This window comes from Sabethes cyaneus, chromosome 3, assembly GCF_943734655.1.
Source record: "Sabethes cyaneus chromosome 3, idSabCyanKW18_F2, whole genome shotgun sequence".
NCBI classification, from domain to species: Eukaryota; Metazoa; Arthropoda; class Insecta; order Diptera; family Culicidae; genus Sabethes; species Sabethes cyaneus.
This window is the reverse complement of record NC_071355.1, coordinates 163,539,363-163,602,026: the sequence shown is the minus strand read 5'-3', so window position 1 is coordinate 163,602,026 and position 62,664 is coordinate 163,539,363. Positions and strand designations below refer to the sequence as shown.

Here is a 62,664-nt window from a genome sequence, read left to right as displayed (position 1 = left end):
TGAAGTTTATATTGATATTTTTTTTTGTTCTTTCGACAACCATTGTTCAGGCTGCGGCTTGCTTGCCTGTTGGGGATGGAGTGCACTTGTAGTGTTTTTGTTTTTTTTTTTTTTTTTTGACATGATGGGTTGGTGCCAGTCCAACCACCGAATGAACAGGCATTTTCGGAAGAGTAAACAAACGTCGTCGAGTGCATCCCAGAGCGAAACTAAGTTCAGCTGGAGTGGAAAAAGAAACGAAAGTTTTGACAGCCGCTTGATTGGAACTAACGCGAACCTAGGTTGGACCTTGCCAAAAATAAAAACGGTTTAGATTGTTGCCGTGTGATGTTGAGGTGTAGGGATTGTCCGAATGTAAATGATGTAATCCTGTGTAGTGTCTAATTTTTGAGTGGTGTGATATATGGGCAGCATATATCAAGTCATCAGATACCTAAATTAGATGGTGCAAGAACTGATAATGGAATAGTTTATGTGAGTAGTACGTTTAGACATGGCCGGTGTATGTGGGTAGCACATACAGATAAGGCATGTGGGGAGCAGAGCACATGGCCGGTGTATGTGGGTAGCACATACTGATAAGGCATGTGGGGAGCACATGACCGGTGTATGTGGGTAACACATACAGGTAAGGCATGTGGGTAGCACATGGCCGGTGTATGTAGGTAGCACATACAGATAAGGCATGTGGGGAGCAGAGCACATGGCCGGTGTATGTGGGTAGCATATACTGATAAGGCATGTGGGGAGCACATGACCGGTGTATGTGGGTAGCACATACAGGTAAGGCATGTGGGTAGCACATGGCCGGTGTATGTGGGTAGCACATACAGATAAGGCATGTGGGAAGCACATGGCCGGTGTATGTGGGTAGCACATACGGGTAAGGCATGTGGGGACCACATGACTGATCATTGTGGGAAGCACATACGGATAAGCCACCGTATAGGGTTCATGTCAATGTAGACATTGGAGGAGCACATAGCGATGTATGTGTGTGGGTAGCACATACGGATAAACCACCGTAGGGTAGAAATACATTGAAGGATGGTTGATGTTTGGGTAGCACTGCATTTGTGAGAAGCACATACAGATAAACTACCGTGTGGTTGTAGAGCGACATGTGGGAAATATAAAGATTTATTTATAACATTTTGCGACGTTTTAGGAACGTCAGTATTTGACTTTTCGGACCAGGTCATGGCGTCCGATGGTTGGATCAAGTGGAGACGCATTTAGGAATATTGTTTGAGTTTGAGCTGGAAAACAGAAAAGGAGGATAGTGGAAGATCCTCCCGGAATGGTGGAGATTGGTTCTAGGACGTATCGATTTGCAAGACCAGTATGAGAAGTAGGTTCACTACTAGGTTGTCGGGTAAAGATGGAAGCGGGAGCCACTGAGTGGACGAGTACGCTTTAATCACATTTTAGGTTAATAATTGTTATGCCCCAAAAACGGGCATGCGAAGGACACTTGAACAGCATTGGACCAGACAAGAATGAACTGTTTGACGATTTTGATAACCAGTTACGAGAACAAGTTTGTTGACTAGAATGATGCTGGGGTTGTTGCAGGTTGTTCACCCCAAACAAAAGCTGAATAAACAACCTTTGAAATAGATAATATACTTGTTCAGAGTGGGGTTTATACGAGTTCGAAATGTATAACAATAAACTCCGTGCGACGTGTACAAGCGGTCACGAAGTCGAGTGAACGTTTCAAATGCGTTCGGATAGGTTACATATCCCATGACAAACAATGCCTGTATTGCATACGTGCTCTACTACTCTACCCTAGTGGGTTCGCAGAGGATGGATCGTTTCAAGATTTGTTGTCCAAGCGTTGAGGAACCTCTGAAGGGGCCGAACCTGACATCCGGAAGGCGGTTGTGTTGTATGGGCGCCGGAGCGAGTGATCCAGTGTCATGGTGTGATTTTGGAGGCTCGCTGATTGACCACCAAGTTGAGTGGGAGAGCTGCAACGGTCGGGCGCCAGGATCGTTTGCTAAGGAGCGGCTATTCAATGGGGTGGACGGTCCCAGGGCGATGACTCGTCAGGCATTATTCTATTTAGCAGAGCTTTTGAAGTAGATGCAAATAGCAGGAGGGGAACACGGAGTTTTCGCTTGTGTCCTCGTGTCGCCGGGCGGACGGACAAATCATGGTCTACTGTATCCGCCCTTGGTATCCTTGGGATTGATTGTGGAATCAGGGCGATTTCGGGTCCTGAGCCGGATACGTCTGCTCCATTTCCAACGGAATCGGAAGTTTCACTAGGGATGTACATTGATCTATTAGATAGAGTCAATAGGATCACAGTAACTGGCCCTGCACTCTAACAGCTGGCTGCGAAGTCTATCGTATAAAAACAGAAGGTCAAGTTTCGATAACGGAATGTAGCATCTAGGCTTTGCTTTGCTTTGTATATTGATCTTTTCGTCTCGTAGACGTGGAATGGCAGATATAAAGGGGGTTTGCTCGGAAGGTCATAGAGATGGTCAGGGACGCGACCGGTTGGGTATCCACGACTGGTGTCTGTTCGAAGGGGTGATTCAGGGCTCGGGTTTTTGCGTTTATGTAAGAGCTGCGAATGAACTGGTACTCTTGTCTATAGATCAAGCGAGGAGGGAAATGTGCGTAAACCGAGAAAGATGGTCGAAAGTCGAAATTGTCGAATCATCCATCAAAGACTGTAAATCTCTTGTCTACCTATTCGAGCGAGTGTGATCGGGGCACTTCGGTCGATTAAAAAGGTGAATGCTGCATCTCCAGAGTTTTCTTTTTGAGACACGCTATACACCGTGAATACGCGGACTGGTTTTCGACACTGTTCATTTGAAGGCGATTCGTGAGGCGGTGTCGTCATGTGATTGAACTAATGTTCCGGCTTAGTACAGGATGATGATTAAAGAGCGGCTTTCCCAATACAGGTAAATAATCCTAAGAGGCGATCGAGTCGTCCGGCTTCGCAACTGAGAGTCACACATATAGCACATTTGTCACCAAGGGGTGGCTGTTACGAGACACATAAAGATCGAGATTGTGGTTTTCTGGTTTGACGACTCAACCGAGAAGGTCCTAAAAATGTAAAGAATATGGAATTGATGTCAAAATCTGATCCACCATACCCTGTGACGCGAGTATTATCAGCACTGCCATGGTAAGATTTGGTAGTGTATTTTATTGAAGGTTTACCTATCGACTACTCGATGTTAGTTGTGGTTTACTGTGCAACCCGATATACCATGCTCAAACCAATGAAACATCCTACATGTTTAATGGTAATGGTGGCATTTCCACACCATGGAGCTCAGGAAGTTCTGATTCTTACAGTATCCATTTTAACCTGACAGCACCGTACTGTCCGTACTGTACACCGAATGTTTCATGAAGCGGCTGTAGAGGTAACTCCTTAGGCAAGGAGCGAAGAAAGCTACTCGCAAGTGCAAGAAATGCAAAAGATGGTAACTTTTATGTTGGCGACACGGTATTAATGCGAAGCTTATAGCTGGGATCAACACAACCAAACTTTCGAGGGAAAGAGTTGGAAGTTGCCAGTATGCAGGCGAGTGAGATTGCTGCCAACTCAATGGAAACTAGGAGGGAGTATGCATGGAATGGAACGCACGCCAAAAGGTTTGTTCCGAACATGCTACGTGGTACAGATGTTCGACTTTAAAGCAACTGGCGAATCACAGCTGGCTCCCCAGCGCTGACATGGGCGAGGATCGAAAGGGGACAGATTTAGAGCCAGAGTTCGCTCATGTTCAAGGAGTTTCTGCAGGAAACGTAAATCGCCCCGAAGACAGCGGAGCGCTCCGGGAAAATATAAAGATTCCGAACTGAATCAATAATTACTTTCTTGGTGCAATAATAATACTATGGAGAATGCTCTTCAAGTATATAGTATCGAATGTTATCGACGACTGAGTACAGTTCTTAATTTGGGGAGGGATGTACTGGAGTCATCTGCGAGATATAACACACCTTGCACCGTTAGATACAATACATTGGATTAGGTGCGGTGTATCTCTTATGTGATGGTTATCGAGAGAGAAAGAGCGCTTGACAGCCGAGCAGAGAATCGGCAGTTTACGGATAGACACGCGAGGGATCAGATCGGTACAGATGTGAAGGAAGCACTAGTTTACTCTAAAAACTACTCCATTTATTCTTCTTGATGTTAACAGATTGAAATGTGGAAAAATACTGAATGCCGCGCTAGTGCGCGGACTGGTTATATAGCGTAAAAATCTTCTTCTTCCCTGCTGCTGCTGCTGCTGCTCGCCTCGTACGTAACATGTGAAATGGCAGAACGCGAAAAAAAGGTGTGGCTAATTTCGCAGCGGTGGTTCGATGTCTTGATGCTGTTGTTGTTATTGTTGGTGCCTGTGGTGATTCGCGCTTGCGCGTGAACAGTGCCGATCTCTCAACTTCGAAGGGAGCACTCGAGTGCTCTCCGATGCATTGAAGAGCCACCAGTTCAATGTCGTAGCGCTGCAGGAGGTCTGCTGGAAGAGCTCAAAGATATACATACATTCAGAGATGGACATCCCAACAAATATTTTTGTTGTATAACAGCTTATGAAGCGCTTGTTAGCCGCTAATTAGCTACAACGGTTAGATAAGCTGCTATTCAACAAGAATGTTTGTTGAGATACCATCTACCATCTAACTTTCGTAGTGATGGGCGAGATGGATGGTGACCAATCAACCCTCGAATGTGCAGGTTGAAAATCAAGGGCCGGTTCTTCACCATAAGCATCATCAACGTATAGAGCCTTTACCTCAGAAGTACCGATAAAGAGAGAGAGTGTCTTATTCACGTATCGAGAGTGTCGCTGCCCAAAACATGATATCAAGATTGTCATCGGGGATTTCAATGCTCTGGTCGGCCAGGAGGAGGATTTGTATGATTGGAAGATTCAGCGCACAGCAGCTGACCTATGAAATGAGCATAAAACTCATCGCCTTCAAGAACATGGCCGTACGTAGTATCTTACCTTATTCCAGCACAGACTTCTACACAAGTACACTTGGAGGTCACCAAATCAGACAGAATCACAGATCGACCACGTTTTGATCGACTGTCTGCACTTCTCAGACATTCGCCTCTATTCTATACACCAATTGGGCCCGGATCCGATAAAAAATTTCGCTTCGATCAGAATACAACGTATGCTATAACAAATGTCGATCGGAATGTTTCTGATCGAAACGGGCCCAATCGAAATTTAGAATCGAGGCGATTATCGACGTCATCCTATCGAAGCGCTAACGTTGACTCGGACCACTAGCTAGTGATGGTTAAGTTGCGCCCAAAACTCTTCGTTGTGAACAACATTCGGTACCGACGCCAGCCTCGGTTAGATCTCGCGCGGCTGAAGCAGCCTGAGGTCGCCGCAAACTACACGCACTCACTCGAAGCTGCGCACCTATTCTTAAACAAAAATGCTAAACAAAGACGCTAATTGGACCGATTGTTCTCTACGAGCATGAAACATGGACAATATACTCGAGGAGGACCTGCGAGTGCTCGGAGTTTTTTAAAGGCGAGTACTAAGAACGATCTACCACGGTGTACAGGAGAACGGAGTATGTAGGCGAAGGATTGACCATGAACTCGCACAGCTCCATGGCGAACCCAGTTTCCAAAAGGTGGCTAAAGCTGGACTGATACGATGGGCAGGGTTGGGCATGTTGCAAAAATGCCGGACAACTACCCTGCAAAAATGGTGTTTGCCACAAATCCTGTAAGAACAAGACGACCAGGAGCGTAGCGAGCAAGATGGTTAAACCAGGTGGAGCGAGATCTGGAAGCAGAGTACTCGGTGTCCGAGGAATTGGAGGTCGGTAGCCCACAACCGAGTTAACTGGAGAAACCTTGAACCAATTGTTAAACCAGTTGAACCAATCTCGTAACCTGACAAGTGTACGGATGAGGGAGGGAATCTGATCACAAACGAGCGCAAGGTGATCGACAGGTTGAAGCAGTTTCTTGATTAGCACCTCAATGGCGAAGTCGCAGAAGAAGGTAGAACGATAGTTAACCTACTTATAACAATGGAAGTCAAATGAAATGAAACGAGAAATCGTGCTGCTGAAGACCAAACATGACCGAGAAACGCTTCTCTATGCCAGATGTCTCACCATTCATCTCAACACCTCCTCTGCCATTAGTTAAAGACGTACCTCATAATCCTCCGGTAATCATCTCTGAAGAAGACAATTACATTAGCGATCTTGACACCATCACCGATGCTGTTTCGTACGATTTTTTTAGGGCAGAACATCGTAGCATCGCAACCTTCCTATCACCAATGGATTGGGATAACATCATTAACGATCACGACGCTGATACGGCCGCGTAAACAATCTCAAATATTTTCTCGTATGTAATTGATGGACATGTCCCTAAAAAAGTAAATCGTTACGGTTCACGTGCTCTCTGGAAAACGAGCGAATGGCGAAGTCAAATCATTACAAAGAACCGCTCTAACGAAAAAATTTCAGACACCGTATACATTAGTGTGAATCACGAGTTCAAGCGGGTCACTCGTGTTTACTTTCAGCAATATTAATGTAGCTTTCAGAGGGAACTTAGGTCGAACCCCAAAGCTTTCTTGAAATTTGTGAATGTGCAACGCAAGGAGTGGCTTCCCTCCTCAATGGTTTATCGCTATGAAGCTGCCTCAAATTCCACAGATATGATAGTCGCATGATAGTCCTACAACAACAATCAAGAGTGGAAATGTTAGCTTGACGTGAATAAGGTTGCCAAAGGCGTGCTAATATTTTCCGAAGGTTGTACCCACTAGTTGCCAATACACACACGAAAAGGTGGATTCCAGAAGCCGGCTTGCTGGAAATCTGCTCATATTTCCTGTGCACAAGAAAAAGACAACAAACAAGATGTGGACAGTTACCGATGAATTACATTGTCGAGGGTCAACTCTAAACTGTTCGAGCGAATCGTCTTGCTGCCACCTTTTTCACATGGCAATGGCAACCAATATTTGAGCGCAAATCAGCTCAGCCACGTAATTGCAATCGCTAAATTCGAAAAACTTAAGACAAGCCGATAACCGGAACTCCTCTGCGATGGTTTTGTTCTCATCTAACTGTTCGTCAGATAATGGTTCCCATCGACGATAGTGGCTCCAGTTCATTCTGTGCCACCTGAGGTATACCGCCGATCAATTATCTTGGACCGCTCATATTCCTGCTTTATTTCGACGACGTGAAAATGAAGGACTCGTACTTGAAGGAACACGATTCATTTTTAGGATCACCAAAAGTTTCACAGACGTCTACTGCTTAGAAGCATTAAACAGCTCCCTGGTTAGATCGACTCTGGAGTACTGTTCTGCGGTCTGGAAGTAAGACTTCTCGGTCGGTGGTTTCTACAGTAGACGGAGGAAGAAACACAATTTGTTTCTATAAATAACCCAACCAGATACGTCACTATCTTAATAACGGGGTTTTGCAGTCTCTTTTTGACCAGCGGCTCTGTTGTCGAATCCGGCTATAATCTCAGATTATAGCTTGGTTCACCCATGCATCTTCCAGCATTGGACAAAAGATAGGAGTCACAACACAACGACTACTTGTTTCGCGTAGGTACATAAACCCCCCCCCCCCCCCCTCATCTTTCCTCTCTTTCCACTCCATTCCAAAAACAGTTCATCACTTTCCCCTACCGTCCTTCATCAACTGTAGAACCACCGTTTCAAAAAATATTAGTTTGGCGATTGGCGATTTAAGTTGCGGGGATTTTTTCCAAGCTACATACAGCACTTCGCGGAACACCACGATCTTTCTTCTTTATACCGCCACGGCATGCTTGGCATACACTTTTCGATTCGATTTTGCTCTTTTGATTACTGCACCTTACCGAATCAGAATTTCAAAAAGTGGTTTATGAGACATTTGTAGAGCTAGTTATTATCTATAATATTGCTGAAGAAAGTGTAGCTTTATCTTTAGTATCTACGCCACTGTAGGGCTGCAATGCCCTTGGTAGCAACAAGAGCGCTCTTTTTGCTGCCAACGGGGTAGCAGCCTTATAGCGTCATAAATACAAAGGTAGAGCAATGCTTACTTCAACAAAATTGCAGATAATAGCTAATTCTACAAATACCCCATGCCATACACCACTTTTTCAAATTCTGCTTCGTTGAGGTGCAGTAATCAAAAGAGCAAAATTGAAGCGAAAAGTGTATGCAAAGCCTGCGCCACGGGGATACCGCATTGGGGTTTCGACTCTCTACTCCCACTCTTGGGCACGTCTGATCGCCTTGCTTACTAGAACAAAAACCCTTGATCTGCTTACTGATCGCAAGCAACTCCCGCCCCTTGCAGACTTAAGCGGAACTTCCTTGCGTTACGGCAAAACTTCTCTGCGCTCCGTCGGTTCGTGCGCTGGAGCCAATGGTAACCGCACCGCGGCGTCTCGATAAGGGGATTTTATTCAATACTTCAGGAATTTTTTCCATACTCCTAACATGCAAAACAAAATATATTTTTTTACAATTACTATGAGACATGGTCATATGTTACAACTTCTTTGAAATTTCGGATTGTTATCAAATAAAATGCATTTAAAGCTGTGTTCAAATTTGCGTTTAAATTATATTAGCGTTTCGCTACTTCATACATTATAAATCGGTCGCTTGAAAAGTTGATATTTTCAATATGCTAAATGGTCGATGATAATATTCGCTCAAAAATTATATTTAGTTACAAGTAGTTAGTGAAAATTGTTTTATTCCTATTGATCTAATTATAAAAATTTCATTCATATCTACTGATTGTCTATGTCCGAATAGAATATTGCCTAAATAAGTGAGAATGAACCACATTGGTAAAGAAACTCTTATCCGTTGCATTAATTGATGGTCACCAAAGGTTTGCTCATCAGCGACTTGGTCAGTCCCATGGCAGAAAGTGACTTTTTCAGACCACCTTCCTTCTTCCTCTGCTGTCCCACGGCCACTGGAGCCATGAGCTCACGGTCACGTATTTGCCGCCGAAGATCCCGGTAATACTCCAATACTTTAGGATTAGCCCACACTTGTTTGCCGTCGAAGTCGAGCACCCGCAGACTGTCTAAGCTCTGTGCTCTACTGAGCGCCACATAAGCCTGACCCGCTTCGAACACTTTCGACAGAGACATTTCGACACAGTCCAACGTTAAACCCTGTGATTTGTGAATCGAAAAAGCCCAAGCTAATTTCAGGGGCACCTGCGTCCTGCTGACGATGACTGCGCCGGCTGTTTTGATGGACCACTTCTCCGGTTTCACTAGATATTCCCGCTTCTTAAACTTGACCAGCGGATAACCTTGCACGTAGTCTAACACTACTCCACGAGCACCGTTTACCAAACCCTCAGCAATATTGAGATTTTTCAGTAGCATAACTTGGGCTCCCACTTTTAGAGTTAGTTTTCCAGGAGCTTGAACTTGTTGATCCAGTTGCTTACTCATGTATGCATCGCTATCGGTAGCATGATATGTCTTTTCTTCGCCCGGCAAATTGTTTAGCTTGGACTGATTGATCAGATCGGCATCATTTGTATGAGAGCAAAGTTGTGTCGCCAGAATGCCCTCAACCTCGATCTTCTGCTTTGATGTAGCAGCTAACCGGTCTCGAATCTCCGTCGTCACTCGTCCAATTCTTATACTGTTCAAGATGGAAACAAATTCCGGATCCTTTTGCCGATGAACGACCGTCAGTTCGTAACTGTTTTGAATACATTCTTTCCATGCTTTAGTTTGAAAACAAAATCGAACGACCGATTGTGAATTGGTGTCTTGAGATAGAGCACCGCGAGAGAATTTATCCTGCTTTACCACAGGAGGCAGCTGAAAAAAGTCTCCACATAGAATCAACTGGATGCCACCGAAGGGTTTATCATTTTTGCGGATGTAGCGAGCAACAGCCTCAATTTTCTGTAAAACAAGAGAAATTTTATATAAACCGATTTATAAACTAACAAGCTATACTACATTACCTCGAAATAATCTCCATCTACCATAGAAACCTCATCAATGATTAAACGTTTGCATTTTCTCCAAATCTGACTAGAATTAGGCCTCGAAGCCATCTCGTAACAACGTTGTAGGCCAGCCTCTCCGCTCCCGATACCGGCAAATGAATGTAATGTCGTACCACCAATCAAGCAGGCGGCCACTCCGGTGGACGCTGTTGCCACAGTACCGTCCGGTGGAAGTGTAGAAATGATTTTGCGCAGCAGAAAACTTTTACCCGTACCAGCAGAACCGGTAAAGAACACACTTCTTCCCGATTTGCAAGCATCCATTACCATTCGCTGCTGGTCGTTTAGCGATTCCGGATCTAGGCTTCCGGTAAGCGGTGAAGGTGTATAGAGCTTTTTCGGTGCGGGCCTATCAGACTCCCCAGAAATGCGTTTACGTTTCTGAGGTGGAGAAGGCGTTGTTACGGATCCCTTACCAGTCGCTAGCTTTCGAGCACGAGCCAGCTCGGTATTTGTTACTGGACTGATATCATCGAATTGATTCGCCTTTCCCGATAGTAGATGGGCACGGGTTTTCTTCAGCATGTCTTCTTTAGATTCTGCGTTCGATGTTTCGCCGGAGGTGATTTTAATAAAAATTATCTTTAGGAACTGAACGAGCAGCCCTGGTGGTGCATTAGATAAGAATAAGGTACACTTTTCTTCACTGAAGCGAATGGAAGCCTTTCCTTCCGCCATAAACTTGGAATGCACGTTGATACCTGATTAAATTGATTATGATATATTTTGTTAAAAACCATTAATATTAATACGCACCTTTTAGTTTCAATTTCATAGGTTGCGCCTTATCCGTGGAAATCTCAAGAAACATTTCTTTCAAAGTATTTCGCACTAAGCGCAATGTAGCTTGCTTGTAGGAAATTTTTTTAGTAGAAGCACCTTGCGCATTTATCCATTCGGCACTTATCGCACAAGTCAAACTAGCATCGTTTGGATTCATTTTATGACCGACTTTTAGAAAGTTTTGTCACTTAAAATAAATTACACTAATCCAATACTGTTTATAAGCAGATCAGTCACTCAAGGTGGAATTAGAAAAAAAATCCAACCCAGAAAAATCGCACAAATAGGTAAATTCAAGCTCAAATAGGTAAACGAGCTCACTCCTTTGAAAATTAAACTAACAGACTCACTAAACAAACCGTCAGGTCAGCGGCAGGGGCTTGCGATGGGTGCCATGTTTTTGTTGCCAACATCTCAGCACATCTCGACAAAGGTTGGCAGCAAATCTACCTGTCAGACGGGCGCTATTTCTTGCATTTTTTGAAATAGCGCCCTTCGTTAAGTGGACTGTCAAACACCGTTCGTTAAGATACGGATAGCACCCCGCTGGTCAGCGGCACACGTAAACACAAAACATGACGTTAGTTTGAATTCGCGCCAACCAGTGTTGGCAGCAATATTCATGCCATTTTTATAATTTTTTGTTTTTTCATCCAATTTTATCTAGCACCTCTAACACTAAATCAGGACAGCCTATAGTAGTTTGGAAAATACGTTTTGAATCAAGGATTTCCCTAGATTTGTATGGGAATACATTTTGTAACACAAAGGAATAAAATTATAGTAATTCATAATTTAAATTTAATTTCAACAAAGTGCTTGGCAACAAAACAAGACAGATGGCTGTTGCACAGCTCTATCAACATACACTGAAAAAATTTAAGTACTTCGTGAAAGCACTTTAGCGTACACACTTAATCGGTTCGGTAAAATTTTACCGAAATCTAAACAGCAGAACGTTCGGTAAAATTTTTTATTGCACCAAACATTATTAATGATCTGTAAACGTCGATTGGCACCATCGAAATTTTTACCGAACGTTCAGCTGTTTAGATTTCGGTAAAATTTTGCCGAACTCGGTGCTTTTTGTTAAGTGTGTAACTTATCGTGCACTCTTAAATGATTCTACTTGTAAATAAGTCGGATTTAGTTAGAGCTAGGTTGAAACTACTCAAAATGCCCTTAAAGTGTACAAACTCAAAGTTTGGGTAAAAATTTCAACCAATTCTGATGGCTACTTGCTACCGATAATTGAATTATTCTCTGTGACAAATAACGCACTTTTAAGTTCCTACTACCAATTTTTTGGTTGAAAAACTACTCAAAATCTGAGTTTGCACACTTTAAGGGCATTTTGAGTAGTTTCAACCTAGCTTTAACTAAATCCAACATATTTGCAGGTAGAATCATTTAAGAGTGTGGGAAAAGAACGACAAGAAAACTAAACTGCCTACAGGCTGATAAAATATAGGTGATCTTATGTAAAATTTTCCGAAGAATCTCGTGGTGCCAAACCCTTTCTTCTGTTTACCATCAGGAAATGTCCCATTGTGCTCATTTTCCCCTATTTGACATTTTTTTCCACTTATTGGACTATACCAAGCTAAATTTCGAGAAAATAAAACTTAAAAACCAAATAACTTTGTGTAAAAAAGTCCGCAGAATCGAATAGGGTTTACCACATTTAGTTTAGAGCACATTAATTTTATTGGTTTAGTTCCCGTTTGCTAGGTAACTCTCATCCATCAAACTTTTCATGTAACATTCACGTGAATTGTTGGTAACTCCCACTCATACTAACCAGTCTACGTGCGATCCCGGTAAATTTTATCAATTTTCTCATTAACTACCCAGGTAACCAATAAGCATTTCCAATGCAATATAAAAGCAGGCCAATAAGCATTTAAGTTGCCTTAAATGCTACTTAAATGCTATTTTGGCAAAATATGCGGCTACTTTACTGCTAGCCCTCTTATAGTGCTGACAATGCTTATTTGCAGCTAGTTACCAACAAGAAGAATTTAAATAGAATTGTGGATGCCAATTTACAACAGTTATGCAGTCAAAAAGCTGATAAACAACAACCTGCAGTATAAAACGCCAGGGATGCTAATAAACGACTGATTTACTGCTTATTTTAATGGTTATTGGTTACCTGGGTAGTACATAAAGTTCACGTAAGTTGCTATACAGAAGTTTACATGAATTTTCACGTGAATGCGACGTGTCGATTTTTTTGAGTGTGCCCATTTAAATTATTTTTCGAAACTGTCGAAAGTATAGTCTCCAATATGGAACCAGAAGCAAAATTACATATTTATTGCGACTGCAATCAACGAAATGCAGACTTTATTACAAACAGTGAAAACGAATGTGTCTTACTTCCAGTCGTAGGCGAAAATGAAACATTGCAGTATCTTTTTGACACTTTGAATTTGGGTTGTATCAAACAAACCACATTAAAAATAAACAAAACTCATATACAGACCTTTTATTCAGCAAATGCATTAATGACTTCTGTGTGAATGCATTATTAACTCCATTATGGAAAAATGAAGCATTTCACATAGCAACCAAATACTCAATTTTCATGCATGTTTCCAACGACTGGGTGTACGAAGAAGTGCCAGAATACCATATAACTGACTTCGAAGAAGTTAAACGTAGACTACATTTAATAACAAAATAAAAGAACAAAAAAAAACAGCGCATAAAATTTACAAAAGAGAAAAAAGCAACATCAATCTCCAGAAGTATCTTGAAATTTGCGATCAGTTTAATCTATACCTATAAAAATGGATTTCTGTCTGTCTGTCTGTCTCTATGTTCCTTATTTAATCGAAAACTACTGAACCGATCGGCGTGAAAATTTGCATGTAGGGGTTTTTGTGGCCAGGGAAGGTTATCTCGATGGCAAAAGACTAGAACTAATCAAGCAAATGGAACCAAATATAGCATGTGGGTGTTTTTGTAGGCAATTTTTTTTCTATGGTGAATTGAGACCCCTCCCCTCTTTAGGAGGGGAATGATGACCGCTCTCCCTTTTAAGATAGGGGGCTTCCATACAAATGAAATGCAAATTTCCTCATAACTCGAGAACTAATCAAGTAAATGGGACCATATTTGGCATGTGGGTGTTTTTGCAGACAAGAATGTATTCTATGGTGAATTGAAATCTCTCCCTGCTTCTGGACGGGGAGGGCTCCTATACAAATGAAATACACATTTCCTCATAACCCGAGAACTAATTAATCAAATGGAACCATATTTGGCATGTGGGTGTTTTTGCAGGCAAATTTTTTTCTATGGTGAATTGAAACTCCTCCCTTTTTTATGAGAGGAATAATGACCCCTCTTCATTTTAAGAGGTGGGACTTCCATACAAATGAAATACAAATTTTCTCATAACTAGAGAACCAATCAAGTAAATGGAACAAAATTTGACAAATGAATGCCATTGCCCTATGCCCTTGTTGTTTTGCCCGGTCAACTTAACCATCAATTGTGTATGACGCTTGATCAGTTTTTAATGTGAACGCCTTCATACCAACGGGGTTCAGATTAAAAATGTTCAGATTAAGGAAGGTCATTCCAGCGGGGGTACACGGTATTTGGCATGTGGGTGTTTTTGGAGGCATGCATTTTTTCTTTAGGACCCCTTACCTCTTCAGGAGAGGAGGCTCCCATACAAATGAAATACAAATTCCCTCATAACTCATAACTAGTCAAGCAAATGGAACCAGATTTAGCATGTGGATGCTTTTGTAGGCAATTTTTTTGACGTAGGACTACGTCTTACGGCAAGTTTTGAGATAGGCCGTCATTCCAAAAAATCGAAAAATGCGAGCGTCACGAAAAATGAAAGGTTTTGAGCGCTAATAGCTCACCCAACAAACATTTTTGTTTAAGAGCAGTTTATTCAACCATTGTATAGCTAAATTCAATGGAACAAGCGTCTGACAAGCTGCTATGCAACAAAATTGTTCCTTGGGCAGCCGTTTTCCCAACGATTTACAATATTCTTACACCAATCGATTGGAAAATCTTCTAAGAATTGAACCAAATAAAGAAAAGTGTGGATTCTTGATGTTGAACTATTGAAAAATTGAAAATAATGAACCTATGTTTTACCAGAATTCTCGCTTCGTGATTGGCTGTTGGAACTTGGAAATGACGTCATCAAAGTAGAAACGCGTTTTCACGCTTCGGCTTATAATTCAGTCAATTTTCAATAGATTTCCAAGATATTTACACCAATTGATCGGGAAATCGATTGAAAATATTGAAAATATAGAAAACTATTGATTTTGTTTTTGAAATTGAATTTGAAAAATTTTTGTTTTTGATTTTGAAAATTTGAATTATTTTCATATTTTTGCCTTCCCTCGTCAGTGCTTCCCTAGCACGGATGACAGAAATATATACGATATAAGCTATGGGTGCTTCCTTATTATTGTATTTAATTTACGCCCTATAGAATCCGATCGAAAATTGTTGAGCTTCAGCTGTTGCTGCTTCCTACGGATAAGGCAACGAAGACATGCAAATTCACCCCGATTTACTCGAGTCGAATCTCGCACACGATTTCGCTCAAAGAAAATGACGTGAAAAAGAAGGGGAAGAAGGAAAAAGAAGTCAAACTCATTAGTAGATTAAACCAAAAGCCACTCTAGTGTCAGATTAACAGTGCAAAATGCGGTACGTTGCATTAAATCACAGTAGTCTAAATAGTCATAAAAGGGGCAATATTGAATAATTTAGAGATATAAACTCATTGAAGTGTGAAAAATTCGCTAATCACTAAAGAATGCAACATATTAAAATTACACTTTATTTTTTAGCCCCTCCCCATTTCGAAAATTTTTAAGAGGGGGGGGGCGACATAAACTTTTTTCAAATTGATATAAGCCTAATTCGTTAAAAAAAACCTATAGCCACTCGTGTGTATATCACAAAATTTATAAAATGTGTTTTGAGTAAATAGGTACCTGAAAAACAGAAGAATCTTCTACACACTTAAACGATTCGGTAAAATTTACCGAAATCTAAACAGCTGAACGTTCGGTAAAATTTTTTATTGCACCAAACATTACTAATGATCTGTAAACGTCGATTGGCACCATCGAAATTTTTACCGAACGTTCAGCTGTTTAGAATTCGGTAAAATTTTACCGAATTCGGTGCTTTTTGTTAAGTGTGTATATAATAAAACCAAGTTGGTTCGTTTGTTTGTAAGGGATAAACTCAAGAACGGCAGGACCGAATTGCATGATTCTTTTTTCAGTTGATGTGTTTTGGTTTGCGGCAGGTTTATACGCAAAAAAAATATTAAAAATCTACGCGAAAAACTGAAAAATAGTAAAAAACCGATATTTTACTTTTCCCGCCATTCGTCGCATAGACAATGTTTTAGACTACTATGATTATTATCGGTGCAAATCAACCGGCGTCGCATTCAATATGAAGCGTCGTTGCTGGGCTAACAAACATGTTGTTGAGGGTAACTTTGATTGAATGGTCAATAGTGCCTGATTTTCACAGAACATCTGTTCGTTACAACTGTGTTAGAAATACTGAATACTGAAATACTTAGAAACTGAGTTAGAAATGTTCGTTCGATTTAATCGACGTTTTTCGGCGAAATAAGTATGAAGATTTTTAAATACCAGTTAGTCCGGACGTTTCGAGCTACTACTGGTCTTCGCTCATCATTTGCGGACAACTTTTTCGTCCATTAGGTTCTACTTGGTTTATCTTTCGCCAAGTCCAAGTAGAACCTAATGGACGAAAAAGTTGTCCGCAGATGATGAGCGAAGACCAGTAGTAGCTCGAAACGTCCGGACTAACTGGTATTTAAAAATCTTCATACTTATTTCGCCGAAAAACGTCGATTAAATCGAACAAACATTGCGGTGGCGGCGATTATCTGAAATCAACATTAGTTAGAAATGGTAATCTTTCCAGTATCCTAAAACTTATTGCCAAATATTCATTGAAAACATGTGAAAAATGTTGATTTTTCAATTTATAGCACTCAACAGTTAAGCTGACTGTTAATTTATTTTTTATAAAAGTAAATTCGATAGCTCTAGATAATGCCTAATTCCGTCTGCTGTAGTTGTCCGTTAATATGGTATGCAATATACATATACAGTGGTTTACCGATTTTATCTACCCATCCGAAAATTTTTGGTAGATATATTTGGAAAGTAGACAAATTTGGGGAGAAATGAATTGCTCCAAAATAATTTAAATGAACAAAAAATGTTGTTAATATTAATCATTTTCTTCAATTATGTATTATTTTAGCGTAATTTTACGCATAGGGCTCATTTTATTGATATCAACAATTAGCCATAACGCATGTCAACTCAGCAATACATATTATGAAAAAAGACATATCGAAATTCAAAATTGCTCCAATTTTATTCAAATTTTGTGTACTTATTCCTTTGCAGTAAATATGAGATCCGTATTTTAATTTGGTACTTAGGGTTCTCTTTTCTGAGTCAGTGTGGTCCCAAAAGTTACCATTTTTTCCACCTTTTTTTCTTTGAAAATTCATAACTTTTGATCCATTGAACCTATTTCAATGATGTTATTACCAAATGGAAAGTATTCTAATGAGCTTTTCAGAAAAAAATATTGGACTAATGCCCAAACTTTTTTTTATCGCAAAAACATTAAAAACATTCACTTTTTATGTTTCTATGGTGTGTAGACCAAAGAAAGTTTTCATAAAGTATCGAGAATACAATGGAGACGCATGGTTTTTGTTTTTACTTACAATAAACACTCTTTGACACTTTTTGGGGGTCTTTGACAAAGAAATGCGTCTCAAAAATAAAATGCCATGCGAGTCCATTGCATTTTCGCATCTTTATTTCTTAAAAAAGAGTATCTCAAAAACTAAAAATGTCAGATATCTGTTTTTTGATATCGTATGTAAAAAACTAGCTTGCCGTTGAAAGTATAATGAAAAACTAAAACCTTCTTTCCATTCCGAATTTTCGAGTGATTGCTATACCTTTATACTATATATTTATATAGTAGAAAGACAAAAACGAATATTTTAAAAGTTTTAAGTGATTTTAAGAGTATCAAGGCTCCTAAAAAAATGTTTTTGCCATCATAAAAAACTTTGAACGTCAGTTTATTGTTTTTTTCTGAAAAGCTCATAAATTTGGTAATAAAACTATTAAAATCGGTTCAATGGTTCAAAAGATTAGAATTTTTAAGGAAAGAAAGGTGATAACCATAGTTTCTAGCGGAGACGGGGTGTGCCTGTTAGCGTTACGGTATAGAAAAATATCTCAAAGGATCATTATGAAATGTTAAAAATATGCTTCACAAAATAAATGGAAGTTACTTTGCGTATTTGACTTCAGCATTATTATACCCATTCTGTGTATAATTACATAGCACAGATGCCATATAATAAACTATAAAATAGAGAAATATTCCCTGTAATGCATAAATTCATGAAATCTTCCAAAATTTCATGCTGAAATGACAATTTAAAAAAGGTAGATAAAACCGGGTCTAAATGGTAGACAAAATCGGGGGTACCTAAATTCGGGTGTAGATTAAACCAGGTGTAGATATAATCGGAATACCACTGTATTGAAACAGAACCTTTATTCTTGCTAATAAACAGTTTTATGGGCTAGCAAATTTAAAAAATAATAAATGTTGTATAATGCGTTGGGGGTTCCGTTTATAAAAGAGCCTAATAGCCTAAAACTAATTCTTTCACATCATTTATCAAATTAATGAAATTAACCAGAACTGGAAACTTTCTACGTTGTATGCGTTTCTAATGCATGTTTACGAATGTTTCAATGACTAAAAATTAGGTATGAAGCTATATGACCGTCAAGTGAAGAATATACTTTATGTATTAAATTTAATTGAAAAGTGTAGGTACTTGATAAGAATATTAGCTGAAATAGATTAACACTAAAAGTACATGTAACCCATTAGAATTATTCGTATTGAAAACAACGTTAATTATTTTTTGTCCTTTTCTCTTCTGGTTAGACTTCTAAAAGTGCAAAAAGGCTCATAAAATTATAATTCTGTTTCAAATTGTTTTGAAATACCAAAGTAATAAAGAAGACAAAAAAGGGTTTAAGACAAGGCGTACATTTATTTGCATTTTCGTATGTTTGAGGAGCCCAGCAAGAAATGAAATTAGCAAATAACATTGATTATATTTTGAGGAATAATGAAACCTATCGGATTGGTATAATATACTAACAAAGGTAATTGTTTGAGGACTTTCAGTAGAGTATAATTCATTCGATAAATTCTTACCAATCGATTGATAAGTAAAATTAAAAATCTAATGAATCTAATTGACATTCTCATTTCATACATATGAATATCAAATTTAAATTCAAAAATTACGGTGGCAATCACAACAAAGCTCTGATTTCGATAGAGGAAATCGAAAGTGTCAACAAATTATATGTTTAATAAACCAACAATTTGCGTAAAAAAGAACATGCAAAATTTCAAATCAATAATGGGGGAATGCACAAAGGCGAAAGAAAACATTTGAGGGCGTTGAACAGAACAATCATAGATTTCGGCGGCAATGAAAATATAGTTGGTGGTGCAATGATTCTGTTCTCAAAAAGTTTTGAATGTATATTGCATATCATTAAACAGTTAACTGCAGTAGACGGAATTAGGCGTTATATAATAACATCGAGCCTACTTTTACAAAAAATAAATTGACACTCAGCACAACTGTTGGGTACTGAGAATTGAAAAATCAACATTTTCCACATGTTTTTAGCGTATATTTGGCAATAAATTTTACGATTTTGATTGCCATTTGTAACTAATGGTTTATCACAGTTGTAAGAAATAGATGTTCTATGAAAATCCGGTAGTCAATTAACCATTCCCTCAAAAGATAAACTTCTCAAAAACGCACAAACCTTAACCCACACTTTGAGTACATCCAAAATTTACTATTTACGGCATTTAATTCAATTGGTGGCAGTACGTAGTTTGCCGGGTCAGCTAGTAAAAAATAAAGCATATCGCGCGTTGTTCTTTAGGGATGAGTTGAGTCGTTAATGATTTTACAGGGGTTTGAAATACCAAATTAATTGGCTTAAATAATAAAATATTTCAACCTATACCTTCAATGATACGTTATCTTGCGCCGTGAGTTGGATAGCATGAGCATGAACAGTGATAAAGTGAATGAACGGTATCAAAGAAATCCACGAGCTCACCCGTTTTACATGTGAGAGATTTCCGGCCGACCGTCGCATCAGAGTTGAATGAAGTGCTCCGGCAGGACGTTTTTGGCAGTGGCAGCAAATTCGATTCGTGACTGACTGCTAGATGGAAGGTGTACGAGACGAACTAACCGTCGCCGGATGTTAGTTAAGGAATGTGGTTCGAAAGTCATAAGTTAAAAGCATTCCACACTTGTGCGATCAGTGTTTTTGGTGTTATACTAAGTCAAAAAAGTAGTTCTTTTTGGTGAATTGACAGAATTGCGCAAAATTATCGATTTGCAAAGTGGTACGTCTGCTTCGTTTGCTCTCCGAGAGTGATACCCACACCAAGAAGGGACACACCGCGGCTCGACTGAGAATGAATTGTGGTCCGTTAGTGGTGGTCTCCGTCGCTGCCGCCGTCGGCACCAGCATCGCCATCACCGTCGCAGCACCATTCACGAGTTCTATCGTTGTGTGATTGTTTTGTCTAGCCAGTTTTCGTGTACGTATAGGGCGCGATCGGAAGCTCACCCCGTCGCGTAGCGTCGCGTCTTTGATCAAACGGTTGGTGTTGGTGAGCTTCTCGCAAACTCACTGTCGCCATCGACAGAGCCAGAGCCAGTGTGCAGTGTGGTGTCTGGTGTGGTTGTGTGCAGAATAGCGGTGTGTGCGCGCGCGGTAGCCGCGCTATAAGCATAATATAGCGAAAAATTCTCTTTCAAAAAGGTTCATTCGACGGTTCCGTCAGACATGTTTTGCTAGACAAACGCGAAGGTTCTGTTTTGTGTCGCGCGCGAGGTAGTTTCCACTGTGGGAGACCTATGGTGTGTAGGCAAAAAGAAGTAGAAGAACAAGCAAAAACTGTTTGTAGAAGGGTCTGAAATCCGCGCGGGGGTACGTGTGTATGATTGGTGTCTAGTAAGTACGATGGAAAGAAGCGGCTGGATGGTAGCAGTGAGAGGAATCACCGTCGTCGTCGGAATCGGACTCGGAACCGATGATGACAAGAAGTGAATCTTGTTTGCTGCTTCGGCGTTGCTAGTGATGCGAATAGCAGAAAAAAATCGCGAACAGAAAATAGATTCAGTGCAGTGATTTTCGGATTCGGTTTCGGTGACGGACTTTGCCGTAGTAAACCGTAGGTTAGATGTGTCGTTTGTGCGTTATTGATTAATGGGATTGGCACATCGATTGATTGGAGAGTAGTAAACCGCAAGGTCAACGTCAGAAGAAGACGGTTCGGACGAAAGAAAATGCAAATTGTTGTAAAGAATGGCCACGTTTGAACGTTTCACCGAAAAAGTTACAAGTCGGCAAACTTTTGCATCGTTCCCATCCGACTGATTCGAGCAATACGCGTATTAACACCTTGATTGGTTTTTTCCAACCACGGTGGGCAGTTACAAATATAAATAAAACGTTGCGTAAGTGCAGCTTTTTCTTAACTTTTACGCCGCGCGGCTGCCGTATTTTGTCGAATTTCAGACGACGGACGAACATCGTTTGCAATTTTTTTTTTCTCTTCGTTCCCTCTAATGTCCGTACTTTTCGGCGACCCGTCGTACCTGAAGCTGAAACGGACGTGAACAGAGCGAACAGCGAGCTCGAAAGCCGTCAAGAAGCAGGCAGGCAGTAGTGGGCAGTGAATGTAGCGGGAGAGAGCGTCGCGCCGCCTTTGCATTTGCCGCCGCGCGTACATGTGAGCGAACGCGCAGAAAAAGTGGAGAAAGCAAAAATTGAAGTAATTTTAGTGCCAATTAAAATTAAAAGTTTGCGAGCCAGTCGGGAGAAGAGCGGCGCAAGGAACCGTGTAAAGTCGTACCGAAAGACGGCAACATTCTTGGCACATGGTTTCCGCCGTTTCCACCATTGCTGGTTCGCTTGCACCGGCACAGCCTGTCTGGTCGGTGATAAATTTTTCGCGAATGTATTGCACAAACTAGCAAACGTATGTAAACCGGGAATCAACCGGGACCAATAGGAAAGAGTTTGATGACAGCTTGGCCGTACGACATTACATCCTCTCATACCGACTGCTCACATCCGGTGACAATGTACATCATACAGCGGATCCTGTTCCATCGAGCCCTTGGAATGCCCTACTTCTACGCCTCATTCTGAGCACCAAGCGACTTGAAAATGCCCTACAAGTCGTGAAGTGTGGCTGGGCCGTTTGTGTGGGTGGTTTGTTTGCCGCCAGCGGAAGTGTAGTTTAGAGGAAAAAAACGAAGCCTCTTCAGATTGGAGAAAAAGTGTTCGTTGCGATTGAGATAAAACAAAGAGGAAGTGGAGTGTTTAGGTGAAAATCATTTGAATACCAAACCCGCCCTCACAGTGCAAAGGTGAAAATCCAAAGTGCTTGTAACGAGGGGCAATAGAGAAAGAGAGAATCTAAACGACAAGTGTGTTTTCTACCGATGGAAAATGATTGGGTTCTAGAAGACCCGTTTCAGTCGTGTGTTATCCTACAAATCCGGGCTAAAGCAATTTGATGAAAAAGTGGGTGTGCGTGAAAAATAAAGAAGTGTCTCAAGTAAAATAATACACAAAGAAAATTTTCCCGTGCCTGTTGCAATCAAATATCGACGGAATCCCCCCTCATCCCTGGGCGCACCGAGAGCGGAGTATTCCCCTTCCAACCGAACCGATCCTGTGTAGAAAAATGACCGAGTACGTTCCGCCACAACTGATCACGGTGCTGAAAACCTACCAGGACAATGCTCCTAAGGGTTTACACGGACCTGGTCTCTCGTTGGTTCATCCCAGCAAGAGCAGTGCTGCTGGCGGTGTTGTCGGTCCTAGCGGACGACCGGAGCGACCAGAAACTCCCGAACATACAGATGAACCGGGTGGAAGCTTAATTGTACAGCCTATCACTGGACCACTGCCCATGCCATCGCATCCGATCATGACCACTCCGGATCCGGACTGTGGTGTGGTGCAACTTACGATGCTTGAAGGAAAGAAAATTGGCTGCTTTCTGCTTGGCGGCGAGATGAGGCTCTGTTTGCCACAAATTTTCAACAACATCCTGATGGACTTTTCAGTCGAGCAGATTAATCGCAGCATTCAGGAGTTGATGATCTATCTGTACAATTGCACCGATCAGCAGCTGCAGGAATTCAAACGAGCCAACATCATTCCTGAAACGGCAAAAACGTGCGGTCTGATCACTCGGACAAACGCCGAACGGCTCTGTAGCTACATGCTACATCAAGCCGACAGCACCAGGAACCGGAAGGGAGCAACTACGTCCTTTCGGGTGTACCATCGGTGTTTCGGCAAAGCTGAAGGCATTTTCACGGCCGAACTCTACTCGTACAAGGAACCGGCCTGTATCGAGTGCTGCGAGTGCCAGGGAATGTTTTCGCCCCAGAAGTTTGTCTGCCATCAGCACAACCGGCACGAGAATCGCACCTGCCACTGGGGGTTCAATTCGAGCAACTGGCGTGCCTACATTCACGTGGCACTGGATGAGGAAAATCGTGACGCGTATGTGAAAATTTTGGAGGAAATCTGGAGCCAGGAGCGGGACACCGAGATGGAGTTTGAGCTGGAGCGAGATTACTGGATCAACAAGCGAAAGGTGAGTGTGTTTCTGCGATTGGTTTGTGTACCTGTTTTTTTTTCTTCCTTGTATTCAGTGGGGGCCGATTGAGGCTGATAAAAAAAGAGACAAGTCATTTGCTATCGGCGATGCCAGTTGGTAAGCCGTATGCCGTAATCGTACGGATAAATAATTGTCTACCAAACAGAGATAAGATAGCCTTGAAAAACCAAATTCGTATTTGCGAAATAAAGGCAGTTAATCCAATTAAACCTGTCTGCGAAGTTTCATTCATATCGAATCTATTGTCAGATAAGATAGGTTAGGTCTACAAATGGAAGGTAATAGACATTTGAGCTCAATTCGCTGGAGCAATCTCTGTGGAACGTTGTGGTTCGGTTTCACAAAGTTGAACGTGGGTGATAATGATGGTGAATGATAATTAAGAGTTTCACATTAAAAACATTCTTAGAAGCAGATATTTTTTATGACAAATGATCTGAAAATGAAACAAACTTTGTTTTTTTATTATACAAACTCAAATTTTGTCAAAGAGAAATCGAAAAAGGCATTAAAAGTATGTCTCAAATTGTTTGGCTTTTAAAAATTAGAGCAACTAACGAGTATTATTCGCTACATTCTTGGACCTGGGATGTATATCATATGTACATATACAGTACATGTACAGTAGTTAAAACTTGCTGCAGGTGTTGAGAAATCGTGATTTTTTCGCAGGAGTGTGTTCGCAAAACCTCCGCTTTTACTCCAAAAGTCGTATCTTAACTTATACTCAGACTTTTCAGTTGATTTGGAATAGAACAGACGAATGTTCGGTTGAGGGTGCTGAAGCCGCTATAACAAACTGGTCGTAAAAAATGTTTGTAGTTTACTTAATAAAACGACTTTTTTGTTTTTTCCAACGAGCGTGATTAAGTGTTGTCACATGGTTTTTAAAGATTCCTCGCCCTTTCGCAATATCTATGAATAATTATGCACATGTTGTGAATGCTGAAAATAATACCGGCAGGTTGAAATTTTTAGTGTCCTTTAGTGAAACGGATGACGTAGGACAGGCAGGTTTTGGTTATAAAACCTTGAATAAGAAAAACGATCAGGAAAACTTTTGGCTTTTTTCAATTCATGACATCTGACCTCACGAGCATCGTAAGAAATATTTGAATGAAAATGTAAGCAAATTTTCTCATGAATCCAAGAAAGCTATCAAAAAAAGTTTTCACGAAATTTTTCACTAGTTTGGTACTGTCAACTAGTACTGTCGCAATGAACCCAATGCCATTCTGACATTCAAAAAAATCTGTGAATACTTTTCGATACGAGCTGGCAGAATAGAATCCGGCCTGAGAGTGGTCGGAGTTTTTAAGAGACTAGTGTTAAGAACGATCTTTAGCGGCGCACAGGAGAAAGACAGAGCATGGAGGCCGATAATGAAACTTGTCTGAGTCTGATGCTTTGGAAACAATTTATCCTGGAATTCCTCAGGGATTTACGGATCTCAGTATGAAACTAAACTGACTAAGGGCCGCCCGTTAGCCTTCACGCCAAGAAATGTTATAGGAGTTAGTATCGTTAAGGCCAAATAGGCTAATCAGATCACGTATTAGCAACTAACAAAACTACCGCTACTCGCATAACAGTCCCATTTTCTGTAGAGTTTCATATTTAAATGGGACTTTTGCGAGTGGCGGTAAATGCGAATGGGAAAAAAGTGGCATTCCATTTTTAGACCCGCTTACATCAAGATCCAAGATATTAAGAATCGTGATGAATTCGAAATGCTTGTGCCTCCCGAGGACCAGCAAAGCAGTGTCCAGCAAAGCTACTCCGGACGAAAGAAAACGAAGAACCCGTACCTGAATTTTCTGCGGAAGTACAGGAGCCAACACTGCAATATGACGGCGGTTGAAAACGTAAAGCAAGGACCCGTAAATGGCCCCAGATGACTTTGAATCCACAACTCTTCGAAATAGCCATCATGCTTCAGCCGCTCGCAATTCATCTTGCTGCAAAGGTCGCTTGATTGATTCGAGTAGTATAGATTTAAGTAATTTTTCTTGTTTTCGGATTGATTCAAACACTACTATTGGCCGACCAACTGCTTTTTGAGCTGCTACGAAACTACTTACCATAATTGGCAGCGCAAACCATATCTTCAGAGTAAAAAAAAGATGACGGTAACATAAATTTTGGATTGAAAAAAGTACTTCGTAAATAGCTGCAATATTTCGAGAATCATTTACCGACTGTAGAACTGATCGTAACCTAAACACTAGCAGCCATTAGCGTGATGGTGGCGTTCTCATTGCTGTTGCATCTTCGTTTGTATCCAGTCAAATCACTGATAAGTTTTCGGCTTACATATGTGTCCTTGTCCGCCGGTCCGGCAGAATTCAAAGGGATGAAGTCAGGGATATCCACTGCTGACGGTTACCCGCCATGGCTTTTACCTGTCGCCAGGACAACCCGGATTTCGTTGGCTATGCTGAATCGCCATGAGCCTCTGGGTCTACCTCTTCTACGCTGTCCTTGTGGATTCCAGTCGAGTGCTTCTCTGCAGACCTCGTTCGCTCCTTTCCTCAAGGTGTATCCGATCCACTTCCACCTACGTTCACTAATTTCTGTGGTTATCGGCCGTTGATGACACCGACAATGGTGTTCCTTATTAGATATCCAGTTATCAGGCCACCAGGCACGAATGATATATCGCAGGCACCGGTTAATGAATATCTGCAGTTTTTGCGTTGTTTCCGCTGATACGCACCACGTTTCGCAGGCATACAGCAGTACGGATTTGAATTAAAGATTCAGGTTTTCGTACGTAGAGTGATCTGGTTGGAGCAACCAAATAATTCGCAGACCTGCAAAGGCACCCCTGGCCTTCCTGATCTGTGTGGCTATATCAGTCTTGGTACCACCATCGGGCATTGTCTGGCTACCAAGATATTGAAAGCCGTCTACCTGCTCAACTTGTAGTTCCGCTACTGTGAAGTTGGTGGAATTGTTAGTGTTGACTACCATAGACTTGGTTTTTGCTACATTGACTGTGAGCCCTACAATGTCGTCGGCTAGGTCGAGGTCATTTAGCTGCTCCATCGTTAGAGGATTCCAAGGCAATCCTCGATTTGGCCTACTGTCAATTGTTCGACTAATATCTCATCCATAAATATGAGAAGCTGTCTCACAGCCAGCAGTAATCTTTATGGGGTCGGACAAGACGCCGTCGTGCAAAACCTTGCACGAGAACGCCTCGTACTGAGCCTTGGATGAGATGAATTAGCTTCTCTGGTCCTCCTCTACGCCTAAGTGCGCCTTAGATGTTTTCGTGGTTGAGTCGGTCGAACGCCTTTTCTAAGTCAACGAACACCAGAAGAACAGAGTCCTGGAATAAGTTTTCGGCCTGTCTTAAGAATTATTACGGTAACAGTTTGACAGTTGGCGCTTTTTATATTCGTCACCAGTCTAAAGCCGGGATGGCTCGTGCTGTTTCAAGCACTCATCTCAATTCAACTCGATCTTGGGCCGTTTGTCGCTAATTTCCCAGACATCTCAGTAGTCGTAAATTACTTCCGACATGGTCGGGCCATCTTGCACGTGTAGCACCCCTGTTCCTGGTGCCGGTGGGGTTATTTGAGAGAACTGTTTTCATTGCACTGTCGTCCGGTATCCTTACGACGTGTTCGGCCCACCACCGCAGCCCACTGACTTTCACCAGATGTGCGATGGGAATCTCTCCAAGCAGTGCATGTAGCTCGTGATTCGTACGACGTCTCCGCCACTCTCCGCTTTCAGTTTGTATTCCGCCAAATATCGTCTGCAGTACCTTCCACTCGGACACGACAAGGGCGCGTATGCCCTCCGTTAGCAGCGTCACGGCTTCAAGTGCATAAAGAACTACTGGTCTAATAATGGTTTTGTACATCGTCAGCTTCGCACGACGGCGTATGCTTCTTGATCTTAGCGTTTTGTGAAGAGCAAAGTAGGCCCGATTTCCCGCTTGAATAGACTGATGGATCTCCTTACTAGTGTTCTTGCCGCAGTCGCCATCAATTCCAAATACACGAACTCATCTACCACTTCTAGTTCGTCGCCGTGAACAGTTACCATCCGTGGGAAGAACACGTTTGTTTCTTTCGAGGGTCTTCCTTTCAAATGTTTACTCTTCGATGCATTTATACTTTGCCTAATTCTTCTAGACTCTACTTTCGATCTGGCGTAGATTACCTCCGCCGTCGTAAAGTTCTTAACTATATGATATCAAAGTAGTTTGAATACCAAGTGTTCTGCTTTTGTGAACCCAGGGCTCTTGAATCAATGCCAGATCCAATGAGTCTTTTTGAAACCTCCTAAAAAGCACGCTTGATGCTGCCCTCATGTGATCGAGGTTTATTTGTAGAATCTTAGTATTCTGAAATTCCTGTTCTGTTTTGCATTTAAGCACGTTTGGGGGACTCGGAGTCCCTTCTGATCCTCGCTTTAAAGTTTTTCTGCTGTCGCCAGTACCCGAATTCTCTCTGGATCTAGGATGATTTTGTCTTCGTATGGTCTCACCCTTACCCCTGATCTTACTGGAATATCCTGAGCCCCCTAGCAGAGTCAGTGTAGTGGAACCGCTCGGCCCTGGAACTTCCAGAATGCCAAGATCCGCGGATTTCGGAGACCAACCACGAAAAGTCTCTGCCTTGCCGGAAGCCCTGCTAGAGTCTCCTAGGCCATCTTGTGGAACGACTTGTTTATTCCCATTGGTCTTAGGCGTAATCCAGCTATCAGGGTTTCCGGGTCTTTGAGACCACGCCTTTCGACCCTGGATTTCTTTTGAACGCGTCGGTACTGGTACAGCATAGTTTTGAAAAATTTACCTTTTAGCTTTCCATACAAAATCCCACAAGTTAGCTACCGCCTTGGTGAAACTCGTGCCTCTCGTTTCGACCCCTCAACCTCTCAAGAGCGGTGTTGAAGAGCATGCAGGATGAGCCGTCATCTTGTCGCTTAGCTGTTTTATTTCTGCACGACCTCTGTTCTCCTTTTGGCGCTTTTTACTCCCCAGGATCGTGGTCAACTGGTTTCTTGCTCGTCGGTATTTGATCGGTATTTCTCTCTAGTAGCAATGCTCAGATAATTAATCCAAGCATTTTTTCTCTTCACCGCTTGTTGGTATTCCCCATCAAATCAATCTATTTGTATACTTCGGGGCTCTTCACCTAATGATGGCCGAGCATATTCTATCCCAGCCGTCTTCGAGGTTTGAAACACCTAACTCCTCAGAAGAAGACAGTGCCTCATCCAGTATTTGCGCATAGTTCTCGGTTATCTAGCTGCCTGATGTTCAGCCGAGAAAGATCGCTTTGACGTGTCTGGTATACGGTTGACAGTTTTGAGCGCACATATACATCCGCACCCCGTAGGGAACGTATGTTCGTGATGTCAGGAAAAAACCGGCCTTATATGAAAACGTGATCAATTCAGTTCATTGTACGTTAGTCAGCTGATGGCTTTGTGGATAGTTTTGAGTGGGGAAAAAGTGCCTCCGATCACTAGGCCTTGGGAAGCTGCAAAGTTGATGCATCGCAGGCCGTTACTGTTCGTGTCGGTGTGCAAGCTATGGGGTCCTATCAACGGTCTATACATGTCTTCCCTACAGACCTGGGCGTTCATATCCCCGATGACGATCATGATGTCCCGTGGGGAGCAGCTGTTGCACGATGCTTCCTTCTCATCGTCAGTTTTACGTACTGCACATTAATGATGCTGTAATTGAAGAAACGGCCCTTTATTCACAAAATCCGTTTCCAGTTCGTTGGGCGTACCACCGCACTGATAAAACTGGGCCATTCCAACGTGGATCTTCTTTAAACCTCTTGTTTGCGACAGATTTCCTACAGACAGAGATACACCAGCGGAATTCTACAGTTCCATGTACCGAGCATCCATTCGTCGTCCTTGTTGCCGAATAGTCCGATCCGTATTTGCTTGAGTGCTCGCAATAGTTTGATTTAGGTAGGTTGCCTTACTGGGGCCATTATATTTTCACGGCACCAATTGGAAAAATTTTCCAACAAAGACTGAAGAACGTAGCAGCCGGCCAAGTTTTCCACTACGACGTATATTTTGTGGTCGTCCGCATATCGTGGGATTTCAATTCTTAGCTGTCTACCTAAAGTATCCGAAAGTATGGTACACGATGAACTCTATCAATCTGTTAAATCGATAATTGCTACAGATCCGCACGGTTTTATGAAAAAACGCACGACCACAACAAACTCACTAAGCTACGTTTCGACTCTTGTGGACAAAATGGAAAAACGACAACAAATTGACGCTGTGTATGTCGAATTCAGCTTTTGACAAGGTCCCACACGTTCTAGCGGTCAAGAAGTTTAAAAGAATAGGGTTACCAGAAAGGATAAGTCAGTGAATCCTGTCTTATCTTACGGGTCGCAGCTCAACTGTGAAGGTTTGTGGTGTCTGCTCTACCTCATTTCAAATTCAGTCCGATGTACCTCAGGGCAGCGTCCTGGGACCATTGCTATTCGTTTTATTTATCAACAATCTATGTTGAAAATTAAAGTCTCCAAAGTTATTATATACTGACGACCTCAAATTTTACCGAGTAATCACGACGTTGACAGATTGTTGCGCACTCCAAACGGATATCAACACACTCATGGATTGGTGCAGTTTGAACGGAATGGAAGCAAACGTGAATAAATGCTGCATAATATCATTTACCAGGTTACGTGCATCAATTGTGTTAGATTACATCATGGCAACAAGCAGTTTGGAACGAAAGACAACTGTGAAGGATTTGGGAATTCTCATTGATAGTAAACTAAGATCTCTGCTGTTACGGCTAAGGCATACGCAATGTTGGGGTTCCTGAAAAGAAATACGAAGTTTTTTGCAGATATCTACAGCTTGAAGACCCTGTTACTGCTCGCTCGTACGGAGTGATCTAGAGTATGGTGTGCAAGTGTGGACACCATATCATGTAGTTCACATCAACCGAATCGAACGTGTGCAAAGGCAGTTTATTCGATACGCTCTTCGGAATCTTGGCTGGAGTTATAGGACAAACCTACCACCGTATGAAAGTCGCTGCATGCTGATCGGCCTACCAACGTTGTCAAGTAGGCGAGTATTCCGTCAACGCATGATTATTTTCGACGTTCTAGTAGGCAACATCGACTGTGCGGATATATTGAGTAAACTACGCTTCAACACGCCATCACGGGTGACGCGCCAAACTGACTTTTTCGGCAATTGCTTCATCGCACTGCTTACGGAATGAATAACCCGCTGGAAGTTTGCTGCAGTCGTTTCAATGAAATTAGCTATTTATTCGACTTTGGTTTGTCAAAAAATGTATGCAATCTAAGAATTAGTAGTATTTAGTTAGTTAGATAAGTTTTATGTCTGTGCGATGTTTTTTTATGTCGAAGATAAAAATTAAATAAAATATACTGTTAAGTAGAGTTATCACATCATTAAAAAACAACAAAAATAACAACGGACCTGGATTGCTCCCTTGGGGAACTCCAGTATCATTTACGAAAATATCAGACAGTGATGATCCGATTTTAACCTGTAGCTTCCTGCTTTTCAAGTATGACTTCAACTAGCGACTAAGACGGCGTGATATCCCAAGCTTAGCGAACTTCTTCAAAGCAATATCATGATCAATCCGAGCAAATGCTGAACTAAGATCTGTATCAAGCATCGCCTTGGTTACCCGAGCCAATTGTGTTAATGCAAACGGTAGTGAACTCTAACAGATTTTTATCAACTGATCTTGCTAGTACGAAACCATGCTGGTCAGGAGAAATATAATTCTTACAGGCGAAAAGAATTACTTCACTCACAATAATTTCTGTTAGCTTGGGGCCTGAACACAGTGATGTGATGACCTATAGTCTGACAGAGCGTTTTTCGCCTTTTTTAAGCCGGGAATTTGAACGAGTTTTTGACGTAGGACTACGTCTTATGATAGGTTTTGAGCGCTAATAGCTCAGCGGTTTTCCGATCGATTTTCAATATTCTTACACCAATCGATCGGAAAATCTTCTAAGAATTGGCCCAAATGAAGAAAAGAATGGATTCTTGATGTTGAACTATTGAAAATTTTAAAATAATTAACCTAAGTTTTATCAGAATTCTTGCTTTGTGATTGGTTGTTGGAAATGACGTCATCAAAGTGGAAATGCGTTTTCAAACTTCGGCTTATAATTCAGTCAATTTCCAAGATATTTACACCAATTGATCGGAAAATCGATTTGGAAAATATTGAAAATATAGAAAACTATTGATTTTCAATGCGCGTCATTGAAAAATTGAATTATTTTCATTCAATTATTGCCTTCCCACGTCAGTGCTTCCCTGGCACGGATGACAAAAATATATACGATATGAGCTGTGGGTTAAGCTTACTTATGATTGTATTTAATTTACGCCCTATAGAATCCGATCAAAAATTGTTTAGCTTCAGCCACAGACTTACAGACGTAACACTGAAGCCTCATTTCATCGTCAATAAAAACGATCATTTCAAATTTTCGCTTAAGCCAAGACTCAAACAACAGTCGCTGCGCGAGAACGCCGTTCGCCTGCGCTGGCGCTATTATAATATACAAGTAAATTTATAGCAACCTAGTCTGCGTAGCGCGAAGACTGCACCAGGTGATGCTAGTGTTTTTTCCAAGTTTTAGGGGTGTCATTGAAACGATGTTTTGTTGAAAAATTTGTTCGAAGTGTTACGTCTGTTAGTCTGTGCTTCAGCGGTTGCTGCTTCTCCGGATAAGGCAAGGAAGACATCCAAATTCACCAAGCGAGACCTCAACAAACCGAAGAATCCATCGACTCATCCGCCAGTGAACGATATGGTTTTGGCTGCTATGCCTTTTACTGCGCATCGTCAGTCGGTCAGCGGCTTTCGTTGGCGACACATCGGACAGGCAGCTTTCGAGTCACATCCGTGGCATAATTTTAAAGGTTGTATTTGAAACATTGTTTGTCTTACGGTGCACATCGTCGTCAGTTGGTCGATTTAATCGGTTGCTGAGGAAAGGAAAGCATGCTGAGCGTGTTGGAGCTGGAGCATTCGTCTCGCTGCCGTGATGGAATATCTGGCTGTTGAAGTTCTGGAATTGGCAGGAAATATGCTGCTCGCCACAACCAAATGAGCAGAATTATGCCATGTCACCTGGCCTGGACTGGTATTTCATCGTGACTCATGACCATACACGAACGGTTTCGTCGATCGCATAGCTGCTGAGGCTTTTCGGCTGGTCCGTTGCAACAAGCCGTGCCTGGTTAGCGGTTATCGGTATTCCAATTTACCGAACAGAGAATTACGTTAAGTGCGTTAGGGCAAGTTTATTGCAATCTGGGGCTATGATAATCAAACAATCGGTCCTTTTAAGGGCAATAGAACGATTGAAGAGTTTATTATGTTTTCTTGCCCAGTTAATACCATAATAACACAGACAACGAGCGAAAAGTTGAATTTTTCGCCATTGCGGACGACCAACAAATGACGGAAATAAGTTTTCTGGTCAAGGGCGACATTTTCTGCGACTTCCAAAACGTCTGCAGGTTGTAAATGCTTTATTATCAGTGTTCTTTTGTAAGCCGCAGAAAAGTTGCGCAAAATTTTCAACTTTTTGAAAACTCGCGCGTACCGTCTACCGATTACCAGAGGAAAAGCACTATTCAACGTAGAAACAGATCATGAAAATTTATTTACTGTTTGGTTTAGTGTGACTTCGATTCGTTTTAATAAAATAGATTCAATCAATTCATGAATACAACTCCAAAATCGGTTGAGGATTGAACGTATACAATGTTACTACTTTGATAAACGTTGCATGCGTAGGTTGTATACATGAATCGTATTATTACATACATGGATACATCCTACTATCGCTACAAAGAGACTTACGTAGTCCTACGTCATCTATGCGGTCGTGTCTTGTGCACAACCCCTCAGATTTTTTTAAAACCGGGAATTTAAACGAGTTTTTTTTTCATTCTGTTGGAAACTTTACCTAATGAATCCATTGAAAGCTTAAATATCTTCAGAAGTGGCGTTAATAGTAGTCGAATGCAGTATTTGAAAATATTAGCGGGAATAACCGTCTGGTCCTGGTATATACGATGATTTAAGCCTGCGTGCTGCTCTAAGCAACATATCCTCTGATACAGAGAAACAGTCGATATCCACCAATTCAGATGGAATGGACAATGGAAGTCGAGAAAGCCCTGTTGGAAGGATTGTAAGGGTAAGCAACTTCGAAAACTGACGCGAAATGCTACGCAAACAATATTGACACTTTGCAGCATTAGTCGAGGCTGCTGAAGTACCGAGTGGAACGGTCGGACGTTATTATGGACGTACATTGCAGAAGACAAAAATGCATGTTTCATTGATGACTTTAATTAATTTTGTTAATTAGTTTTGGAATCGTTTCTGAATGTGCCCAGCCATTAAAATCACTCTAATATCGCCCCATGAAAATACCTGCTCCTGCGCTACCGGGCGTCCGTAGAACAGGTTTGTCTACGTTTTGCACAGCCGTCACAGGATAATATGTATCTACTTGATAACCGGGCAATGTTTCGGTTCCCGGTTGTACGCCGCATCTATTTAATTACTAACCTTGCGGCCCATTATCGTGTTTCTACTGGTTCTCATTTTCCGACGAACTCCTCTTTGATGAGCATCTCTCGATTCACTTGTAATAACCGACATTACAGCTGGTGGTGGCGTGTCGTAACGTGTACGGCCTAACCATTCTTGAAAAATAAAAAGAAAAACAAACCCTTTTTCATCGTTGTTGCTTCTTCATCTGCGCTATAAAAGTCACGGCAAGTCGGCTCGGAAGGCTCTGACAGGGTACAGCAGTCCCGAGGACCCGACACATCCGACAGAGCCTAGAACGGTAATAACAACGAGGTGATGCATCAATGGCGGCTCTTTTTCACTGTTGGCAAAAAAGGAAAGCTTCTATTAGAAAAGACTTGTTTCTTCTTTATCGACGGACTTCAAAAAGTTAGCTGTTAATAGGTAGGACGACAATTAATAGTGTAATCTTAATGCTACTTACTATAAGTGTATCTCGAAACTGGCCGAGTGACTTGGACATCATCCCAAATCCTCTATACCCATTAATATCATATCAACAAACTGACGTCGTGGCCTCACTTTTCGTCTGATTCTGTGATTGTTTTCCCGGTAGGCGCTATTTCCTGGCTTCTGTTTGAATGCCTGCATTCGCTGTGAGTATTTTCAGAGTGCATGCTTTGGTTATTACTCAACAGAACATTTAATGGAAACTATCCAATAAAAATATTCAACGAATGCCTGCCTCCTAGCCAAACAGATAATTTGATGTGCATGTGCACTTTTTTAATGTATTTGTTCTGTCGCTGGATCACACCGAATCATTCCGATGCCCCCTGAAATGTTTGCATGTTACTAAAGCAAAGATAAATGTCAAAATAAAAATGCAGTATAATTTGCGCTAGCACACACAAACCCATGCTTTCAATTAGCTGCCCGAGCCCCGAACTCGTCGGAATTCCCCTTCCAATTCCGTGTGATAACAAACGAACAAATTATTTACCAGCACGTTTCCCGCGTGCTTTTACCGTGGTGCTGGTCTACCTTCCGTCTAAGCTGCCGTTGTTGCCGCTGCTGCTGCTGCTGCTGCTGCTGCTGCCAGGAGGTCTGTGCACGGAGTAGCAAATAAAAATGCATAATTTATGTGCCATGCCATATTGCGTTTGCGACGGACGACGCTGCACCGAACCAACCAACTGGGTGTTGTCGGTCGTGTCGTGTATGCTGCTGCCACTGGTGCGCAGTCCATGTTGGCCAAAAGCAAGCCGAAATACGCGCCGAGTCCCGAGTCCAAGTTCAACCAATTCAACCGTGTGCGCGTCTCGCGGATGATTTCCTTCTATCAGTGTAGGTAGGTTCGACCGGTCACAACTGCAGCCTTCGTCGTCGTCGTCGTCGGCATCATACATAATTGGCTAGTGGAACAGCAGTGTGATGCGGTGTGAACCTTTCTTGTCCACTCACTTGCGCTATGCTGCACTCTGCCCAGCCAGCCTTGGTCGCCGGTTTGCGGTTTTGCTCCGGTCCGGTCAGTCAGCGAACAAACTACCTAAGGAAGAAACCGTTCGTTCGCTAGAGTTGTTATAATGTGCGATAATGGCGTTCGCGCTGTTTACTATTTCATCGTCATACATCTCTCTGTCTCTGTCGTCCCTTGCTTGCTTGCTTGCGCGATATTGTTAAATTTGAGCTGCACGCCGACTGCAAAACCCCGGCAGATCGGTCACACATTTATATTGGGGTGTTTGAGAAGATGCGTCTCTCTTGTACCTAAACAAGTGTGTGTAATATTGCGTACACTACTGTCAGTGTTCGGCTGGTCGGTCTGCCTGCGCTGCTGATAGTTACGGTTCGCAATTCATTCTCATTTAGCTGAATTTGTCGCTCGTTTTGACCCACGACTTCCACACACGGTGCTGCTTTTGTTATTAGAGAAGCAATCGTATTAAAGAGAATGGGTTTCAAGTTTTCATCATTTTGTGTACATCGCGGCACCGCACCGGTTGCGGCGTGGAATGATGGCGAATTGGCAAATTTTTAAGAATTTGAAGGTCACCGGAGCGAAAGGGTTTCAAGAATGATAGACATACGGAGCGATGTGTTTGTGTGGAGCGTCTTAGAACAAAAACAGTTTTTTTTATTATCTGGATAAATCTTTCAGTAGGTGTGAAAGAATGCCACCCGATATTTTACTTTTAATGTTAGAACAGTTAAATTGTCATATGCTTGTTATGTTTTCGAATTTTGCCAATAATTTTTCAAGGTAAGATGTAAGGAGAATTTCAAAATCAAAAATTGAAATATGTAACGAAAAATGGTCAGTTTTATAGTGGTTTTCATCCTATAGTGGTTTTCATGGCCATTTTCATAAAACCTCTAATAAAACAATGAGCTTCACCAGAATTTCCTGATGACCACTATAAAACTGCTTTCCAACCAAGTGGCCCACTCTTCAGAAGGTTTTTATAATCTCTTTAAGAATCAAGTTATAAGCTCAAGCAGGGATGGTTCGATCACTTTGACTTAATTTTAATTCATTTGACAGTACCGTCTCAACCGAGCAAAATTGTACAAAGTTGGGACATTTGTAGAACTAGTTTTATTATTTACAACTTTGCTGAATACACTGCTTGTAGCTCATTAGTAGCTAAATGAATATTCACTTAGTTACCAATGAGCTCAAAACTATCAAAAGATCTATCAAAAGACATAGCAAAACTTTATTCAGCAAAATTGCAGATAATAACTTATTCTGCAAGTGTCCCATATACAACTTTTTTAGATTTTGCTCAGATGAGACGGTACTGTAAAATATATCAAAATTGAGTCAAAGTGATTGACCTATCCCTGAGCTGAAAAAGTCGTATCACGCTCTGCCGAAAGCAGCAATATACCCGATTAAGCTTTCGCTTGACAGCCACCGCTATAATTTAGTGATGCTTTTCGTTTTTTGCTCTGGTAAAAAGCTACATCAGTCCGCCAGCTTTGTTAACTTGAAAATACATTCGAAAGCTGAAAAGTTAAAATTTTACTGTCTGATAATCATGATAGATTTGGTTTATAGCGACCATAATGTAATATCCCATAGAATAACTAATCAATTTCGAACAATATCCGTTGGTTTGCAGCATATGCGCATTAAATTTTATCGTGCCTATTGATATGATAGGTTGATAAAATCTGGTTCTTTTAATAACATGAATATATTCAGTTAGTCAATCTGAATTTCTAGCAAAATCATTTTAGTTGCTTCCAGTGACAGGAAAACCGATTGATAATAACTTTCTTTTTGCAAAACACTTCATTTTGATGAATTTTGGTTTGCAACCTAAAACAAAATACTGGAATATGGCAACATGGCCTCGTATAAAAAAATAATTTTGGTTTTGAACTCTAATATTCTACATAATAGCAGCAATAAATCTGTTTGGTCAGGGTGTTACCGTTTTAATAGCTCTTTAAATATAATTTAATTTGTTTTACTATTACTGCTAATCCTTAATCTAAACACATTTTTTGACATACCAAAATCATACAAATGATAAACTTCGTTGAAGCGATTACAACAAACTTCCAGTGGGTTGTTATTTCCGAAAGCCGTGCGGCGAGTCGATCGTCGAAAGAACTCAGGTTGGCGCATCACTCGTGACGGTGCGTTGAATCGTAATTTCTCAAGAATAGCTGGACAGTCAATGCGATCTGCTAACGCGTCGAATATTATCATACGTTGAAGGAGTACTCGTCTACTTGCCAGTGTCGGTAGGTTGATCAGCATCCACCGGTTTACATAAGGTGGCAGGTTTATTCGGTCCCTCCAATTAAGATTCCGCAAAGTCTACACGTACACGTTCGAGTCTGTTGACGTGAACAGCGTGATATGGTGCCCAAACTTGCACTCCATATTCGAGAACACTGCGTACGAGCGAGCAGTGTTCTGAGGCTATAAACATCAACAAAATATTTAGTGTTCCTTCTCAAAAAACCTAGCATTGCATATGCCTTAGCCGTAACGGCAGAGATATGTTCCACACATTTCAGTTCGCTGTCGATGATTTACGTTCTAAGTTTATCATCTCCATAATGTTCCTGAAAACAATCGGCGCTCGTACCCGCGTGAATGAGATTAGGCAACGTTTGTTGACGTTTGCTTTCATCCCATTCAATTTGCATCGATCAATAAGCGCGTCAATATCCCTTTGAAGCGTATAGCAGTCTGTTAGTGTTGTGATTACACGGTAAAATATGAGGTCGTCAGCGTACAATAGTTTCGGGGATCTCAATTTGATGATGATGAAAAGAACGAACAGCAAAGGTCCCAAGACACTACCTTGAGGAGCACCAGAATGTATCTGGAACGGAGTAGAGCACGCCCCGCCAACTCTCACCGTTGAGCAACGTCCCGACAGATTTGACAGGATCCATTCTGTCAGCCACTCAGGTAGATCCATTCTCCTTAACTTTTCAACCGCCAGAGTGTGTGGAACCTTGTCAAAAGCCTTGGCAAAATCAACATATACAGATTTGGTGTCGTTTTTATCCACAATAGTCGATACATAGCTTAGCAAGTTTGTAGTGCTCGAACGGTTTTTCATGAAGCCATGTTGTTCTGGAGATATTATGGACTTAACAGATTGGCACAGCGAATCATGCACGATACTTTCAAGGACCTTTGGCAGACAGCTAAGAATGGAGATCCCACGGTAGTTCTTTACTTCGTTAAACAAACCAGATTCACAAATCGGTGTGATTGAAGCAGATTTCCATATAGTTGGGAAGTGCCTCTCACTGATAGAACGGTTAAACAGTATACTTACAGGGTGAGCGAGAGCATTAGCACACTGTTTTACAAATAAAGGAGGTCGGGATTGATCGGGACTGCGTCCTTTTGATCCATCGATGGATTGCAACTTCAGTAAGACTTCGTGTGGCGAGAAATTCATCCGGAGCACGTTTACGTCATAATGCAGAATACTGCTCAGTACGTTTCAGACACCACTTTGAAAGAAAGACGAGAACATATTCGCTGTTTCCTGCGGTGTTGTGGCTTATAATCCCTGATAGCGCATGTTTTGAGATATCCCTTTTACTGATTGTCGGTCCTTAACGTAGGTCCAGAATGACTTTGGATCCGCTTTTACATTATCTTCTATACGATGAATGTAATCACGAAAACGTGAAACGTTCAAAGAGTTGAATTGAGCCTCAATTTCACGCATTTCAATTTTTCGCGATTCACTCCTGCATTTGAAGTACCGTTTCCTGGCTTTTCGAAGACGGTTACGAAAATTCCGAAGCTGCACGTTCCACCACCTTAACCTTTATAAATTAAAACCTTTATAAATGTCAAGTAAAACCAAGTGACTTTAGAATTGTTACCTGGGACAGAGCGCTCTCGCTTCATACCCGTTGGTGCACAAAGAGCACTCTTTATGTAGCACTCAGTAAATATAAAAGATAGTTCAACTAATTTGGCCAAATAAGAAAACATAAGTGATATCGGACCGCAAAGCAGGACAGCCGTAATCATCAACACTGCTATTTGTTGCTGTCACTGCAGTCGAAGATATGAATGTACGCAATCGCTTGACGCAGCAGAAAAATAAAACGGTCCTTTTCGGGGTCAATATACATTTCGTTAAAGAGTTATGAATTAAACTTCGGGGGTGGGGGGGTGGAGGCTTCAGTCCCGGAAGAAGATTCCATTGCAGTGTGAATCAAATTGAAATAGACCAACTTCGTTGTTTTTGTCTTGTTCTTGAATGCGGTCAGGCATGTAATTAAGTTTTTATAACGGTAGTTTTTACAATTTACGGAGGGAACGGTAGAAAAAATTAATGAAACAAACAGTCGATAAGATCTAACAGATTGAGATCAGGCGTGAAGGCGAAAGAGCGGAAGATGAGGGTAAGGGAGGGTCATATGAAGCAACGCTGGGGGATTCCATGGATTGTACCAAGCTGTAAACGGAGCATTACAGCCGGATTCGAACCCACTACTCTTACCAGGCCATGTGGCTCATCGATAGTAATGATTCTTTGAACCACAGAGGGACTGGACTGGACAAAATAGCGACTCCACAACGCTCGTAACACTTGGCAGGATGAGATATTTTTAGACACAAATTATGCCTCTTCCTCCGTCTATTGTACGTCGGTCGGTGATTTTTTTTACAAAAAATTAATCAAATAAAAGTTGTTTAATGTTTGCATTCGGCATTGTGCTGTGCTACCTTACTGAGAGGTTCAAAGTGACAGTCACGTGCATAATTTAATCGAATATTAACAACTAGCTATCAATCGCCATTGACCTTCTAATGGACATCATCGTAAAAAAATCATTATGGCAATTTTTTCCATATAAAAAGCCTTTATATCTATAGAAACAGTTTAGCAAAACAATGTAAAAGCAAGCCATACCAGGTGTACAAATGTGAAACCGGAGTGTTTTTAAGAAACTTTAAAAGCAATCCATTCATCAAGCCATTTTCCTATATTCTCACAAGAATTGGAGTGCTTCAACGCAAAGAGATGGCACTCGGAAGGAGCCAAGTTTGGCGAATAACGCGCATGTGAAAGAACTTCCCAACTAAATCGGCACCAACTTTTCAAAAGAGCAAATCTGCAAAATGTAAACAAACCGAGTGAAGGTTTCTTTCCCTATGCTAGTCCAGCAGGAAATAACCCTCACTCGGTTTATTTATATTAGCCCGTTTGAAAAGTTGGTGCTGAAATGACTTAATCACTTCCTTGCCCGGTTTAGCAGTGTGTGATGGAGCATTATCATGTAACAAAATCACTTTGTGTCGCCTTTTTGAGTAGTTTATAGTAGATGAAACTTTTCTAATTCCACTAAACACAGAGCATTGTCTTTTGTCTACAACGATTTGGCCGTGCAACTGATGTTGTTGGTTCCCCTTGAGACTTATCTAAGATCTTTGACGCTTAGAATTCTCGAAACAAATCCACTTTTCATTGCTACTCACTATCCGATGGAGGCTTTTTTGTACCTGGCAAGCAACATTTTACATGTGAATTGTCGGTTTTCCAGCTGTCTTTCGTTCAAGTCATGCGGAACCAATTTTCCGGTCTTCTGGATCTTTTCCATGATATGACATGACTTTTCCATGACAATTGATGAAGGGTCGGTAGGGGAAAGTAATGAAAAGTTTTTTGAAATGGAGCGATAAGAGTGGAAAGGTGAAAGCTACGCTTAATAAATTGTCGTTGTGACTCCTACCTTTTGTCCAATTCCAGATTATAGCTGGGTCGAACCAAGCTATAATCTGAGATTATGCGGATTCGAACCCACAACATCCGCCAGGGTATGTGGTTCGCTGGTACCATAGAGCCGCAGGAGTCCAGCACCTTCCAGCATTGGACAAAAGGTAGGAGTCACAATGGCAACTAGTTAAGCATAGCTACCAATACCCCCCCTCCCCTCCTCACCTTTCCGCTCTATCCCTTTATTCACCAAAAAAAAATTTCATTTCTTTCCCCTACCGTCCCTTCATCAATTGTCATGGAAAAGTCATGTCATATCATGGAAAAGATCCAGAAGACCGGAAAATTATTAAAAAAATATTAATATTCATATATGTATGACCGCATTTCAAGGTCAAGACTAAAACATGAGATTAGCCTATTGAAATACCAGGCGAAAATTATACTCTGCATTCGGAATTGTGCTGTACTGTCGTGAAGGGAGCTTGGAAGCGACAGTCGCTGACTTTATTTCATTCAACATTATCAAATTTTTTCTACTGCTGAAATAAAAAAAACAAAATGCCTGAAACTATATAGTTGCTTCATTTGCTACGGATACTTTTTAAAGGTGATGCGAATGCTGCTATCGATGATTGAATGAGTGATGGTAAATCATTTATCACATTTCAACTCAGATTCCGCAGCAAAGAAATAATTGTAAATAATGAAAGTACAGTAGGATTTCGAATTTGGCAACAAATGCGTGTCGCCTATATTGCCAAAAACGAAAGCGTGCCAAAATCGAGACCCTTTTTCGATATGAAAAAATTTAATGTAAATGCTTTAGAAGTTGACTAAATATCATTAATCAACGACTGCAACCATTTTATGTTTAAAAAGTCCGACAAGAGCTATCCGTCCGGTGGAAATAAGTTATTGACACTCTACGGTAAGACGTAGTCCTACGGCAATAAAGATATTATCGTTCGAAACCACATAACTTTTTTTCATGAACATACTGAGGGTATCAATTTTTCATCATTTAAAGCATGTATGCGGAAACTGATTGATATTTAAGCAAATTTTTGGAAGTGAAATATCTTGTGTTGCCAAAAACGAATACTTTTCTTGCCAAAATCGAGGCATGTCAAAATCGAACCATGCCAAAATCGAACCATGCCAAATTCGAAATCCAACTGTAGATAAATATCTGTAGAATGACTTATTGAAATTACTCAGGCAGTGTAGTGATCTTACACTTCAATTATCTTGATTTATATTTCAAATTAAAAAGAAAATTCTTTCAATTTTCAAATCAAGACTACATCCATCAGCCACCGCCACTTTACTAAGAGCTGTCAAAAATGCCTTTCTAGTTAACACTTATTATTCAAATTAAATAGTCTGAATCTACGTAATGCTTTGTGTTTACAGTTGGATACTATTCCAACTAATCAAACAATTTTTCGCAGCTGTGCGGCAGATCAGAAAAGCTACATTTAAATTATGAAAAGCGAGCAAACGTTCTTTAACAGTGGTGGCAAAATACGCAAATATTTCTTAATTATCGTTAAAACTTGTACCCAAAAGTATTATCACGTCGAAGGGAAAATTTATTTAAATATTTTCCATCCAACGTTTCCCGTATTATTCACCTGAATTGTAGGCAGTTCGTACCAATACTAATCTGTTCACGGGAAAATTAGATAGATGTTATTATTTTTTCCAATAATGATCAACTGAAAAACATGTAACTTCCTCCTGAGAGAAGTTTACATGATTTTTCACGTAGAAAGGACGTGAGAATTATTTTGATTGTGGTTTAACAAACCAGTCATCGCATGTTCGAATCTTGACTGGTAGTGGTAGCAAATGCTAGAAATTAGAATCAACAGAACCCTATTGTGCATTCACTGTTGGCTGCGCAGTCGTCAAACAAAATCAGCTGATCAGGTTCCGCAATGGAACGTAGCGCCTAGGCTTTGCCTTGACATTTTTGTCTTGTATGAAACTAACATCTGACCAACAGCGCAAGTTGGGCTTGCTTATGTTTCCCAACCTGATGATGATGTTCTACATTTTACACAAAAGCGCAACAAGCATCAAAACAACGACTTTTAGTGTTGCTTGTTCCAAGTGCCAAGTTTGCCAACACACTTTAACAAAAGAGAACCAAACAATAAACACCAGCTATTTACTACAGGCTGTTTTCTGCTTTTCGGCGCCCAACTGAAGACCGTTCTCTGCGGCGCAGTCATCGCAGTTACCGCGCGGCGCGGTTGCATTAGGAAATCGTCTGGAGCGCGGCGACGGTTCCGCACCGAAACGAAGCCACACCAGCAGCGGCAACCCAGCCGCACGTTTAGTTCCGCCCGAGTGGAACAACAAACATATTAACGTGACCTTCGCGACGTGCACATTCTGACGCAGATCACTCTCCTAGCTAGCTAGCAAGCTAGCTGCTAGCCCCCACCGCTGGCTGGCGCTGTCTGATGATGGCGGCTTACCAAACAACGATGGTTGTCTTTTTTTTTTTCTTTCCCTGCCGCCCGACTTAGGAGCGGAGGGAGCCACGTAAGAATAACGTGTTTTGCCCGGAACAGTCTACTCGATTGATGATAAAGTAGCTTTGAAACAAAATGAAACAAAAAAAAAGACTGAGCTCCATTGAAAAGTTATCAGTAAATGTGGAATTTACTGAGCATACTGTACCGACGCGCTATGGGAACATAACCCTTTCCTGGCAGAGTGAGCGTGGTAATTTAATTTGATTTATGCCATTGAAACTTTTTTTTTAACTGAAGGGAGTTTGTTCTAAAGTTAAAACAGGAAAACTTTTTTTTAGATTATTTTAGAATTGCAGTTTAAAATGGGTTACACAAGCTGGAAAAAAATCCCTATCAGTTAGACTAGTTTTGCTGCTTCTTCATAACAACGTCTGACGTCGCTCTTCTCATCCAGCGCAAACAAAACTCATGCAATGTTATTGTTCGGTGCGGTTGATAATATTTAATTTGCCGTGATATATATTTTCCAATATACTCAACTACTGTTTACAAGTCCATTCAAAACCGAGCGACCATAAAAACGCGAGACGCGACAAGAGTCTCCGCCGCCGGCGTGATTTGACGTTCGCTAAGTGCAGCTGATAAGCTAATGCTAACCGTCTGGCTATACTGACTGCCTGCCTGCCTGACTGACTGGCTGGCTGGCTGGATGTGTGCGTGTGTTTACTCGGGAGTGCATTCGAAATCCAGCTGCTCCCGGGGCGTTGTGTCTACGCGCTTTGAGTCGACCACATCCGACATGGCAGTCAACGACAAACGAATCGCAAGTGTTCTAGAGCGCTTCTAGTTTCGCCTAAATAGTCGAGGGGAAAGCGGCGGCACTAGGGTGGCTTACGCGCGGCGGTGAGCGAATTACAGGAATTAGTAGGGAGGGTCGGGGAACTAGCTGGTGATGTTGTTGTTGTTGTTGTTTTTGCTGTTGCTGCTATTGTTGTATGCTTTGTCGTTGCGACCGGTTTTTTCGAAACGATTTTTTGCTACAGATAAACTTAATGTACGCGTTCACATGTGTGTCGGCGGTAATGACTGTGTGACGGTACGATCCAGTAGGCCTTCTATCCCCGGTATGGGGGTTCTTTGGCGATTCCATGTTCGCAAAAGTGCTCGCTGGTTTGCCTGGCTTCCCGACGTAAGAATATTATATGTATACCTACTGTAGAATTAGCATATAACTTTATCCCAAGGAGATTTCTTGTTGAAAGTTTTTTTTTAATATAAAATATGGATTATTTCAAATTGTAGTATTTGACTAATTTGTTGTATCTATGTCTGTTCTCGCGCGTAGCTTAAACATGTGCAGTCTTCTCTATACTTTTTTTAAATTAATAATAATAACAATTTTAAATCCATCATCATCAGTTGACCAACGTGATGCCGCGGTAATTACAGCAGGTCAGGTCTAGCCGGTCGTCCTTTTTGAAGTTGGGACAGACTACACCTTCCATCCACTCCTCCGGTAGTTTCTCCTCCTTCCAAATCCTAGAAATTATCCAATGAAGTGCCGTTGCTAGCGGTTCTTGGCCATTTTGTAAGAGCTCTGCCGAGAGTCTGCCCAGTAGTTTTCCTGTACTCTAAACAGCCGGCTGCGAAATCTGTCGATAATGAAGGGTAATGTCTAATGGTGATTTAAGCCCACGGCTTTTTTCCGGGAGTCGGCCCTTTCCGGCGGATCTATTAGTCTTCAGCTAACGATTTTCTCGCCGGATCTCATCGAGATCGGGAGCCGGCACGCTGTTGTCCTTTGTAGGCACTCCGAGATTAACGTCCGTTGCGTCTCCTTCCTACTCATCGAAATACTTGCTTCCAGCTGTCGACGCTCTTTTATGATAAGATCCCTCGTCCCTGTACATGTCAGCTCTAGGTGTGTAGCCCTTACGAGTTTGGTTCACCTTCTCGTAAAACTTGCGCGTGTCATTAGGCCGGAATAGTTGTTCCAGCTTCTCACGATCTCTGTCCTCCTTCTAGCGCCTTTTCCTTCTCAGGATCGTGTTAAACTCATTCTGCGATCGTAGATATTTGGCCATATTCGCTTTTTGGCATTACCAGTCAAACCAATCATTTCGTGCATTCGAGGTTTCCACTCCTAGCACCACGGTTGTGGCCTCGATGAGAATATGGTCGATTTGATTCAAAGTTCGTTGGTCAGGTTCATATCCCCGATGACGATCTTGATGTTCTCCAACTGCGCATAGAACGCTTCCTTCTCGTCGTCGGGTCTACCTTCGTGTGGAAAATGCACGCTTATGATGGTGTAGCTGAAGAAACGGCCTTTTATCCTCAACACGCACATCCTTTCATTGATTGATTGATTGTATCCCAGTCCATTACGCGATTCTGCATTTTGCCCAGCACTACAAAACCCGTTCCCAGGTCGTTGGTCACTCCACCGCTCTGGAAAAATTGGGCTTTGCCGCCACAGCTCCTCCACACCTTCTCGCCTTTGCGACAAATCTCCTGCAGTGCCACGATGCCAAACTTTCGGGGTTCTAACTAATCGAGCAGCACCCTGTCGCCACCAACGAAATTTAGCGATCTGCCGTTCCAGGTATTAAGTCTCCATTTCATGCCCTTATTTCGTCGCCTTTGTGCATGCCGTTTGGTTTTTTCTGTTGCTTACACTACCGAGTCTTGTGATGGGGCTGCCATCTTACAGTGTCGAGACGACACTGTGACTCCTCCGCTGTTGGTATACGACCTGAGTTTCCACCGGGGTTGGTTATCCGATCTCCGGTAAAGTTGCTCGTATTCCGGCTGGTACTACGTGTAGGTAGGGATAGGAGTTGCTGGATAAGAGGCTAAAGGCCACTATGGGGTCTATTTTACGCATTATCCAATCATTTCTCTGCCGCCTTTTCGCACCCAAGTTCTCCTTATAACCTTTCATAACATTATACACTGTTGATTTTGACATTTTTTGCATTTTCGGCAACATTGATCCAGGCCACTCTGGATTTTCCATGTGTTTCTGCAAGATTTTTTTACGGCCTTCGGGTTCGATTCTGTACTGCTCCGCAACGTGGTGCAATATTTTGACGAAACTTGGACCAGTTATTCTTAACAAATATGTAATTAAAGTTATGTCGAATGGTTTCAGTTCCTGCCACAAGGGGCGTGCTGGTGATGCACGAGTGGCGTCCAAATTTGCTTTTACCGGGGCTTTATACAAGTTTTACACTTGAACTACAAGTCGTTTTTCCTAAAAGGATTGTCTCAAAATAGGATGAAATTTTCCAAGCAAGTTGCCTACAGAATTGCGAATCGAGCGAAAAGTCAACCATGCCAACTCACACGCGAAAGAGTATGAGAAACATAGCATTCAACGCTTACGCCGCACACGCAGGCGTGAAAGAAACAACCGCCGGTGCTGTGTGCAGACATTCTGCTACCCACACATTCGCGCACGCACATACTCACATGGTCTGCCTGCATAGCTTATTCCTGAGGCAAAAAACTCGTGGGAACTGCCCGTGCGGCTGGTGGCGCACTGGGATACAAATTTTGCATTACTTGTTTTTCTTCTTCATCTTCGCCCTCGATTCTACTCACGGGCGGGAGTACGAGCCGTCGCGAGTGATCGGTTTCAGATCGGGCTGCAACGACGGACGACGAGCGACAACTGTAGTTGTTAGCTAAATACACAAAACACGGAAAAACTCGTTGCAGTGCATGAAGAAATAAGAGCGGGAGTTTTAAAGGGCTGCTTATGCCGGCGTATTCGTTAGAATGAGTACGCATGTGTGAGAAAATTAGACCACACGAGTGTGGGGTGCGCAACACTGCGCAATGGGCAAAAACGAGCTCGTAATCCCTAGAATTAGAAGCCGCTGGTTTGGAATCTTACAAGATACCTATTCTTATGTAAAAAAACGCAGGAAATCGATTGGTGATGGCTTCATCCTGCGCAGACTTTGGGAAGTGGTCCATTTTGCCCAATTTTTCCCAAAAATCGTGTTAAAAGCTAATTAAACAGTATAAAAACTTAGTTGCCGCCCGTGAAACGAACTCAGATAGCTTCCAAATTTTATCAAAACATCACAAGAGTCGAATTCCATCCATTTCATACTGTGTGAAATGCAAGAATAGTCCATTTTGCCCAATTTACCCCCAGATACATAGATAACCTAATTAAAGTGATTAAAACTAACTCAAAGGTAAAAACAGCCTTTAAAAAAAATGTGTATTTTAACATACTGAATAACTTTGGAGAACAGTTGAAAGCAATAAATTAATTGGATGCGGAGTTATTGTGCAGAATTGGTTTTTAAGTGTACTGTTTAAATAAATCATTATATCTCGCAACTAGCATAAGATAGATAGTTACTACATTCAGCAAAGTTGCTCATTTTAGTGTGTTCTATAATATTTCTGAAGAATAATTTTTTTTGGACGTATTCTAAAAAAACAAAAGTTTGTATCACCCTGATAGATGAATATAAGATCACCTTGATAGTTTGAAAAGATGTGCTGTATTTTATTGAGAAACTTCTCCAAAGACACCATTGTTGAAAAATTACGATTTTTTTACGCAATGGGCAAATGAACGTGTTTTTGTAGATCTGGGAGAGAATCAGGCAAAACGAACCGATTATGAATTCAGCACTGTACTAAATCGACGACAATCAACTCTTCTGATGTCTTTCGAGTAAATTGGTACTATTCGAGCTTATTCCCCTGTCTTTGAATTAGTTTTAATCGCTCTAATTAGGTTTTACTGTATATTTAGGGGTGAATTGGGCAAAATGGACTATACCTGCATTTCGCACAGTATGGAATGGATGGGATTTGATTCTTCTGATATTTTCACAAAATTTGGAAGCTATTTGAGTTCGTTTCACGGGCGGCAAATAAGTTTTTATGCTGTTTAATCAGCTTTTAACACGATTTTTGGGGAAAATTGGGCAAAATGGACCACTTCCCAAAGTCTGCGCAGGGTGAAACCATCACCAATCGATTTCCTGCATTTTTTCCATAAGAATAGGTATCTTGTAAGATTCCAAACTAGCGGCTTCTAGTTCTTGGGATTACGAGCTCGTTTACGACCTTACAACCGATAGAAATAAGGTTAAAATCTTTTGAAAAGCAAGATCTATACTACAATTAATTAATGGCAATTTGTTATAGATATGTTGAAAAAAAAATGCTTTGAACTCTGAACTATCTTAACGAATGCTATAACCTGCCGAAATTAGCAACAAGTAATAATTTTAAAACAGTCGCTGTGAACCACTAAGCGTGTGTGTCTGGTTTGGAACCACCCCGCGCTGACTGTGCAGCGAGAAATGACGCGTCACTCACAGTGAATAAGTATGCAAATTTAAAGCCGAATCGAAGAAGGTCAATTCGAAAATATAGTATTTTGTATCATTTCATTCACCTTGGACTGTTTTAGCAAAGAAAGAAAGAGTTAATCTCTTGGGTGTGTCTTGTCTTAACCCATTATGACCCGCCGGGTATACCTAAATTTGGACCAAATGAAGCGAAACTGTGTAATCAATTATGTTATGGCTCGAATGAGTTGGGAAACTCAAATTCGTTATTTGGAATGGTTTCAACGTGTCAAAATATCGCAGGTTTCAAATTTTATACGCTCAGTTTCAAACAAACAAATTAAAAAGTTGTTTATATATTTCTTATCGTATTTTGTGATAGACTTTACATATATACGATTTTACACTTCAGGTAATGTTTCGTCACAGAATGTAGACATTTTCATGCATTTTGGAGACAAAGTTTTTTTCGCCATTTTTTAACTTTTTGTCCGCCATTTATCACAACTTTGCACTATTGAAAATACAGATGAAATGACAAACACTGACAGATTATGTCACACACACATCAGATTGATGTCTTATTTCTCTTGTAGTGATATATTAACAATGCTAACTATTGAAATTCAGCAGTAAACAGGTTTTGAAAACGGGGTGTCAAATTTCATACGCCAGGACATAATGGGTTAATTAGTTTTATTTAACAATGATTGCTGATGACGTTCAACAACGCTGGAAAGCGTCAAATGCACTAAAATATCATGCTCTGGAAATGGTTGGAATGCAAAATTCTTAACTTAATCAATAGAAACCTTATGGGATGTTAACTCAAATACAGTTGGATTTCGAATTTGGCATGGTTCGATTTTGGCATGCCTCGATTTTGGCAACAAAAGTATCCGTTTTTGGCAACACAAGATATTTCTCTTCGAAAAATATGCTTAAATATCAATCAGTTTCCGCATACATGCTTTAAATGACGAAAAAATGATGCCCTGAGTATGTTCATGAAAAAAAGTTATGTGGTTTCGAACAATAATATTTTTATTGCCGTAGGACTACGTCTTACCGCAGGGTGTCAATAACTTATTTGCACCGGATGGATAGCTCTTGTCGGACTTTTTAAACATAAATTGGTTACAATCGGTGATTAATGATATTTAGTCAACTTCTAAAGCATTTACATTAAATTTTTTCATATCGAAAAAGGGTCTCGATTTTGGCACGGTTTCGATTTTGGCAACATAGGCGACACGCATTTGTTGCCAAAATCGAAATCCAACTGTACTTTTGCGTTCTATCATGAACAATAAAAAATGACATGTTTTTTCAATGTTACAGTCAAATACTAGAATATTTTACACCATTTTAAACTAATATTCATATTACTATCGTTAACAATTATACGAATAACTAAAAAGTTGGCAACACTGTTAAAAAACCGATTTAATCCACCTATTGGTGAAAGGAACCTTTGTTATACCATCTCATTTGTCATTTGAGTCATTTGAGCCTTCGGAACACAACTCAAATTTTTGATAACACTATGGTAGTTATCATCAATACATAGGCATGTCTATGTACTGATAAATTAGTATAACATTTCAAATCAATTAATAAATGTCTTCCTTTTATTTGTAATTTGTTATTTTGAGTTGATAACGGGTCGCATTCTGGGGTTTGGCTTAAGTTAGAAACTGGCCGTTTTCCTGGATGTATTCGGAACGTTCCTAGAACGTGTCCGGCTGTGGCCAATGTAATCCTGGACATCTTATATTTCATCTCACAGTTTAGTTCAATTCAGATACTGATCCTAGATCCGGAAGATTCCCGAACTTGTTCAGATGTAACCGATGATGTCTTGAACATTTTATACGACTATCAATGGTCTAGTTTTGCAATTTCGAGTACTTGGAGGTGTCGCATGACGGGTTTGTTATGAGTCAAGGTGCTTCTATGTTCAAGTTTCATATATTCCGGAACTTGTTCCGGATATATCTTTGGAACCGTACATCCGATTCAAATTCTGTTCAATAGAATTCTTCTAGGCCACAAAACTTTGCATTTGGTAGTTATTCAGTCAAATCGGTCCACGTATTTCCTAAAAGCAGATGTTTATTGTTATATTTTCACTACTGAGACTGTTATGCGTGTTTTTGTAACTTGTGACTGACATAGTTGATATTTTTTTCAAAATTTTGGGAACTAACATAACATAACTCTTTGAAATATTGAAAGCATGAACAATTTATAGATGATTCCCAGGCTTATCTCAAAAGTGACTGTTATGCATTTATGGGCAGTAATGGTAGTTATCATCAACACATATGCAGGTGTATGTAATATACTGATAAATTTGTGGAATATTTTTTAGAATATTTTCTACTATGTACAGCAAAGTTGCTTATTTTACTGTGTTCTACAACTTTTGTGGAGACACTGCAGTTTTTTGAACACATTTAAAAAAACCTGATTTAATCCACCTAGTGGTGAAAGGAACCTTTGTTATACCGTCTTACTTGCGATTTGAGATAGAAATCGACACGTTTGGTTTACATGAAATTTTTGGAAATTGAATAAGTTTACAAAATTTGAAACAAATAGAAGCACTTATAAATTTTGATAGTTTCTTTTCTCATGAAATTGCTGAGTAAGTTGTTACTAATGAGGGTAAGTGCAAGTAAAAGTAAGTTGTAAGATGAAATATTATTCTTTAACATATACATTGCGTAGTAAAGGTCTAGTTAATAGGTTTTTGAACTTTGCATAATTTCCGTAACGCCATTCTATTTGATTCACAACAATAAAGTTTTCTTGAATAAATTTCATCAATTTTTATGAACCTTCGGTTACTCACGTTGTTGTATTTTGTACACCATATGTAGGTTTTTGAATGCCATATTGTTATATAGTTACAAATCGTATATTACGTATATACTAACGTATATTCTTCAATAAACTTGTTATGAGCAAAATGTCAGAATTATTCAATGCATTATTACTTTAAATTGTTAGGAAAATAGATTAGCATAAACCGACATCACAGAAACGAAGCAAGTAGCATGTGAGGTGTACCGCAGTTGGCCCCAACTGGAATTTTCTTTCGTTTCTTCATATGGAAAAATGGTGTCTGTGTGCAGCAAAACTACCAGCAAATGCAAAATGCGATTGAAATTTTTGTATCCGTCTGTTGGTAGTCGAGTGATTCGGGGTCAAAATCAGGGTATTTTTTATAATCAAAGTTCTACAGTTCGTAAACAAGGAAACATATGTTCCTGTCCTAACATATATGAGGTATCTATGTTCAGCAAAGTTGTGTATTTTGATTATTTATACAACTTTGTAATACATGAAAAAGTCATACAACAATTACAAAAAGAGCTAAAATAGAAAAACTGATTTTTCAAATTCATATACAATAAATAAGATCTCTTCGTTGAAGAGATAGAAGGTTACTGTCTTCAGCAAAATTTCTTGTAATAATATGCTCTAAAACTTTGCAGAACACATCAATGTGTTATATTGAAACTGAAGGAAAATATTTTTTTTATTTCACTTTTAGGGGGATTAATCAAAAATCAAATTCTACCAGACGATAGAGCTTTCAATTTCAAGAAACTCTTCCAAAGGTTCGATAAACTTAAAACCAAGTTTTCCTAGTCAAAACTCTAGTGCGCACGTTTTCTTTGGTTTTGGGCTATTGTGAGCACGAGTAACTGTGTTATAAAAGTTGGCGCGAGTGTTCGAGGGTTAATATCTTTTGACCGGTAAAATCACGTCTTATGAAATTTTGCATATATATTCGTAGTGTGAAAACCTCTCGTTTGATGTTAAAATAATTGAAATTAGGTTATTTTTCTTGGTTAAAATCATTATAAATTATTGTTAATTTTGGTGTGGTGTATTGAATTACTCATAACTTTCAAATTAACCATCCATTCAAAAAACCATTCAATAGTGATCTATCCGGCTATATTACCTGCCAAATGAAACTAATAGCACGTAAATCGGTTTGGCCATCTCTGAGAAACAGGCGATCATTTGAACCTTGCCAAAACTGGTTTTTTAAGCATAACTTTTAAACCACTTGTTTGTTTTCAATAAAAATTGGCGTGAAGTTTAGCAATAGTAAGAGCTTTTATTTGGTACTAAGATCGATGAAATCGGTTATGTGGTTCCGGAGAAAATCGTGTCACGTAATTTTCACATTTTTGCTTATAACTTTTAAACTAAAAGTCAGACCACGAAACCATTTAATAGTGATATACTAGGTAAAAATACCTTTAGAATAAAAGTTATAGCAGACGAATCGGTTCAGCCATCTTCGAGAAATAGGCGATTGAAAATTGAAGCGCACACACATACACACATAGACACACACACACACACACACACACAGACATTGCTCATTTGTCGAACCTGATCGATTGGTATATGTGACACGGCCCTCCGGGCCTCAGATCGACTTCGTGTTTTTCGACCAATTCCTAAACCTTTGTTATATTGTATAACAAAGGTAAAACAAAAATTTGTAATACCCTAATAGATAGATTTACGGTCAGCCTAATAGTGTAGAAAGTTGCGCCATATTTTTTAAATAAACTTTTCCAAAGACATACCACCTGGAAAATTAAGCATTTTTGCGCTAGAGCACATGATCGCGTTTTTTTCTATTTGGTTCATATCAGTAAAGTTTGCTTAAATAATTTCATCAATGTTTTTCGAATAACTTTTGACTGGTAAGACCAATTCTAATAAGATTTAGCAGATATGTTCACAGCGTTAAGACCTCTCGTTTGATACTAAGATAATTGAAATCTGATTAATTATCTGATTAAAATCGTTATAAATAATTGTAAATTTTACTATGCTGTACACGACTGCTCATAACTTTCAAATTAAACATCCAATCAAAACACAAATCAATAGTGATCTATGAGGCTATATTACCTACCAAATGAGACTAATAGCGCATAAATCGGTTTGGCCATCTCTGAGAAACGTTCGACTAATTGACAACTTGAAAAAGCACATTTTTAAGAATAACTTTTGAATCGCTTGATTGTTTTCGATAAAACTTCCCCAAAAAAATGTGCAGTAGCAAGAGCCTTCATTTGATACTAAAATTGTTGAAATCGGTTGAGCGGTTCCGGAGAAAATCATGTCACATAATTTTTACATTTTTGCTTATAAATCTTAAACAAAATGTCGGACCGCAAAACAATTCAATAGTGATCTCAAGGTGATAACACATTTCAAATAAGCGTAATAGCAAACGAATCGGTTCAGCCATCTCTGAGAAACAGACGACTAAAGTCAAGCGTCACATACACACACACAGCCATTGCTCAATTCGTCGAACCTTATCGATTGGTATATGTGACTCGGCCGTCAGGGAAAATGTAATTTTACTATTGATTATTTATGAAAAATCGCTGGTTTCTTTCTTCAAATCGCTATAACTCTGGATCGGTAAAGAACACCTCGTGGTTTTGAGAGATTCTTATGTAAAAATCTGAGGAATACGATGGTGTTGGAGTTTTTGAAATCAAATTGTACTCATTGAGAGAAAAATGCAAATTTAGTTTTTAAATCGAATTTAAAAATATTTGACAGCACTGCCACTAAAAACTTTTTTGTTTCGGATTACTTGGGCAATTTCCTTTGGAAACATGATAAAATTGTCTTTCCAAAGCTAGTGTTTCCAGAGTTACAAGCAAAAGAAAATAAGAGAATTTGACGAAAACGTGTCTTTTCTTTAAAAATGGAAGTGCTCTCATTAATCGAGAGGACGTCCAATCGGCACCAAACTTAGGGGTTTTTCTTGCTGACCTGAAACGAACAATCTGACAAAATTTGGTTCAAATCGGAGAAGGTCGATTACAAGTTTGTACTTTTTCTCGGTCACTTCACTTGGAATGACCTAGACATAGAATTTAAACAAGTTAATTAATTATTTGTAAATTAAATGGGGAGTTGAAAAATTATTTTTTCGATAGTCACTCTTTTTCAATACTGAAACTTTGAATTAGTCATTTCCTCAAGTTGTGTAAAATTGTGCCTGCTCATAAACTACGTGCACGTGGTTTTAAAGAAACTGGGTTGAATCTCTTTTTTTTGTGTGTGTGAAATGAAAAACAAAATCGTTTTTTTTACGTTGAAGTTTCGACTCCCGTAATCAATAGCACGCATCTGTCATTTTCAATATCCACACGTAGGAGGCAATAAATTTCAATCGGAAATAAGCTAATAAAGTTATGACACAGAAACAGTTTCATTTTCTACGGCTGCATTAGGTAAACTGCGTGTTTAGACGAGCATCTTTTTTCCAATGGCCGTCTTCTGCAATCCGAATCTTTTGCAAAAACAGTCTATCGACCGCACGCTATTCAAGTGCACCATTGACGATGGCCACGACGACAACGATACGGTGATGACGACGACGACGACGACGACGGCGCGGCGATCCGCTCCTGGCTTCATCATTGATCATCATCGCCATCGACAGCAACTGCTGCCTCCATCCATCCAATCCACTTCTGTTGGTTTGGTGTCTATTTTCTTCCTATTCGTTCGGGTCTTGCTCAAATTTTTTGCTGCTCTTCTATTTTTTATTTCACCGAAGCGTGACTTTGGCGTCGATGAAATCGCGTTTTTTGTCTTCTATAATTTTGCACGTCTGCTCCATCTTCGATGCTCTCCGCACAGCCCGTCCAGTCTTCCCATCTTCGCCACGGTCACTCAGCAGCACAGCACCTGAAACTGAAACTATCACAGCCAAACGCGGTCGGCCAAATGGAGGAAGCCGAAAAAACACACATTACTGCGAAAGGTTTCGCAATACCAGCGCAGACCGCGCGATCATTTTAATACGCCTTCACCCGCTGAAGTTGTGTGTTATCATTTCTCTTTAGCAACCATGTTTTTCGGTTCGCAGAGAAGCCGCTGTAGGTATAGGAAAACCGCAGACGAAAATATGGAGAAGCCAGAAATTCCTTGAAACCATTACACACAACATTAAAACATTAAACAATACATCTTCGCTGTGCCGGTGTGCGAGCTTTCCGAGTTGCTGCACATGGCCGATGCGAAAGTTTGCAAAACCTGCAGCATAACAACACACTCATCAGCGGCGTAAGCCAGCGAGTCGAGTGCACGGGGTGGGTCGCGGAGGTATCCTGCTGAGCGGCAGGAAGGGGAGTTTTTTTTTGTGTTCGACCCTGTTCGACCGCGTACGAATTTCATGGCTCTCTTGCGTGGTAAGTCTGACCTGCTGCGCGGCGCTGGCACTGGCTGGCCGTTGATAATGGTGAACTGGTTCCTGAAGCAAAAATACACACACACACACACACACACACGAACGAGTGGGGCATCAAAATTTGTGTGCCTGGTCAGTTCCGAACCAGTTTTGGGACCGGAGACCGTACGAGATCTGCGAGAACTCATAAGCACAATTGATTGTATCACACCCGTCCATCGCCGTCGCCGTCCCCGATCCGTGTCGGCCGGATGGTGCCAAGCTTTGCATTTTGGGGGCCTATTTTTGCACACCATCAAACGAGTTTGCCGTGCCTACATCATCGGTGTGCTCAAGTATAAGGCCAAACTTGTTTGATTCGAGGCACACAAAAAAAGTTACCATGGGAATATTCATGAAAACATACTACACTTTCATATTTGATAGTCAAAAACTTGCCAGAAGAGCAGGAAAAGTTTAAGATGAACTCATTAGTTCGAGTCATCTTTAAAAAATTAATTCCTTTTATCGCTTGCGTTTGATCTAATTCCAGATTTTTTTTTGCATTTGAATGCCATTCATAATAATAATAGCTTATCGCGTAAATGTAGGCACATTCGAATGCAGTACGTTGCTTACTCAGTTTAACTTGCTGCACTATTGAAATTCATAGTTTTCAATTTTATGATGAAAGTTACCAATTCAAATCAACTTTTCGTGGACGTTGCATAATGCATATGCCACTTTTAGTAGTACCGAAACAAGCTTCCCCAATAATCCAGTCTAATTGCTCAGAATTGCACGAGCACAAGAAACGGATCCCTGCCGTTCGACGTTCTAACAACCGGCATCGTCGAGTGAGTCCCCGTACCTGTGTGCAACAACCACAGCAGCGGGGACATTTTTTCTGCTGTCCCGACATCATCATTGGCATGCTAAAATTAGAAACTTTCCGCCGCCATTCGCACAGTTAGCCAGCAGCAGCAGCTAGTCAGTCAGTCAGTCAGTCAACGCCGTTGCAGAAATTTGCTTCACGATTTATATACCTACGCTTATACATACATTGCCCACTGCAGTCGCAACCCCTTTCCTGATTCCGCACATCTTCCTGCCCTGTTTGGTTGTTGTTGGGTGTGTGGATCCACCCTTGCGTCAGAAAACTGCAAACGCATATCCGAATCTACGGCTGCAACCCGAACGCAGCATCCGCCGCCGCCATCATCACCCCAGCAACACCCCACCACACCATCGCTGTTGTCGCTGTTTTCGTCGTCATCGTCGTCGTTTATCCGTCAGTCAGTCAACGTGCCAGCCGGACTCGGTTCCCCTTCGATGCACCCGGGAATAAGGCGAGAATACTTGCATGGCGGCATCCGCCGCGATGTGCGCCCGAATGTGCATCGGTAGCGAGTTTTGCTTATTGCCGGTGTTTATTATTATTTTCGAAATGCGGTTGCAGAAATAACTGCCTTCTGGCTCGAATTTCTCCATTAGCTGACGCTGTGTTTTACCGCTCATCATGTTTCGTTTTCTATTATTCGGTGCACTTTTTTTTAGTTTGTTGTCCGCCCGGTGTCATCGGTCGGGATGCTTTGAGACAATGTGTCTATTAATCTCGCTGTCGGGGTGATTTATTGTTTCGCTACCGTTTACCCTGTCCGACATGGCAGAGCCGGAAAACAACAACAACCAACAGAAACAGGATCGGCACCTCGGCGCCGTCGTATCAGGTCCACGTCGCAGCGGCTGTGCGAAATGTTCTACCGGCAGGCAGGACCGGGATCATTGACTTTTCCGCATTTGGTGGGCTGGGAAAACAGTTTTTAGGTTAGGTTCAGGCTGGGATGAGGCAAAAATAGTCTGCATTTTGATGTCTTAATAATTCAATCTTTGTGTTGAGTAACATTTTTTTTTGTTTTATTGACTGAAAATCTATTTAAAATACAGATAAAATTAAATTCCTTGTTTGGAGTGTTGCGAATGTCTAACATCACATTGCGAAAACTAATATCACACTTATGTAGTATTTTCTTTCAGGAAAATATATTTATCGTATCGTATGCAAAACACTGCACGCGGATTATATTTTAGACAATGTCACATTTCGTTGTTGTTCAGTAACATACCGGTTTGAAGTGATATTTGGTTTTAGTTCAAAGCGGTTACAAAGAATATAAAATGTTCTATTTAATTTTCGAGAAAGAAGAATTTATTTATTTTTAACAAACCCTTCCGGGACAGCAAGATCGTCCCAACTTTGGTTGGAACGTTTTCCTAGCAGATGCATTAATTTGGACCATTTCCAAGCGACATTGTTGTGTTGTGGCCCGCTGATGATTGAATAGGTAAAAACAAATTCCGCTAGCTATAATAACCTCCACCCCAGTTAGCCGCATGTCGATTGCCGCAGGGCGGCGTTGATGCACTTTATAGCGGCAATAAAATCGTCAAGTACGTTGCAGCAAAACTTTGACAATGGCGATATTTTTACCGACTTTTTTTTCAACACAAAAAAATATTAAAAACACTATCTTTGTAAGCCCTTTAAGTAGCGATTTTATGACTTGCTTCACATTTCTGTGATCTGTCTCGATCATTGCAATATTTTTTTTTATTCATTATTGGCTGTCGTACTCGGCTTTGATCGAGTAAATCAATTACTTTGCCTTTATAGCCTTTTGAAAGCATTCAGCTCTATAGTGATAGGGTAAATGAGGTTACGACAAAATCATTACAACTGGCATGAAAAATATGAAGAAATTTATACGGTGATTGTTAATCAATATAACGATTAAGCAATGAAATCGGGAAGAATTTTCCATAAAAGTGAAAATTCAAATATCTCAGAATGTAATTCATGATTGTTCGAATAAAAAAAATCCCTTTAATTTTGTTAATTTGTCATTTTATTTACATTTACATGGTTTGTGGCTTTTTGTGTTTTTCCACTATCTTTTATTAGACTTTATTCGCCGTCTTACCTCTGCGGTCATATCATGTGTATGTCCGTTCAAAATTCAGGAAACTGCGGATACATTCCATTGGCCAGTGTTTGCGAAGATGTTTAATCTTTGCGTAAGTTCTTTGAGTTCTTATATTGCATAATTTAGCTCTAAGATGTTGTACATAAAAGAGTCAGCCAGAAACGGAAACAAATAGTTTTTATGGTGGTATTGGATTTTATTTAACTGAGTAAAAACTTCTGGCTGTTTGCAACATTCATCTAGTCCGAGTAGTGTAAAATGTTGCTTAAAAATTCTTGAACGTTTGCTATCATGAACTCATTTTTTCAAATTTTGCAACTTGGTCCGGTCTGATTTAACACCAACCACATGATATCGCGACAAGTAATCGAGTTGAGCAGGCGAGTCGAGCAGTCGAATCAAGCAATCGAGTCAATCAGCTGTGTCGAGCAGTCGAATCGAACAGTCAAGTCGAGCAGTCAAATCGAGCAGTCTAGTCTAATAGTTAAATCAAGCTGTTCAGTCAAGCAGTCCGGTTGAGCAGTTGAGTCGAGCAGTTGAATCGAGTGGTCGAGTCGAGTGGTCGAGTCGAGTGGTCGAGTCGAGCAGTCGGGTCGAGCACTTAAATCGATCAGTCCAGTCGAGCAGTTTAATCGAGCAGTTAAATCGAATAGTCCAGTCGAGGAGTTGAATCGGGTAGTCTAGTCGAGCAGTCGAATCGAATGGTTTAGTCAAGCAGTCCAGTTGAGCAGGTGAGTCGAGCAGTCGAGTCGAGTAGTCCCGTCGAGTAATTGAGTCGAGTAGTTTAGTCGAGCAGTTGAATCGAGCAGTTAAGTCGAGCTGTCGAATTAAACAGAGCTCAAGCACTTGTGTCGAGCAGTCTAGTCGAGCAGTTGAGTCGGGCAGTCGAGTTGGGCAGTTGAAGTCGAGTCGAGCAGTTTAATCTGGCAGTTAAGTCGAGTAGTCCAGTCGAGCAGTTGAATCGAGTAGTCTAATCGAGCAGTTGAGTCGAGCAGTCTAGTCGAGCTGTTGAATCAAGCTGTCAGTTGAGTCGAGCAATCAAATCGAGTAGTCTAATCAAGCAGTTGAATCGAGTAATCGGGTTGAGCAGTTGAGTCGAGCAGCCGGTTCGAATAGTCCAATCGAGTAGTTGAGTCAAGCAGTTCATTCGAGCAGTTGAGTCGAGTAGTCTAGTCGAGCTGTGGAATCAAGCAGTTGAGTCGAGCGTCGAATCGGACAGTTGAGTCGAGCGTCGAATCGGACAGTTGAGTCGAGCAGTCTAGTCTAGCAGATGAATCATGTGTCCAGTTAAGCAGTCCAGTCGAGCAGCTGAATCAAACAATCCAGTCGAGCAGTTTAATCGCGCACTTAAGTCGAGCAGTCGGGTCGAGTAGTAAGTCAAGCAAATATGTCAAGCAGTTGAATCGAGTAGTTAAGTCAAGTAGTCCATTCGAGCAGTTAAATCGAGCTGTTCAGTCAAGCAAGCTCAGCAATCAAGCCGTTTTGTCGAGCAGTCGAATCGAACAGTTCAGTCGAGCAGTTCAGTTAAGCAGTCTAGTCAATCAGTTGCGCAATCGAGCAGTCCAGCAGTCGACCAGTGAGGTGACTGAGGATAGACCTCATTGCTACGAAAACATGACGTCCTGTCAGGGGCCCGTTTTTAATTACCGATAAGCCTTTTATGATGTCCTGTCGGAGACCTGGTCTTCGGTACAGACATAAGCCTCTTATATAAATAGATTTATAATTTCAAAAAGTTGTCTTATATCGAAATTGTCTAATCTTATATCGAAACATGATTTTTCAGAAAAAAACATTGCATTAGTGGTCGCCATTTTTGTTCTGTGTTGTGTGTTTGCGTTTTTTGAACTATTTATTATTGTTTGAGCTGTTAGCTATTTACAATTTTTAGGGTTAATAATGAACATCTTCATGGCGTCAATTTTGGAATGGAAAATTAGCTCTGGTATCGTTACCAGGTATGTCAAAGGGATTTGTCTTATATCGAGGTAAAAATTGTCTTACATCGAAGTTTTTTTATAACGAGGTTGTCTTATATCGAGGTATCCCTGTAGTAGGTAGTCCGTGTATGCGTGTGTCGTCTTCGTTTGAGAGGCTGTGAACTAATAAAGAAAATGATTCCATCGAAAATTTCAAAGCTTTCCAACAAAAATTTCTATAAAGCACAGAAATAAGAAAAATTCAAAGTTAATAAAATTCTCGGCAACTAATAAAAAACTTGCACACTAGAAGGTTAACATAAAAAATCTGCGCAGGGGGGTTGTCCCCAGCAGGGAGGGGATGGTCAAAAAAGTATAAAGGGTTGCGTTTCTCTTGCATTTGAACCGATTGCAGATTTGCAAGTGATTGGAAAGAAAGAGGGGTATTTTGGGGAAGTAGGTTCCATCGAGGAGGGATATTTAAAAAAAAGCTTTGTTTCGCTTCCGTTAAAGGGTTTTTCATAGAGCACACAGGTGCATAATTAACTACGCAACCGAAGAGGAAGCTGACTGGGAATGTGAGTATGAATGTGTATGAATGAATGTATACCACTAAAGCTCCGGAACGCCTGGACGGTTCTTCATCAAACTTGGCATACAAGTTTTTTAACATCAGCGCAGAGGGGGTTGACAAAAGAGTGATGTGATCTCTTATAAGTGAAGAGGAAGGTTCAAATGGCTAAAGGGATGCGTTTCCTTTGCATTTGGAGGAGGAGCTACCCAATGTTGCAAATCGAACGAGAAGTTAACGTTGCCTCACACGCCTCACCGTCACACGCGAGTGAGTATGAGAAACATAGCATCAACGCTTACACCGCACACGCAGGCGTAAAAAAACAGTCGCCGTTGCTGCGTGCAGATATTCTGCTACCTACACACTCGCGCACGCACATCCTCACAAAAATTCCGCAAAAGCGCAAATATTTGAAAACCTTGTGTCAGTAGTGGCCCCGTTTCAGCAAGAATTACTCACGAGTAATCTATACCTGTATAGATTTGTATGGGAGCCCCCCTCTTAGTGGGGCGAGGGGTCTTTAACCATCATAAGAACTTTTCCTGGCCCCAGAAACCCCTACATGCAAATTTCCACGCCGATCGGTTCAGTAGTTTTCGATTCTATAAGGAACATACGGACAGACAGACAGACAGAAATCCATTTTTATAGGT

At 40.9% G+C, this 62,664-nt stretch overlaps 2 protein-coding genes across 2 annotated transcripts; one reads left to right on the top strand and one right to left on the bottom strand.

The window, feature by feature from the left end:
• Positions 1 to 8,654: 8,654 nt before the first annotated feature.
• LOC128742660 (ATP-dependent DNA helicase PIF1) lies at positions 8,655 to 11,154 on the bottom strand. The gene is made up of 3 exons (XM_053839086.1): positions 10,816 to 11,154; positions 10,015 to 10,760; positions 8,655 to 9,952 (listed from the first exon to the last, which is right to left on the bottom strand). The coding sequence occupies exons 1-3, from the start codon at positions 10,997 to 10,999 to the stop codon at positions 8,888 to 8,890; spliced, it is 1,995 nt and encodes a 664-aa protein (XP_053695061.1). The 5' UTR covers positions 11,000 to 11,154; the 3' UTR covers positions 8,655 to 8,887.
• A 9,687-nt stretch (positions 11,155 to 20,841) lies between these two features.
• On the top strand, positions 20,842 to 23,845 carry LOC128742332 (ski oncogene-like). Its single transcript, XM_053838663.1, has one exon. It carries the CDS (start codon positions 22,747 to 22,749, stop codon positions 23,740 to 23,742), a length of 996 nt encoding a protein of 331 aa, XP_053694638.1. The 5' UTR covers positions 20,842 to 22,746; the 3' UTR covers positions 23,743 to 23,845.
• Positions 23,846 to 62,664: the final 38,819 nt, after the last annotated feature.

Bases quoted from the DNA above. Each gene is read 5' to 3' on its own strand.
- LOC128742332 (XM_053838663.1), top strand. From the start codon at position 22,747: ATGACCGAGTACGTTCCGCCACAACTGATCACGGTGCTGAAAACCTAC.
- LOC128742660 (XM_053839086.1), bottom strand. From the start codon at position 10,999: ATGAATCCAAACGATGCTAGTTTGACTTGTGCGATAAGTGCCGAATGG. The intron at 10,761-10,815 runs GTGCGTATTAAT...CAATTTAATCAG, and splicing joins TATGAAATTGAAACTAAAAG to GTATCAACGTGCATTCCAAG. The intron at 9,953-10,014 runs GTAATGTAGTAT...CTTGTTTTACAG, and splicing joins TAGATGGAGATTATTTCGAG to AAAATTGAGGCTGTTGCTCG.